The sequence below is a fragment of the Crocuta crocuta genome, unplaced genomic scaffold (genome assembly GCF_008692635.1).
Source record: "Crocuta crocuta isolate KB4526 unplaced genomic scaffold, BGI_CrCroc_1.0 scaffold127, whole genome shotgun sequence".
NCBI lineage: Eukaryota > Metazoa > Chordata > Mammalia > Carnivora > Hyaenidae > Crocuta > Crocuta crocuta.
In genome coordinates this window covers 6,382,025-6,452,109 of record NW_027532008.1, presented here as the reverse complement: position 1 = coordinate 6,452,109, position 70,085 = coordinate 6,382,025, and the positions used below count along the sequence as shown (strand labels likewise).

The 70,085-nt window shown below is 55.6% G+C and overlaps 1 protein-coding gene across 1 annotated transcript; it reads left to right on the top strand.

Moving 5' to 3' along the window:
* Nucleotides 1–29,399: 29,399 nt before the first annotated feature.
* Nucleotides 29,400–57,045, top strand: EPHA8 (EPH receptor A8). The gene is made up of 16 exons (XM_077775584.1): nt 29,400–29,447; nt 35,783–36,452; nt 43,509–43,664; nt 45,682–46,017; nt 49,193–49,317; nt 49,394–49,556; nt 50,755–50,848; nt 51,789–51,856; nt 52,656–52,781; nt 52,991–53,176; nt 53,482–53,543; nt 54,065–54,274; nt 55,091–55,240; nt 55,334–55,586; nt 56,026–56,131; nt 56,311–57,045. The coding sequence occupies exons 2-16, from the start codon at nt 35,849–35,851 to the stop codon at nt 56,423–56,425; spliced, it is 2,754 nt and encodes a 917-aa protein (XP_077631710.1). The 5' UTR covers nt 29,400–29,447; nt 35,783–35,848; the 3' UTR covers nt 56,426–57,045.
* The last annotated feature ends 13,040 nt before the right edge of the window (nt 57,046–70,085 follow it).

Sequence of the window (70,085 nt, the reverse complement as noted above, 5' to 3'; positions counted from 1 at the left end):
GCGGGCGGCCTCCTGTTCTGTCATCAGCAGAACAGCTAGTCTTGGTGCATGGGTGCCTCCATTTCTGTTCCGTCCTGGGGTGCTGGCTTGGAGCAGCAGGAGGGCTCCCGGCTGCTGAAGAGGACCCTCCGGAGCACAGAGAGGAGGCGAGGCGGCAAACGCCGGGCCTCCCTCGTGTTTGTGCGGGTGACAGTAGGCCCATAATGCCCACACTTGAGTAGCACTCTGCCATTTTCAGCTCATTATTGATCCTCACAGCAGCATGGAAGTTTAAGTATCTTCATTATTACTCCTTTTACAGCGAAGGAGGAATTCAGACGCGGGCTCCTCTGTGGACTTCAGGGTCCCGGCTAGTGAGAGGTGGAATTGCCATCCTGCTCTCTGACACCAGGCGTGGGCTTTTCCCACTCCACGGTGCTGCTGTCCCCTTTTGTCGCCATGGTCCCCATATCTCAGAGCATCTTGAGTCATTTACTTGCTTGACTCTGACAGCAAAGCTCTGAGGCTAAAAGAACATGAATTACCATTTTGCAAATGAAGAAATTGAGGTTCCAGAAGGGGACAGGTCCTAGTCCCCCGGCGACTCAGCAGCAGCACTGCCATCAAGCAGCCAGACCCCTGGTTCCAGCCACTTTGAAAGGAAAAGCACTACTTAGGCCTGGGGAGGAAGAGGACGCGGGGTGCTGCGTCCCCGGGACCGGGGCTGGCTGAGTGCTGCCATGTCTTACCCTCTGCCTTGGGCCGGGCTGGGTGTGCGGCGTCCCCGGCGCAGACCTCGCGTCTCTGTGCAGGTCACCAGATGCGCGCTGTGATGAGGGAAATGGCCTGTTCTGCACCATCTGGTACAGGAATCATTAATCAGATGTGGCTTTGAGTACCTGAAAGGTGGCTAGTGTGATGGAGGAACCAAATTTTCTATTTTAGTTTATTTCTTTTTTTTTTAATTTTTTTTTTTTAATGTTTTATTTCTAAGAGAGAGAGAGAGACAGCGTGAGCAGGGGAGGGTCAGAGAGAGAGGGAGTCACAGATTGAAACAGGCTCCAGGCTCTGAGCCGGCAGTCAGCACAGAGCCCGACGCGGGGCTCGAACCCACGAACCGCGAGATCATGACCTAAGTGAAAGTCGGACGCTTAACCAACTAAGCCACCCAGGCGCCCCTATTTTAGTTTATTTCTTAAAAACATTTATTTATTTTGAGAGAGAGAGAAAAAAAAAAGAATGCACGTGCCTACGAACAGGTGAAGGGCAGAGAGAGAATCCAAAGCAGGCTCCATGTGGGGCTTGAACTCACAACATGAGATCACGATCTGAGCAGGTATCAGGAGTTGGACGCTTAACTGACTGAGCCACCCAGGCGCCCCTAAATTTTAAATAGTCATATGTGGCTAGTGGCTATCGTGGTCAGTGAGAGTCATTCAGGAAGTGGCTAAACCCAAATTCAAGCCCAACCCTGTCAGTCCCCAAAGCCTAGGACATTTCCACTGGTGCCCAGGGCCAGGAGGGACAGGCACTTGAGTGGTAAACAGCATCTGCAAGGTCAAGGGTGCCTACTTTCATTCACTGAGGTTAGCCCTTGCTGTATGCACGTACGGTCAGCACTGTCCCCGTTCTGTCCTGTCCTCCATCTTAATTCATGTCAATGTCGATACCAGGGGTTCTACCTCCATCGTCAAGGGCGCTGATTCTCTGCAGTGACATTATGTTTAGCCTGTGTTACAGGTGAGTACATTGGAGCACAACAGGGTTAAGGAATTTGAGATCAGCCAGCTTTTGCTGGAAGGGTCACCCTGGTGTAAACACAAAGTCCAGACCAGAGCTAAACTGAAATTAAGAGTTGCCACAGGGGCAGGCAGGAAGCCCTCTCCCCACCCCATCTTTGCAAGGACAACATCACACTGGGTGTGCAGCCCAGGCACCGGCCGATGTCTACAGAGTGAGTGGTGGGGGCTGAGCACGACCTTGGAGGGGAGGCCCACCTTCCTGTGTCTGCGGCATTCCCACGGCTACTGTAGTAGAAGGCACTTGCCTTAAACATTTTTAAAAATTTTCTTTTAGGGGGGCGCCTGGGTNAGAAATAAATAAAACAATTAAAAAAATTAAAAATAAATAAAAATAAATTTCTTTTAATGTGTATTTTTGAGAGAGACAGAGAGTGAGAGGGGGAGGGGCAGAGAGAGAAGGAGACACAGAATCTGAAGCAGGCTCCAGACTCCAAGCTGTCAGCATAGAGCCCAATAGGGGGCTCGAACTTATCAACTGTAAGATCATGACCTGAGCCGAAGTCGATGCTTAACTGACCGAGCCACCCAGGTGCCTCTCAATTAAACAGTTTTTTAAAGTCTAAACTTTAGTTTTTTAAAGTCTAAACCATAAACTTACATGCCACTCTTGTTTATGGAACTAACAAGATTTGTGGCAACATGTCAGCGTATTTATAGAACAGACGTCCTAGGAAGACTAAATGCATCGTCACCCATGAGCCGCAGGCCCCACCCCGGTGACTGGACCAGACAGCCTCTGAGGACCCCTCTCCAGCAGTCTGTGGTTCCTTACACAGCACTGGTAGCAGGGAAGTCCGGGCTCCGGCCATGGCTCTGCACCTGCACCTTATGTGCCGTCTCCCTGGGCCTCACTTTCCTCATTCGTGCTGGTGCTGCCCGTGCAGGGAATTGTGAGCACCGAGCCCGGCCCGGGGCAAGCACGCAGTGAGGTAGCTCACACCCACCGGTGGGGAACAGACATGGAAAGAATGAATTGTCCTCAGTGGGAGGAGAAACCTGTCCTCTTTGGGCCAAAATGCTGGCACAGGAGCTGAGAATGGCACCCGTGAGAGCCTCCTGTGGCAGCTTCCGTCCAGTGCTGCCCTGCCTCCCCGCCTCCCTCTCATTGAGGGCTGGGGCCTTGGGGACTGTGCCCACCAGGAGCTGGCAGGGACAGGCGAGAAAACCATCTAGGCCTGGAAGAGGGAAGCTTTCCAGAGCTGGGGGGAGGTGTGCCCCAGGAGGAGGGTGGGACACAGGGACAGCCCTGGTCTGAAGCAAGCCTAGAGCTCGGGGCCCGGGAGTCAGGTGGTCAATTGCCAACCCGCATCCCCTGGCCTTGGGCAGGCCGCTTAGCCTCTCTGAGCCCTACTTTCCTTGCCTGTGGGATGGGGAGGGCAACAGTGCTCGCCTGCTCCTGGGGACTGTGAAATAAGCCCCACGAAGACCCCGACGTGGTGCCGGGCAGAGGAGGGACTCAGCAAGGGGTTGTGATTCGCGTCCCTGGGCCTGACCCTGGAAAGCAGCCCTTGCAGGAGGAGGCTCTGCTTTGTTGCCGGACTCTGGTGCCCACAGGGCAACGGCAAGGAGGGCGTCCAAGCCAGGAGTCCTACCCTGACATCGCAGACGCCGTGGCCTCAGCACTAACAGGGAGAGTCCAGGCCCGAGGCCTGAGTCTTCCAGGGTAGGCCTGCCTGGCCGGGAGAATAAGCCCAGAACCCTGGGCTTGTGGGGAAGGCCCACCCCACCCCTCCGCAGGCCCGAGGGGATAGGATTCCCTGGGTACCATGGGCCGACCCCTCTTTCCTGGTCAGAAGCCTCCCCACAAGCCTTTCCAGGGGCTCCGGTCCAGGCTGCCAGGGGGCAGGGGGAGGTGACAGGGCTTCAGGGTTCCCAATGTGGGGCCACAGGTACCCCCAGCCGAGCACACTTAAGGCCAGACTTACCTCCTAGCCTTCTTCTTTCCCACCCCCACCCACGTCCTCTGCTAGACTCTTCCCACCCACCTTCTCCCCATCCTTCAAGGTCCATCCCAATTATCTTCCACTCCAGAAAGTTGCCCCCAGTCACACCAGCCACAGTCTTCTGGACTCGTCCAATGCCTTGTGCGGCCCGCAATTATGAGCGTGTGGTAATGTCTGTTCATTGTTTTTATTGACTTTTTTTGTGGTAAAATACATAACAAATATTTAACATTGTAGCCATTTTTCAGTGTAAAGTCCCACAGCATCGAGTACATTCACGTTGTTGTGCAACCACCACCCCCATCCATTTCCAGAACATTCTCATCACTTCATACCGAAACTCTACCCGCTAGACATTTTCAGCAGCCCCGAAAGAAGCCCCAAGTCTGTTAGCATCACTCCCAACCCCCTCATCCCAGGGGCCCGACACCTCTCTGCGCCGCCTGCGTTTCTCACAGAAATGGGACTGTACAGTATTATAGCCCTCCCTTAACCCTCACTGCCCGGCACCTGGGCCTCTACTGAGCGACTGAGTAAAAAGGGCACATGAAGAGGCCAAAGAACAAAGATCGTGCCATGCCGGAGGCTTCCTGAGACAGGCGTGGCCCCTCCACGCCCCTCTCCTGTCCCTAAACCAGAATTCATTCATTCATTCATTCATTCATTCATTCATTCTTCAACAGGCATCAACTGAGCACTTACTAAGGGTGAGACAATGTTCTAGGCGCTAGAGACACCACAGTGAACAGAGGAGAATAAAATCCCTGCTCTCGTGATACCTGTATTTTCGTACGGGAGACAGACAACAATTGAGGTACATAGCACACTAAATAATGCCAAGCGTCAAGAAGGGTGTTGGCAACGTCAGGCAATGTTGTAGTTTTAGAGAGGGGGGCCAGGTGAGCCACCACACTTAACAAATGTCTTCAGGAAAGATCTGATGGTGCTGAGGGACTGTGTGTCCAGGGGAGCCCTACCCCCCCCACCCCCAGCAGAGCCAGTGCAGGGGCCCTGAGGCAGGAGTGCACGTGGTCTGTCTGAGGAATACGGAGGAGGCCATGTGGCTAGAGCAGGGTGGGCAAGGGGGCGAGTAGTGGGAGATAAAGCTAGAAAAACAATTGGGGTCCAGATTATGTAGGACCTCCTAGGTGGTGTTAAGGATCTGGCCGGTGGCGGTTTTGGGTGCAGTGCTGTGGTTGTGGGTAGAGAATAAGTATGGGGAGAAGGGTGAGGGCTGGGAGATTACTTAGGGGCTATTCCCATATCTCACCACAGCAGAATTGCTCGAAACCGAAAATGAGGCTAGGACCGAAGTAAGTGTCCAAGCGGCTTGCTTGTCAGCCAGGCAAGGGAATGGATGGCAGATTGACCGGGGTGGTGGTGGAGAGGGGTCAGATGCTTACAGCAGAGCCAATAGAATCTGCTGATAGATAGGGTGTGGGGTCTGAGGGCAAAAGAGAACCCAAAGTTTCGGGCCCATGAGTCACCATGTACTGTGACGGGGAGAACCACGAGAAGGCAAGTCCCAGAGGGAAGACAAGCCTCCGAAGCACGCTAGGCTTGAGATGTCTGTTAAATGCCCAAGTAGGGATGGAAAGGAGGCAGGAGAAGCCCGAGTGTGCAGTCAGGGGAGTTAGCCGTCACTCTGTCCGGCATTCCTACTTTGTTTCTGGAGGCCCACCTAGCACCTGACACCACCAGAGTTTTCCAGAGGGGGCGCTGCAGCTGGGACTCACCTCCTCAGTGTGGGGAAGAGACTGGGCGTCAGTCTGACCTTCCTTTGTCCGTCAGTCCATCCATCCATTCATCCATCCACCCACCATGCCCCGCACATCTTGGTCCCATCGGTGACCCAAGAACGAGTCCCCTCAACAGACTCACAATCTGGTTACAAACTGTGTCTCAACCCCAGGGCCTCCACGTATCTTCTTTGGCCTCAATCTCTCCATCAGTAAAATTAGCTTGGACTGGACAATCTTAAGAGCCTCACCAGCTCAGACCGCCCAATACCCCAGTGAGGCCAGCTTGCCCTTGCCCTCCTCTGAGCTGCACCCCCACAGCCCGGGTGGGGCTCCCTGCTCCCTGCTCCCAGATCACCCATCTGAATAGCAAATGTGCTCCGACATCAATTTTGCCCTCTCCATGTTTCACCCGGAAGTGATTAAGTGTGTGGAAGCAATCCAGTCACCATAACCAGGGGGGCTTACAGTCCACAGGACTAATAGATGACTTGGGTTAAAGCTTGCATTCTTGAGAGGGATGGCAACTGACTGTGGGAGGGTGACAAAATCGTACTCCTTACATACAGAGTGCAGACACATGTACGGTACATACACAGGTATACAGTATGTCTGTAGTAGTTGATTCCACAGGGGTGGAGATTAGGGGAGAAAATCTTGAAAGGCTCCTCGGGGAGCAATGCTGAAATAGAAGAGTAAGAAGCACTAGTCTAAGGGAAGGAGGGAGGGTCAGGGCTTAGAGCACACACTCATATATTGTGACCACACAATAATAGAGGGCTCAGTTCTGGTGCTGGGGACAGAGGTGACCGAGCAAAGGACATTGCCCTTAAGCCCACAATCTAGTAAGGGGCAGACAACGAAAATAGGCAATCATTATACCCAACGCAAGAGCCACACCAGAGGCAGGGAGAGGAGGTAGGGCCCTAGCATCCGGAAGGTTCCATAGACCAGACTAAACAGGACTTCAGCAGGTGGATAGGCAGTTCTGGGCAAGGCCAGCCCATCGGATCCTGCTTAGGGGCAGAGGACGCAGATGCTTATGGTTCCTTTGGGTAGGCGGGGCACGGAGTGGGTTTAGGGGAGACTGGGAAGATACTTCTCTCATGTCCTCAGCTCAGAATAACACTGTGCTACTGGATGACGGTTGGAACCCCCCATCAGAGCTTCATCCCTAACTTGAGGTATTGCTTTGGATGACACCTGACATGGTGGAAAGAATTCTAGACCAGGTGCCAAAACAGGACCCGAGTCCTAGTCCCAGCTGTGCCTCTGATGTGCTGAGCGAGTATCCTTGGACAGGCCACCACCTCCCTCCGGTCTCAGCTTCCCTATCTCTGAAATGGGAGATAAGCACAGTCCTTTCCCCTATGCACTTCACACAGGTGCTAGATAGAGGGAGGGACACAGAGCCATGGGTCATGGCTTCTAGACACGTGTGCTGGTACACACACACACACACAGACACACATGAAGATTCCTCCCCATCTCCCCATCTTATAGGTAAGGGACTGAAGCACAAAGTCAATCACTTGCCCAAGGCCACACAGGTAGTAAGGAAAGGAACCCTGTGGGTTCAAACCCACTGGCTGAAAGCAAGCATGGGTGGAGTGAGAAGACACAGGTAGGGGTGGCTTTAGGGAGCAGATGCATGGGCCCTAACAGGTCCTCTGTGCTCTACTTTCCTGTGGGTGGCCCTGGCTGTCTGTCCAAGAGCTACAGTCTCTCTGTCCTTGGGGCCATTTCCAAGTGGAGGCCATGTGGAGGAGACGGGACAGGGGGCAGCTGGAGGCCCTGGAGACCCCAAGCCAGAAAAGGGAAGGCCCAGGGGGCCCTGATGCTGTCTTCACAGATCTTTCAGCTGTCAGAGGGATCCGACTTCCCGGCACCACCCCTGGGTGTTCCACCCCCGACAGCGCCTGAGACGAAGTCCTGGCGGCTCAGTCAGCCAGGCAGGGCCCTCGGAGACCTGGCCTCTGCCGGCCTCCCCTCTCTGCCAGCCTCCCCGGCCTCCTCATCACTCTCCATTCCTCATATGTCACTCTCCGCATTATCAACTGCCAGTAGCCCCTGCCCCACGCTTTGCTCAGCCCCACCTCTGGGGCAAGAAGGAGGAGCCCCTCCCGGCTCCCCAAACCCAGGCCAGAACGCCCATCCATCCTCTGCTTCCGCTGCACCTCCTTTCCCTGTTCCTGCGACCTGCAGCTGCCGCTTGGCCAGCTTGGCATCGGTGGGTGGAACGACAGCCTCAGGGGGTCCTCACCAGGAGCCAGGAGCCAGGGCAGCCTTGCTGGTGTCCCCCATTATGCAGGTGAAGAAATGGGGTCTTGGAGAAGCAAAGGAACTTGCCCAGAGTCGCACGGCTGCGGGCAAGTGGAGCTGGGACTGTCAGAGCCTTTCAGCTGTGCTTGGAGAGCAGTCCTGGGGGGCCAGGCGGGGGCCGGGTAGGTAGGGGGCACGGGTCAGCGGCCTTTGTAGACCTCTCCAGTGCCGGGATTCCAGATCATATTAATAGGAACAATAGCTCTGACGCCTCCTTCTCAGAGAGCCGTCACTGTCCATGCTGCCGAAAGCAGTCCCGCGCCACTGTCCCCCTTCCGCCCTCCTTCAGTTTTTCATAGCACTTATCACGATCGAAATTTGATCAATTACCCACTGGTCTCTCTCCTCACCAGCATTGCAAGCACCACGGGGGCGGGGACCTGCCTTGTTCGCAGCGGGATCCCCAGGGCCCCCGACAATGCAGGTGCTCCCCCACTGTCCCCGTGTGCTGGCAGGGGCTGAGCACCACCCAGTTGTCATCTGCGCATCCCCCCAACCATCCTTTGAGGTAGGAGTCAGCCTCTTTCCAGATGAAGACCTGGGGCCCCCTAGAGGTTAAGCGGCTGGCTTGGGGTCACGGCTAAGTGGCAGAGCAGGTGGCTAGGTTCGTCTGATTCCAAAGCCTGCACTTTTAGACACTAGGCTGCAAACAAGAGAGCTGGCGCCCAGAGAAGCTAATGGTGTGGCCCGAGGTCACCCAGCTGGCTTCAGTTTAGGATGCTGGCTTTGTTCTTCACACAGCCCTCTGCTGGGTGCCCTGAGGGTGTTAGTCGAGGACCAGGTCATGTTTTCAGGGTGCCCCTGTTGCCTTTTATTAAGCGTATAAAGACTACAGCCTTCGTAATTGCTCACAGTTCAGCTTCTCCTTCTCCCCCCCACCTCCCCTTTAAAGTGAGCAGATACCTTCAGTGGCAAAAGTGGTATCATTGATTCTCTGGCCTCCATCCTTGGGGAGGGCCTCGGGCCCCAGGGGGGTATCCTGCGAGTCCCCCAGCAGGAGCCTGTCCAAGCTCCTCCCCCTCCTTGCACGTGTCGGAACTGTCAGGAACTATGCCTTCTCCCTCCCTGCTGAAGAACTGGTGGCCAGGTGATGTCAGAGGAGACCCGGGTTTGTCCCCTGAGACCTAAGGATGAGTCTTCCAGATGCCCCTTTCCGGCTGTGTGACCTGGAGCGAGACCTTTTCCTTCTGGGCCTCAGTCTCCCTGTTAGTAAAACAGAAGTTCAGAGTCTTAGATGTCTAGACGTTTTAGAATAGTGCAGTCCCATAGAAAGATAATATGAGACATATGGACTTTTAAATTTTCTAATAGTCACACTAAAGAGAGAAACAGGCTAGGGGCACCTGAGATGCTCAGTAGGTCAAGTGTCCAACTTCAGCTCAGGTCATGATCTCATGGTTCATGAGTTCAGGCCCTGCATCAGGCTCTTTGCTGACAGCTCACAGCCTGGAGCCTGCTTCAGATTCTGGGTCTCCCTCTCTCTCTGCTCCTCCCCAGCTCATATTCTGTGTCTCTCTGCCTCTCCAAAATAAATTTAAAATGTTTAAAAATTTTTTAAAGAGAGAAACAGGTGAGATTAATGTAATATGTTTTACTTAACCAATGCACCCAAACTATTTTCATGTTAACACATAATTGAAACAAAAATACTCATGAGATAGTTTATATTTTTTTCATACTAAGTCATCTCAATTCAGGCCACCTACATTGCAAGTGCTTAATAGCCACACGTGGCCAGTGGCTGCTAGCACAGTGGTACTGGATGGTGGCTGGCTGGAACGCTCCTCTGGTCCTGCCCATGAGCCTGCCCTCCCTGCACTCTGGTCCCCTCGAGGACAGTGGGCCCCCTCTCCCTCATATCCCTCCCTACCCTGGACTGCAGTCACAGGGGCTCTGAGGCTGGTGGAGAGCTGTGGAGCTGCCTGGAAGGCTCCCCTCCTCGCTCAGCTTGGAAGGAGAAGGCGGAGGGGCACTGCCTTCTTCTTCCCCCAGGAAGAGCAATGTCATGGGGAAAACAGACCTCAGAACCCAGGGTCCATGTGCTTGGACGGGTGTCCCCTCGGCTGAGATTCATCTGAGCCAGCACTGGACAAAACCCTTTGCAAGATTATTTCATCTCAGCCACCCAAGGACCCCACGGGATGTGTGCTGTTCTCTCTGGAGTTTCTGCAGAGGAGGAAACTGCAGTTCAGAGAGACGGAGTGACCTTTCCTTCCTCCCGGATCCCTCTTTCATTCTGTGCCTCCCCTTTCCTCTCTCCTTCCCAGCGCTGTGTGTGTGTGTGTGTGTGTGTGTGTGTGTGTGTGTTGTGGGGCGGGGGAGGGTGAGTGTATGTGCACAGGTGTGTCCGTGTGGGTGGTGCACATGTGTCGGGGGGGCTCCGTGGGAAGCGAGCCCATCCTGCACGCAGCCTGAGGATAGGGCCCCAGGTGGAAGGCTGTCCTGAGCAGCCTCAGTGGAAGTGTCCCTCACCCCTGGGACAGCCCCACCAGCTAGGGTGGGAGGGGCTTCAGGAGGGGAGGGGCTGGGGGACGGACTCAGTGCCCCCCACCCTGTCTAGATCCCCCTGTGACCCCTGTGGGCCTGGTGTTGAGCTTGCTTAGCAAGTGGGGGTTGGCGGAGGGCATCTTTCTCGGGATCTCCTCGCCCCTCCCCATCCCTCTTAGTTCGCCCCCTCCCTGTCTCTCCCTGCCCTCTGCTGTCTTCCTGTGTCTCCAATCTCCACCTCCGTGCTTGCTTGGGCTCCTCCGCCTCTTCTCCACTGTTGGTCTGGTCTCTCTTGCTCGCTCCTTCAGTCCGGATTGTGGCCATCAGTCTGTCTGTCTCCCTCTCCCCTTTCTCTCGCCTCTTCCCCTCCGGGTTTTATGTCCCCACCTCCTGCTCTGTTGTTCTCCATGGCTCTCCTCCCCCCCAGGCCCCCNCCACTTTGGACCCCCTTTCCCTCCTCTGCAGCCTCCTGCTTCTCTCTGCTCCCTTCTCTGCTCTCAGGTCCCCTCCCTCGCCCGCCCTCTCCCTGTCACTCTTGCGTGCCTCTCCTCCCCGCGCGCTCCGGTGGGGCCCCAGCTCCTCTCAGCCTGCCGGTCTCTCTCTTCCTGGGAAGGCAGGCGGCTGCAGCAGCCAGCGGAGGCCCCACTGGATGACAGCCGAGCCAAGCAGTCCTCGGAGCTGTCACCGAGGAAATCACATACCAGAGCCTGAAATTCAAATTAGAGTTTTGCTGAAGCTGCTAAAACTCCTCAAATACTCTCTTTGAAGTCCCCTAGCAAGCTGGTCATCGCTCTTAAAGGAGTCCCTGCTGGAAATGAGATGGTGGCCAGAGGATGCAGGGCCACCATGCCAGAGACTGGGAGTGGGCTCCCCACACGCCCCGCCCCAGGGGTCACCCCCGGGGGGCTCCCTCAGAGCACGCTCACTGGGCCTGCCACCAGCCTCACCAGGCCACTAGCTTCTGCCCACGGGGCACCACCGAGCCCCAAGCTGCGGGGAACCAGGGGCTGAGGGTCAGGGAGGAGGCCTGGGAAGAGAGCCTGAGGCCCTGGGTGGAGGGCTGAGTGTGGGCTCCTCACAGACCCCGCTTTGGGGTGCTTGTCTCTCTGCTGCTCCCTAGCTGGGTGACCCAGGGCAGGCGACCTCGGCCCCAGGCCTCCTCTGCAAGCCCAGATCAGAGTTTGTACACACGGGGTGTGAGGAGGACGAAGTGAGTAATCACGTTGTGGCACCGTGATCCCCGTCCCTGTGACAATAACGTCAGCCGGCACCGGTACTGACAATGGCCATCACCGGCACAGCAAATACTTCCTCATCTGGCATCATTCTAAGCTGCGTCTCTGGTGACTCAGTTCCTCCTCAGGGCCTCCCGTGGGGAAGCTACTATTGTCCCCATTTTACAGATGAGGACAGGGGGCCAGAGAGGTTAAGTGGCTTGNTATCCCGGGGTCCAGGCTTCTGTCCTGAGCCTGCCCCTCGCCAACTCCCTGCGCTTACATTTCCTACCCCCACCCCCCCATCCGTCCTTCTGGCAGGCGTGGCTTTTGCCGAATGAGGGCCTGTCACCATTCTCTCCACCTGCCTGGAGCCATCCTACCTCCAAGCAGGGCCTGCCTGCTGTCCCCCGTGACCTGTCCCCCACCAGCCTGACATTTCCCAGATCATACTCTGCAGTTCGTTCTTGTTATAAACTACCATCAGGCAAGAATGGGCAGCTTTCTGTGCAAGAACTTTAAAATAAAAGTCCTTGGTACCTTGCTTCCTGTGATCTATGACAGGTGACCCTGGGAAGGTCGACTATAAGTGAGACAGACAGCAGATCGAGAACCTGAGGCCCTGATGAGCCGGCAAGAGGGCCCCACCCCCACCCCCCGAGGGAACCGGTGCCCGGGAGAGAGCAGCTGGCTGTTTTTGCGCGGGCCCAGTGCCTGGCACTTAAGGAGGACAGTGTCTGGCTGAGCCTGACTGCAGCCCCGGGCAGCCCGGGAAGGCCTCTTGATGGCCACATGTGGCAGGCCCCCGGGGGGCTACAGAGCCACGTGGGCTCTACAGTCACGAGGTAGGAGCCAGAGGCAGCCGCAGGGCTGTGTGCCAGACCCGCCACCCTGAGCTGCTCGTGGATCGTTCGTTTGTTCAGCAAGTCCCTGCCGATGCCCATGTGCCACCCACCCCTCCCGGTCCAGCTGCGGAGGCACCACCCGGCTCGCTAGCGCTCCCAGGTGCCTGCAGAGACACACCCAGCCAGGCCGTGCCGCTGTGACACGTGCTGTGACAGCAGACGTTCAGGAGGCCGAGCACACCTAACCCAGATGTGGGGAACCAAGGAGGCTTTCTGGAGACCAGAAGTTTGAGCAGACCGAGACTGCGTCCACCAGGCAGACAGACAGGGCAGAGGACTGTGCCGGCCGAGGGACCACAGGCCATGGTAGATGGGGGAAACTGCAACTTCTGAGCTGTTGTTTCTCTGCGTGAGGAAGTGAGAGTGGTGAGACCCTCACCCGGAGAGGTAAGCAAGAGCCAGGACGCAGAACTCTCTTGGTGGGGAATTGACACAGAAGAGATTCCCAGACGCTTCCCGAAAATTCAGCCTTATAGGATTTGGTGGCTATGTTCAGACTAACCATCCCTTCTCTTCCACATGCCTGTGCTAAGTTCTGTGTGAAGGATGATTGCCCACAGAGGAAGCAGCCCTAACGGAGCCTCCTCAGCCCCCATGGGCCCGGGCCACCATGCCTGGCCACGCTGCAGGAGCCACGGGGCTCCAGTGACCAGGGCAGGACAGCGACTCTGCAGATAAAGAAACTAATGCCAAACAGGGGAGGCCAAGGTCACACAGAGGAGTTAGTGACAAGGCCAGGGCCCAGGGCCCCCAGCCAGAGCTTTCAACTCAACCGCGTGGGCCTCAGATAAAGCACGAGTTTCTCAGGAATTCTCCTTGATGGTTGGTGCTGCCCAGTGTATTCCACCAGCACCTCCTTCCTGTGCCTGCTGTGTGCCCGGCACCACGCCGCANTCAACAGCAGCTGACCCACATCAAAGCCTCCGGGAAGGATGCCGGGATGGGCGAGCACCGTACAAATACAACGTGCCGTCTGAAAGAGGGGGCGGCCACGAGGGAAGCCGGCTGGGGACTCCACCCGGACCCGTCTCCCCCTCCTTAGGCCACGGGGACTTTTGGACCCTTTTCCCTATCCTACCCTTCTGTGATGCTCACTGAGACTGTGTGTGTGCTCACGATTGTACGCGTGTGCACGGCCTGAGTGGGCACGTGTGACAAGCAGGCGCTGCCGACAAGCCCCAGGCGTATTTCAGGGGCCGTTAAAGCTCCGTGTTTAATGGCTGGAGCCACAGTGGTCACGGCTGTCATCGGGGATTTCACGGGCTCGTTTACATCTTCAGCTTCTTCCTTCTGAGACAACTTCATCATCCCCAGCCACGCCCCCCCCTCAGCCCCTCGGCAGTGGTAGGGAGAGGGGGTGGGGCCAGAGCGCTGAGCTCCACCGTTGGGGTTCAAAGCTCTGGTGGGGGGATAGGCTGATAGAACAAACCCAAGCCCAGACTGAGGCCCGGGGGGGACAGGGCGTCAGGCAGGGTCCAGGGTCAGAAATGCTTGTTCTCCTCTCCCCCCACCCCCCACCCGCCACCTTATGGAGCCAGCAAGCTTGGGCGGGGGGGTGCTGAGAGTCTAGTGGAAATGTGGAGATGGGNTTTGCTCATTTTAGCCACTCTGACTGGTGTGAGGTGGTAGGAGATGGGATTATTGAATGAAGCAGGCAAGATCCAGGAGCTCAGAGGTCAGGACTGGGTGAGGTCAGGGACCCCAGGAGTCTGCTGACAGGCTGCAGAAATGGGGCCTGGAGGGCCAGAAAGGACAGGCTCCGGAGTCCTGGCTGCACTGGGAGCCTCGGCTCTGTGGAAAGAGCCCCTGCCAACGCCCGCCTCCAGCCTCTGTGGAAAGCTGCTCAACTGTCAGGGCCCAGAGGCCAAGGGCTGCTGAGGGGGAGAGGGTTGGGGGGGTGGGGTCTGGTCCCTGCCAAAGTCTGGCTGAACAGGCCTGACCTCCAGCCAGAAGTGGGGAACAGCCCCCAGAAGCTGAGATACCAAGGGTGGGATGTGGCATTGAGTGTGGACAGTCAGGATCCTTGAACTCTTGGCAGCTGCTGGTGCCTTCGAGCAATCACTCCCCCTCCAAGCCCTCGTTTCTTTCTTTATAAAGGGGGTAAACATAAGGCACCCGAGTTTGGTGGGTGAGATGGACACACAGACATTTACCACACCCTGGTCGGAGCCAGCATGGAACGAGGCAGTGTGGCACTTGGCGCATGCCCCGTGGGCATGGGAGTCTACCTCAGCAAACTATGGCGATGACAATGACCAGGATGACGAAGGGATATGTGCTGAGGAACTGGGGGCCCTGACCCAGGCTGCAGAGCTTCAGGTCAAGGAAGACCTCAAGGAGGAGGTGAGTCCANTGGCCGGGGGGGGGGGGGGGGGGTGGCAGGGCAAGGGAGGGTGCCAGGAGGAAGGAGTGGCACGTGCAAAGGTCTGGAGCAGAGAGAGAGGAGTGGGAGATGGAGCCCCAGAAAGAAGCAGAAGCCAGACCCAGACCGTGAAGGGCTTTGCGTTGCAGGCAAGGAGCTAAGCCTTCTCCTGGGGCAGTAGGGTCTCTGCAGGTGGCAAGCAGTGGCCTGTGGTGTTCCGGAAGGATTACCTTGGAGTGGGTGGGAGCACCTGGAGGCAGGGAGGCTGTGGCCAGGAGTGGGGGAGGGGATGGAGTTGAAGATGCAGGTGGGAGCTGGGACCAGGCTGCCTCCTCCTCATCAGCACTCCCTCATCAGCACTCCCTCGGCAGCCCGCAGCCCGGAGAGGCTGTCACAGGAGCCCCAGGAAACATCCCCTTGGAGAGGCGCCTGACGGACCTGTCACCACAGTGCCATCCCGCCCAGCCGGTCCCTCACACTCGCGGGGTAATCTGCTTTCACCGGGAACATTGTCCTTCAGGCTCCCCCAGCTCCCAGCTCAGAGCAGGGAGGGCGGGGCCCGCAGGACGCAGAAGCTGCTTTCTTCCCCGAACAAATGACCTTGGGCCAGAACGGGAACAGCTTGGCTAGAATTCAAACAGCCTGGGCCCCCAGCAACCCTGGGCTCTCAGCCCCTCTTCCGCTTGCATCCCAGGGACTAAATCTGCTCTGGGGACAATTCCAAATCAAACTAGACCCTTGGGAGCTCCTTTCTAGGTGACCCCAAGCCATCGAGTGTCTCCAGCTTCCAAGGCGCACTCTGTCTCCTTCCCAAGAAACCTGCCCCATGGGGGTTGTCTGTCCAGGGCAGGACACATACCTAGTTTGAGGGTCAGATACCCTTGGGTTCACATCTCAGTTTGGCTGCTTCCTGGCTGGGTGACCTTGGACAGCTTGCTCTCCTGCCTGAGCCTTCTGGGGGCCTAATGTAAGAGGATGATACCCCTGAAGCCTTGGAGTGGGGTTCCTGGAGAAGGGAACTACAGCCCACCCAGCCCACCGTGGACGCCTCACAAATGGTGACCCCCTCCGGCTGACTATTTCCTCCTGCCCTGCTGGGGAACAGGACACAGGCTCCACCCTGCCTCGCCCCAAGATGTGAACAAACCCACAGCCAGGCCCTTTCTCCATGTTCTGGCTGCTCCATATGGGGTGGTCTCATGTAGGGCACTGGGCTTGGACCCCAGAAACTGGGTTCTGGTCCCACATCTGCTGCTGGCTGTGGGACACTGGGGAAGCCAGCTGCCCCCTCTGGGCCTGTGACTATTCTCCTCCTCCCCCCATATGCGCATGATCACCTTGCTGTTTAGCATTCCTTCCTCTTGACCCTCCCTTAGCTTCTTGGAGTTCTTCCCCACTGCCAGGAAATGGCCTATTCTGGGTCTGTCTGTACCATCAGACTAGCTGTCTCCGGAGAGCAGTGGATGTGTCCTCCACACCAGCACCCCCGGCTCCTGCCCCAACACTGCCTGGCCTCAGGAAACACACGTGGAAGGAATGCGCTGGAGACAGGACAGGGGTTCTTTAGCTGTATGACAGAGGAGCACATGGGCCCAGGAGGTGGGGGAGGGTGATTTGCCCACAGGGGGCACTGGGGTGACAGCCATCGGTTAGCAGGGGCCAGCTCAGTGACCTGGTGGCCCAGTGACCAGGATGGCCTCGAGTAGGGCCAGGGTTTCCTCTGGACTGTGGTGACGAGTGACGATAATAGTGGTGGTGGCTGGAAAGGCAGTGGGGACCTGGCTGCGGTCATGACCCTGGCTCTGGCTCAGTCATCAGACCTGCCTGGGCAGAGAGGGCCCCACCGCCCCTCCCAGAAACACCCTCTGCCTAGGCAGCTTTAATGAAAATCAGACATAGATCTTTAGAGCTACTTAGCATTTCAATACCTTCAATAATGGGTATTAGCAAGTCACCCTCCTAAAACTCAGCTCTGGAGAGGTGCCATCNCCTCCTTCCCTCTCTCCTCCCCTCCCTCCTTCCCTCTCTCCTCTCTGTCTTTCTCTCCCGCAAATACCCGCAAACACAGAGAGCTGCTCCTGTCTGTCAGAATGCTGATGTGGGCTCATCTCCTCCCGACAAGGCAGAATGATGATAAGGTTATTTTTTAATATCAGGGATATTAATACTCCTCTTTCTGATAATGAGCCATGGCCTGATCCCTCCTGCTCCCTGAGGGAGGTCTTGGGGTTGGGCGGGGGTGGGGGGTAAAGATGGGGGGATGTCAAGAGACTGAGATGCAGGAGGGCCTACTGTGGGCCAGGCACCCTTTCAACCTTCACGATATAAGGGTGGGCAGTCGTGTCCCCATTGGCCAGACCAGGGTCTGCAGCTCAAAGAGGAGAAGTGACTCCTTGAAGCCACAGAGCACGCGGCAAGGGTCAGGCCTGGGATTCCAGCCAGGTCGGACTCCAGAGCTCAAGCTCTTTGCTGCCTCCCAACACATTCAGAGACTTTCCCTCAACAGCTGCCAGGAGCCCCATCATCCTGATACTCTGCGGGGAGGGGCCCTCCCCACCTGAGGTCAGGTCAGTTTGGCCTTGGCCCCAGGCCTGGCTGGATAATGCAGCCTCTGACGGGGGCCAAGGCCCTGCAGACCCCAGGCATGGTGGACCTGCCTGTCCCGTCCCCTGTGGTTGCCCAGCGGTGGCCTCTCCTTGGGGCTGCAAGCTCCTTTACCTTCCCCCAGATGTCTGAGGGGTTTAGGGAAGGGTCAGCACACCCATGTGCTAACCCACAAATCAGTAGCCTCCGTGGCATCTGCTTTCTCGATCCCTAGGACCAACCCCAAGTTCCGAACCTTCCTTTCATCTGAACACCCACCGCCCTGCCCCCTCCCACTGCCTCACGACTAAGCCTGTGGGCTCTGGAACCAGATCTGAGCTCGAATCCTGAGCCTGCCACTTAGTGCCCGTGGTCACTTGGACAATTACGTCCTCCCCGATTATTCTCACATATAAAATATAGATAATCACAGAACTTACTTACAAAAGGCTGTTGTTAAGCTCAACAAGTATAGTGAATATTGTACTATAACACCCTAGATGCTGAGAGCCCTTAGAGACCTTCCCCCAGGCTGAGCAGCGCCCCAGAGAGGTAGCGATTTGCCTAAAGCCACACAGGCAGTTAGTGGCAAAGAGAACCTAGCTCCAGTTCCAGGCCTGGGCCAGGCCTCCCAAAGGGAGCCAGGGATGAGGCAAATGTCCTTACAGAAGCCTGCTCGTGTGCTGGATATTAAAGGCGGGGTGCCCAGCAAGGGCAGAGGGAGTCCCTGCCCTCATAAGAAGGTGGCCTGAATCAAGGGATCACAGAGGTGCAGGTAGGATTCCAAACCGAGCCAAGAGATGGAGATCGGCAAGGTTGTCTGGGAGCTGACCTGGGCCAGGGGTCAGGTGTGGCTCCCTGAGGACAAACAGGAGTTATAGAGGTAGGAGAATGTCCCAGAAGAGGGAACCGAGGACAACGTCTGTGTGTGGGAAGGGCATGGTACATTCGAGAACGCACTGAGAGGGAAGAGTTGGTTTGGAAAAGGTGCCAGGGTCCAGACCACCTGGACTGGGATTCGTAGGTGTGATAAGGATTTGGGTCTTTATCCAGAGAGAAGCGTGGAAGGCTCCGGAAAGGCTCTCATCAAGGAAGGAAAAGGGGGCAGGGGTTCCGCCATGATCTTTGGCACTGAATGGCATTCTGGCTGCGGTGCAGTGCGGAACTGAAGGGACCCAGGGAGTGTGTACAGAGGCCAGTCGCCCTGGTGAGAGTTGATGAGGGCTCGGAGCAGGCTGGTGGCTATGGCAGATGGATTCAACGCATGTTTTGGGGGTAAAAATCAAAGGATTTGGGATGTCCTGGACACTTGGCTGATGGAGGAGGAGGTACAAGACCAAGTTCAGGTCCCTGATTTGTACGCTGGGTAGACAGTAATGTTGGATGAGGGCCAGGCACATGGCAGAGAATTGTGGCACATGAGTCTGGGGCAGGTGGAGTTTGAGGGGTGGTGGACGTGATAGAACATGAGGAGAGACTGAAAGAGAAAGCAGTGGAGTCTGCAGGAGACACAATTCCTTCGAGAAGTTTACTGGGAGGGGCACCTGGCTGGCTCGGCTGGTCAAGCATCTGACCCTTGATTTCAGCTCGGGTTATGATCTCAAGCTTTGTGAGTTCAAGCCCTGCATTGGGCTCTGCGCTGACACTGGGAAGTGTGCTTGGGATTCTCTCCCTCTCCCTCTCTCTATCAAAATAAAGAAACTTAAAAAAAAAAAAGTTTCCCAGGAAGGGGAGGAAAAAGGGAGACGGCACAGTGAGGGCAATGAGGGACAAGGGGACTGCATGGTTTGGTTTTCCAGGACAGGAAGGACTTGTGCACAGGAGTAAGCAGCCCAGAGCTCGGAAGCCCGTCCCAGGGTGGTCTTCCTTCCACCACGTTCTGCTGCTGCCTGTGGCTCCAAACTGTGGAAGTGATTGATTATATGTAAACAGGAGGAAGCAATTAGTCTGTGCATGCCCAGCCATTAATAAGCCTCTTAGGTATTTATAACAACACCTCATTTACCCTCCGACTTGAGAACAAATATCCCGGGAACAGCCAGAAATACACCAAAGAGACCTCTGAGCAGCCGCAGCCACTGACACTAAACTCAGTCTTTACTAACAGGGAAGTCCCTCACTTAGAGCCCACTGAGTCTTACTTTACATACAATTCTAACAAGCAATCCTTTTTTTTTTTTTTCTTAGTTCGCATTTGAAGCAGCAGCTCTGGAGACAGGTGGGAACTGTCAGGGGCAGGAGCCCCTGCGGCAGAGAGAAAGAAGCCGGCAGCCGGGAAGCAGACAAGACACCCTCCCAGCAGAGAAGCCCAGGGGTGGGGGGGGGCATGTAGTGCACGGGGTCAGCAGGCCCCTCACAGGTTGTCCTGAAGGCACCTCAGTCTTACACTGACCCACCACCAGTGGCTTGAACGAACTCATCTCCAAGTCCCTTTTCCCCATTAATATGCAATGATTCTTTGTTCACAGGGATGATTCTGAGCCACTGAGCAAGGGCTAAATTACATTCAGTATTCTCTGCTTAAAGAGGGCTTTTTTTTTTTTGAAATATTTTAAATTGTAAATTTTATTTTAAGTTTTGGTGCCTACAGTTTCTGAAATACTCCCCTATGTGGAAAGGGGTTTTGTAATTGCCTATTTAATTATCTGCTTCCCCGTTAGGCTGAAGCTCTGTGAGAGTGAGGGCCGCGTCTGCCACGTCTGCATGGTCCACCATCTTATTCCCGGTACCTTGCGCGGCGCCCCAGGAGGGGGTCGAGACGGGGTTGTTGAATTAGTGAATTGATGAGTAAATTAATATTGCATACCAGGCAACATTCACTCAACAAACATCATCACATTTAATTTGGCCTATTTCTTTACTTTCTTTTTCTTTTTCTTTCCTTTCTCTTTTTACTTTTTAAATATGGCTACTAGGAAAAAAATAAGGCGAATGACAAACGTTGCACACACCCTATTTCCATTCGATGGGTTTGTCTTGGGCATTCCTGCCCTGGCTCTAGAGGCGAAGTACAACGTGTAAACACACTCCCCATGGTCCGGGTGAATCTTTCCTATGTGACATAAGGGACTTCCGGTGTCTGCCTCCCCTCCAGCCTGTGAGCACTTCCTGGGCAGGGTCACACCTTCAGTAGGCCACCAGCGCCACGTCCCCTTCATTCTCGTTACAACCAGGGAAAATGGTGGAGGGGGCACGTTACAGATGGGAACACTGAGGCCCCATGCGAGGAAGCAACATGGGCCTCACGCTGTTGAGGAATCCAGCTCTTCCTCAGATCTCCTGTGGCTCCATCCTGCAGCCAGTGCTCTCACAGAGTAAATCGAGGGTCTGAGCGAGACAGCTCAGGGCAATGAGATGTCTGGGGCAGGGGCGAGGGTGGGGCTTAACCACTAACCACTACTCTTACCCCAACACTCACACACCCCCTCCCTAGCGCCAGCCCCATCCTCTAAAACACAGTTAATACCTTCCCATCTCAGATCTCTTTCTGCAATGTTTATTTACTATTATTTTGTTTATTCATTTTTTGAGAGAGACAGCATGAGCGGGGGAGGGGCAGAGACAGAGGGGGACAGAGGATCTGAAGCAAGCTCCACGCGGACAGCAGTGAGCCCGATGCGGGGCTCGAACTCACAAACTGTGAGATCATAACCTGAGCCGAAGTCAGACACCCAACGGACTGAGCCACCCAGGTGCCCCATCTCAGATCTCTTTATAGGTTCCCACACATGCTTGCACCTATGAATACACAGGAGTCTCAAAGCAACCCTTTGACTTGGTACCCTGAGAGGGCATTTCTCCCAGGAAATGGAGAATGTGATGGGGCTTGTGTGATGTTCCCTGCAACTCCCCTTCCCACTCCCACGGAAAAGTCAAGGGTGAGGGGAGGAGCCATGAAGTGGCGAGAGGAGTCAGAGGCGAGGCCCCACCCCCACCTGACCTGTTCCCTTACAGCAAGGCGCCCGCATGCTGATGTGAGAGGGTGAGGCCGTTCAGATTCACCTCGCAGAGAGTCAGGGTCCAGCCGGCCTAGCAGGCCTGGCCAGCACACCCGCATGGTAAAATCTTGAAAGCAAGCTGTCCTGTAGCCCAGCATGGCCTACGGCAATGGGGGCTCAAGCACTTGGCTCGCAGAGTGTGGACCCCTCGACCGGCTGCTCATTCACTGACCCACTCAGCAAACATTCCCGGAGCACCCAGCCAGGACCCCCCGGAGCTGCCACCCTCGAGAGGCTCAGAATCCAGCCAGGGAGGGAGGACAAACTAACCCCAGGCACCCCAAGTCCCTTCCCACTCCATCCTTAGGGCCTCACGAGTCTTACTCTCCTAACCTTGAACGTGGGGAGAAAGCAGGGAGTGGATGAGAGAAGGGGCGCAGAGTCCATCCTGGAAGATGCACAATGAACAACAGCGTTGACAGTGACAATGACAGCGACCGTGACACTGGGGAGCCTTGCCCCTGCCCCCAGCCAGTGCCCCGCCCCAGCTGCCCTGCCTGCCTGACCACTCAGGAGAGGAAGGAAGGCACCAAATTCCCAAAGGTTGTGCGGAGACACCCATTTCTCTAGAAGGATCTAACGGCTTCTTCCTTCCCATTGGTGGGTGGGCGAGTTGCCACTTCGAAACACAGGATAGGTGGAAGGGGAGGGGTGGGAGGGAGGGAGAGACCCCGGGGAAAGGGCACACCTGAGCTGGGACACCCTGGCAGTTTCGGAGGGTGAGGAGATCACCGAATGCAAGCTGCTCTTACCCCCCACCCCCCACCCCGGAACACTGGTGAAATACATTTCTAATTTTGCTACAGAGGATTGGGAATACGGAGCACAGCCCTGACAGAGAACGGCCCCTCACGCTCACCAAGTCCTTCAAGGACTCCCCCAACTCCAGAAGCCTGCATAATATGGGCAAAACCCAGGTTCGGTTGGCTCTACCTCGACCTGGAAATGCAGAACCCCAGCCCCCAGCACAGCCTCCTCCCATCAACAAATATTTCTGGGAGCTCTGGTCTGGGGTAGGAGATGCTCCCAAGTGCTCATGACCGTCCTGCACTCAGTCTGCAATTTCCTGTCCTGTCTTGCTCACTCCCCCAGTGCCCCAGGCGTGAGCTGCCAGCCTCGAACTCTTCCATCTGAGGTGCCCTGCGGGGACATCTAGAGCCCTGGAAGCTGCGGCCACTCCACCCACAGGTTTGCCCACACTTTGTTGTTACTAAAATGTTTGCATTAGCTGCCAACTTTATATATTAGGAGATAGCCCATAAAAATTCCAGTTACAAGACCTCTCTTAAAAACACAGATAAGCGGGCCCCCATCCCCACGGCAATGTTGGCTGGAGCTGGGAAGACCCTCCAAGCTCGTTTCATCGGGATGCCTGCCGGTCCGTCTCCTGCGGGCATTTGAGTTTGCCTCCAAGTCTAGTACAATCTGCTCCTGTACCCCATCCCCACCCTCGTCATAGCATCCCTGCATAGCTTTTAGCTAGTGTCTGCTTGAATGCTTCTGGTAACAGGGAGCTTACTACATCTTTGAGGCAGGTGGTCTGAGCAGTTGGTCTAGGCATTTGGTGCTAGGAAACGGCTCCTAACCTGAGCTATCTTTCGCCTTTCTATAACTAAGATGCATGGAAAAGTGGGTTTTGGAGCCCAGTGGATCTGGATCTGGGCTGTGTGATCTAAGGTGAATAATAATGGCCTTTCTTCACTCAGTTTCCTTAGTTGTACCTCCCCTGCAGGGCTGTGTGAGGCTTCAAGTAGAGCAAGTTTATTAAGTGCCTAAAGCAGGGTCTGGCACGCACTCCCCAGATGGCCTTGATCATTCTATGTAACCTCAGGCCATGGGTCCAACCAACCTTTCCTGGTGAGCTCAGGGGCTGGGAGTGCAGTTGGAGGGAGCTGAGCAACGGTCTTTGCCCTCTAAGTCAGAGGCAGAGTCCAGACGTGTCCCAGCGGGCACCCAGAGTGAGGGCCAGCCCCTAGGAGCTACAGGTTTCTTATCTGCTTCCCGGACAGCTCAGCTCTCCAGGTGCTCTGGGGCCTTGAGGATAGCAGGCAGTGCCCCAGGAGGGGGCCCCCACTGTCCCTGCCCTCTGCAGACGGCCTGTAGCCTTCCCAGGATGAGATGCCTCCCCCCTCCCCACTCCCCCAATGCAACTGGAGGTGGGGAGCCGGGGAAGGAGGAGCAGGGAATGATAATCACCATCACCCAAGAGCAGCTGTCAGTACAGGACACCTGGCTGTGTGCCCGGCAGTATGCGAGGCTTTACCTGAGTCTTTGAATATGATTCTCACAATGACCCTAGGACGGAGAGACTGTTATCCTTGTTTTACAGGTATGGAAGTTGAATGTCTGAGAGGTTAAGAAACTTGCACAAGGCCACACAGCCAGGATTGAAAGTCTTATATGTCTGGTGGCTGAGCCTGCGCTCATGACCGCTGCACCCTACCCCTCCCTAAAACTCTGGGGTTCTTCAAGCCCAGTCATTGGGGAAAGGAGGGGAGGGGAGGGGAGGGGAGGGCTTTTATCCCAAAGTGCTACCGAGCCTCTGCCCGGGAACCGGTGAGTGTGCATCCGAGTGTATCACTGCGCGAGGCACTTTGGGCGCCCGTGTCTGGGGGTAATGCGTGTAAGCGTGAGTGTACGGGAAGACACCTCGCCTCTGTGTGAGTGTCCACACGGGGACTCCCCCGGTGGTCGCCACGTCCCGGTGTCGCGGAGGCGTCCTGACCAGGGCTCGGCGCGCGGCGGCTCCGGATCCACGTGCGGACGTGGGGCGCGGGGCGCGCNCGGGAGAGAACCGAGGTCAAGGGACAGCGTGATGGAGACGGAGACAGGACTGGGGGACAGGGACCCGAGGGCTTGAGGGTGAGGGACAGAGGCCCCGGGGTCTGGGGAACAGAGGGCTAGGATTGAGGGATTTGGAGCTGGAGACAGGGAGACAGAGAACTGAGGGTTGGACGTTGGGGATGATGGAACAGGACGGGGGGACAGAAGACAAGAGAAGAGGTAGAGAGGAGAGAGGGGACAGGACCAGGGGACAGAGGACAGAAAACAGGCATACAGGATGAGATTCGGGAGACTGAAGAAGAGGGCAGGGGTGGCATTGAAAGGGGGCCAAGAACTGAGGAGGGGGGTGCAGAGCCGGACCAGGTTGCAGAAAGACAGGAGAGGGACAGGGAGTGAGAGTCCTAGGTGGGAGCGCTGGGGAGGTCACAGCTGGAGGGGAGGGGCAGCTCTGGTGGGCAGGAGGTGGCCCTGGGAGGAGGCACAGTGAGGAGCAGGCCAAGGGGCTGCAGAAGGGCTGAGGCAGCCAAGGCCTTAGAGAGCAGGGTCTTGTCCAGTCACCCAGGGGACAAGGGGCCCTGGGGGTAGGGGGTGGGAGCGGGAGTGTGGGCTGAGCAGTCAGGACAAAAAAGGTTTGGGAGGTGACCTCCTGGGAGTGAGAGGGAACAAGGAAAGCTGGAAGAGGCACCCATCAGCCTTCCCCAACACCCAAGGCCTAACACCTGTGCGTGCGCGCGCGCACACACGCACACACACACACACACAGTCCCACTGAACATTCCAGATCCAGCCCAAGATGCCACCCTGGGTTCTGTTCTGTACCCCAGCCCTTGTGCCCCAGGACCTCCTCTGCCCCTGCAGCTCTGCCTGGAGGGAGAAGCTGGTGCTCTGTGCAAGGTCCAGGGGCTGATGTCCTGGGTCCCAGAGCTGCGTTCTTACCCTGGCAGGATGAACTTCTCCCTTACACGAGGGAGCTCCGGAGCCAGTGTTCGTCGTCAATGCTCAGATACACCAGAGACCCACCCCCTTGCACACACAACAGCGCAGAGATACAGCTGTCCCTGAAAACCCGCATGCACACAGACTGGCATCGGGATTTGCACACACAGATCTGTAGAGACTCACATGCATGGGCAGCCCCCACCTCCAACATCACCCATGGTCAGATCCACAGAAGTGCAGCCAGTACACATGTGCACACACATACAGGGACAGATGCACACACATGAAATATGCACATTCGTGGGCAGGTACCACGTATGTAAGAAAACCCTGAAACTTGCATTCATGCGCACAGAAATGCACATGTATGTATGTATAAATGCACCCACAGATAAACTTAGTCGCCAGTGAAAAAGGGACCACATAGGGAGCAGGGACCATAGCAGAGGAGCTAAGAGGCGAGGTGGCAGGCAGAGCGGGGCCAGTGGGGTGGCTAATGGTGAGCTGCAGGCTCCTGGGACACCGGACGAGAACTGAGGGTCAGGCCCGGTGAGCGGGGAAAAAGGGCAGGATTTGACCTGAGAAGACGGTTTTCCCAGGCTCAAGTTGGAGGGAGGGAGACAGTTTCTTATCAGCAGGATGCTGAGGGGTCCACATCTGGGCTCTGGGCTCTGGGCTTTGGGCAGTGTACCCTCAACTCGTCTCTGCCATTATCTTCTCCAGGAAGGAGGCAGCACCTTCCAGAATTGCAGGCTGGCAAACCCCAGAGCCCCCTGCAGAGGTGACTTTGAACAGATTCACCTGCAGAAGGCAGGCCATTGGCCTGAGAGAGGGGACATGTCCAGGGGAGGGGCAGCAGTTGGGGAAGAGGCAAGGTCCACAAAGGGAGGCAGGAGGGGAAGTCTCTGTCCAGGACGGAGCTAGGCATTGTCCAGGGGCCAGTGCGCGCCCGTCCGGTCGATGCAGTAGGGTCCCCACAGTGGGGCAGGGGGCAGCCATGCAGGTTGGACAGCCTGAGGCATAGCTTCCACGAAGGACAGTCCTTCCCCGGGAAGGACAGGAGTCCCTCCCAGGATCATCCCGGGGCTGGTGCAGTGCCTGCACTGGCAAGGGAGACTATTGGAGCTCAGGGAGGGGTCTCTGTTCCCAGTTGGGCTCCTGCAAACGTGGCAGTGCCCCAGCCTGGCCATGTGCCCCTACACCAGGTCCCTCCCAGGGGAGGGGAGAGCCCTGCACCTGCAGAGATGCCCTCCAAGCCCCACCAGGCTCACAGCCCCTTATCACTCTCTGGTGTGGATTATCCGCCACTTTGGGGTAATCGGCGAGGCGTTCACAGCCTGGCTGACATCCCCTGGCCACCCGAATTCTCCAGTCTCGCCATCATGCACTGCGTCCTCAGGGAATGTAAATCAATTTAAGTATTAGTCTCAGCGAAATGGAATGGGGGAAGGTGACGGTGCTGGAGAAAAAAAGAAATCGCATAATGCCTTCCACAGTGGAACAGGAAAGGCTTAGGAATTATCTGTGCTTCTCAGAGCAGGAGAGGGACCCGTTTGATCTCCCAGAACAGCCCGGGCGGGTAGGCCCACGAGGGATGCCTACAGACATCTTGCAGATGAGGAAACTGAGCACAGAGGGGTTAAGTGATTCAGTTCACTGAAGCCCCCGAGAGATCGAGAGATCGTGAGTTCAGTCCTCCCATTGGCAGATGGAGAGACTGGGCCCAGCGAGGGGAGCTGACTTCACAGATGTCACCCAGACGCACAGGCCAGCAGGGCAAGAGGCAGGAGAGGACCCAGGCCTGGTGACCAGAAGGGTCTGGGTTTCCAAGGGGCCTCGTGCTGGAATTCTCTCCAGTCTGAAGAAACCTCCTGTGGGCCTGGAGCTTTCCTGGAGAGACATTCTGCACCCCTCCCCTCTCACCCCCCATAGGAGGGCATGCAAAGTAGAGGGGAGGGGGACGAAGGGAGAGGAGAGGAGGGCAGGGTCAGGGAAGCATCCGGAAGGAGTCACAACAAGCAGCCCTGGAATCCTATAGCTCTTCCTGAATCTGATAGAATCGACTTTTGACTTATCTTTGGATTATCTGAGCCCCCTGGCTGGCTGATTGAGCATCAGCTGCAAATGTGGTGAGGCTTCCTGGGGGAAGGGCCTGGAAAGCAGGGTCTGCAGACACCTGCCTGTCCTGAGCCGCAGGGTGCTCCATTGAGGAGGAGTCTGAGTGGTGGACATTTATTTTGATTGCTCCCCCCCTCCCCCCGCCCAGGTAGGGGCAGGTCTGAGCTGCATTCAGGGGAAGCTGGAGAACGGGCCCTCGGGCTCCGAGACCCCGTCTGGAGTGTGGGTTGGAATGGGGGAGCCCATGGGTCCCCAGCCCTGTCGTCTTCCCAGACTATGCTGGTCTGCCAGACTATGCTGGTCTGGGGGAAACTGCAGTGCGGCCCCCTCCCCCTCCCACCAGTCAGCAGGAGGAGAGAGCTTGCCTGACCCAGTTTTCTCTCCGTTGCCTGAGAGGGAGGGAGGGAGGCGGGAAGGCTGCTCTCTGCCTGCGCCCCTGGCGTGGGGCCGGCTGCGGAGGGGAGATCCCTCTGTGGACCATGGCCTGATCCCACCTGACCCCCGGGGACCCAGGGAGGAGGGCAGAGGCCGGCCTGCATTCTGCGAGCTCTCTCTGCAGCCGGCCTTCCCTCTGGGGCCTCTGACAATGGGGTGGGAGGGTAAGAGGAGGGAGATAATCAGCAAATAAGAGCATCCTCACTCCAACGTTTCCTGAAGACACTTGTCTCCATCTTTGAGGGGCAGGCGCAGAGCTATGCAAATCACAGGAAGAAGGGCACCCAGCCTCCCTGCAGAAAAGTTCCAGAAGGGCCCTGGCTTTAACCCTCGGGGACTTGCCCCAGCCAGCCTAGTGGGAAGCCCATGATTGCAGGCTGGGAGAGGGGGTGCATGGGAAGAGAGGGTGAAATGGAAAGTCTTGGGAAGGTGGAGCCAAAAGCCCTCCGTCCAGTCATCCCCAGATAGATCAAAGGAAGCAGGGGCCCAGAGAGGCGAAGAGACTTACCCAGGACACACAGCATTTGAGAGTCAAACCCTGATTTCTGAACAGGTTAGTGCACCTCCATCATCTTAAAGTGAATGGGTAGGTCTGCGGTACAAAGAAGAGAGGCAGGCGAGGCAGAACTTCGGGAAAGCGAATTAGCCTTAATAAGGCATTGACTCCAGGCTTTACGGTGTACCCTCCATCACCTCTAGGTATTATTATCCCTATTTTACAGATGAGGAAATTGAGGGTCAGAGAAGTGAAGGTCAGCTGCTACTATGTAGCTGGATTGAGAAATGAGCCCAGCGGTGTCTGGTTCCAAAGGAAAGCTCTTCACTGTTGTGTGATGGAGGCTTTGTGGGGTCCCCTTTGAGGATCCGGCTTAGAGCAGACTCGCCTTTCGCGCCAGCGCTCCTGTCCCAACCCCGGTGACTGGTCACGGGTAATGCCAGGGCTGGGGGCGCCGTCCGTGGTGGCCTCAGCAGGTGCTCTGAACGCCAGCCCTGCCGGCTCCACCTGTCGGGCTCCACGCATGTTCCTGAACTTCCCCGAGGCTCAGTGTTTTCATTGGTAAAGTGGGGGTAAGAACCAGCACCTCACAGGTCACGGAGGGGCATCTAAAGCACCCCTCGCAGAGCTCAGCACACAGCAGGTGCCGAGAAGCAGCTCGTACTCCCCCAGGTCTCTTCACGTCAGACGTGCACAGAGGACTTACTAGGTGTCGGGCACCTCCTGCGAGGCGGTGGTGACTGCCAAGTCGGGGCAGCTTCCTGCGGGACATATGATCTCAGAGTGGGAATGTCGGTGGGTGCTTTTGAAGGCACCACGAGCGAGACAGGGGTCAAGTTGTCCTCACAACACCCTGTAGGACAGGGTCCACTGTCCCACCCATTTTTCACAGGAGGAAACTGGGGCTCGGGGTGGGGCAGGGACTTGTTCAGGGACACATAGCTCGTGAAGTGGCAAGGCTGGGCTTCCGGCCCAGGCCTCCTGGACTCCCGAGCCCGTCCCTTGGCCATCCCGCTGCATCACCAACCAGGGAAACCCAGCACCTGGGGCGGCTTATTTGGGAGATCACATTTTGGCCACAGTGGTGGAAGGAGGCATCAGGCAAGAGGGACAACTCGAACCGAGCCCTGAAGGAGAAGGGAGGTGTGAAAGGCCACAGACACAGAGCTGGCGTGCTCCGGGCCGAGGGAGGACCAGTGTAGCCAGGTGGGGCTGCTCTGTGGGACCGCGGAAGAGAGTCCCAGGGTCTGATGCTTTCTCGTCTCCTGTTTTACAGTGAACTTACTGGACACCTCAACCATCCACGGCGACTGGGGCTGGCTCACGTATCCGGCTCACGGGGTAGGTGATAGGCAGAGGGGCCAGTGTCATCCTCTGTGAGCAGAGAAAGGCTGTGAGTCAGTCTTATCATCAGATCAAAAGGAAGCAAATACCCAGAGAGGTGAAGGGACTTACCCAAGGCCACCCAGCAGTGAGAAACAGAGTTGCTCATTCCTTCCTTCCTTCCTTCCTTCCTTCCTTCCTTCCTTCCTTCCTTCCTTCCTTCCTTCCTTCCTTCCTTCTTTCCTTCCTACCTTCCTTTCTTCCTACCTTCCTTTCTTCCTGCCTTCCTGCCTTCCTGNTTCCTTCCTTCCTTCCTTCCTTCCTTCCTTCCTTCTTTCCTTCCTACCTTCCTTTCTTCCTGCCTTCCTGCCTTCCTACCTTCCTATCTTCCTTCCTTTCCTTCATGCGGACCCTTGGGATTACAGAACCATCTGGTGCTGGGCTCCCAGTCCTTAAGTGTAAGGTCCCAAGTATGGGATCCGTATGTCTGGGCTCTGGGCCTACAGAGTTACATGTCATAACTGGGCCCAGGGTAGCTTGGGATGTGCCGATGGCCAGGAATGGCCAGGAAAGGGCCCCAGGCAGGCCTTTCAACCCTCAGGCCCCACCCTCACCAGGAGCCACCCAGACCCCAGAACCCCCACCTATCTCTCTCTGGGTCAGAATCATCTGGGTGGCAGTGCGAGCACCCACTGTGGCCACGCCCCCAGGCACATCTGGCCTCCGTGGTGACCCTGGGCTGAGCCCATCAGGTCTCTGTGGGTTATGTGCTCTCAGGCAGGGCCCCTTCCATTCTCCTGGGGAGCTGGCTGGTACCCCAGGGCGTCTGGGGACAAGGCTGCCCTGTCCCTCCACGTCTCTTATCCCGATCCCAGGGGGCAAGGTTGTCAAACCAAAGTAAAACCCGCGAGCCTGACGGAGGCCCTATTCTGCCATCGAAAGCGGGGTGGCCCTGGTGGTCTCAATTCCCTGGCTGTAGAAAGGGATGCGCATGTGACGGCCTCATGGGGTTTGCTGCAAGGGTGAGGGGAGGTGACGCCTGGCCTCGGCACTGTGCCTGGCACATGGTGCGTCTCACTGGGCGTGTTGTCACCATCGTCGTTATCAGCGTGTGTCACGGTTGCATGTCACATACATCTCCTGCAGGTGTGCAGAGACGCACACTCACAGCACCACCATAGACACTAGCACATCACGTACACATGACTTGTTTCATGAACAGTGGCGTCCGCGGCTCGGGAGCCGAGGGGAATAAAGCAGTAACGGTGGAGGTGACAATGGCATCACAGGTTCGCGTTCGTGAAGGGAATGGGCGTATGGCTTCCCTTTGGAGTAGGGTTTTTGTTTGTTCTAAGTAGGTTTCAGGCCCAGTGTGGAGCCCAGCGTGGGGCTTGATCTCACGACCCCTGAGATCAAGGGTCGGACACTTACCCCACTGAGTCACACAGGTGCCCCAGGGGTAGTGTTTTCATCCAGGTCTTTTTTGGCCTGTGGCTGTGGTCAGGACAGAGTCCCTGGCTTCTCTCCCTCGAGGTTTGTGTCCAGGCAGCAGTAAGCTGGGTCCACGGTCCTCACCTCCTCAGCACCGGGCTCCAGGGAGCTTCATAGGCAGGTTACATGGGCTTGAGGACCTGAGGAGGGAACTCATTTCTGCCTGAGAAGGTCAGCCCTGCCTAAGGGCAAAGGCTGGGCCTTTGGGGTATCTCTACCTCCCTGGGCCTCAGTCTCTGTTTGTGTGTGCCCCCGGATGGCTGTCTCCCAGGGGTGTGAAAGGGCTTGAGCCAGCTCTGCCAGTGGCTCGGGGCTGACCCTTGAGTGGGTGACTGCTTGGCTGATGGCTGGGTAAGCAATTCCCTTGAGACCCAGCAGCCGGGAAGGAGTGGGGTCTGGCCCCAGGTGGGCTCTGGGTATCTCTGTCCCTCTGTCCCACTCAGAGCTTAGGACTTGGTTTTTAGAGTAACAAGGAGTTGTAAAGGTTTTAAGCAGGTGGGGAGCATGACCGGATTTCTCGATGATGGTGCTGGAAATCTAAGGGTTTGTGTGCTCTCAGGGTGCTCTAAAGCAGGGCTCAGAGTTACCTTACTTGTTTAGGAGTTAGAATAAATAATGTATATTCATGTAGCTCTGAACAGTTCACAGACATTATCTCATAATCCCCACAGCCAATCCTGTGAGTAAGTACAGCCACCCCCATTTCACAGATGAGAAAGCTGAGGCCCAGAGCAGCAAGAAATAACTTGCCCACCATCAGGCAGGTTCCAAATGGTGGCCTCAAACTCCAGTCTCTCTGGCCTAGAGCCTGTGTTGAGTCCCTTGCATTCTCTTTGGTCTGTGGCCTCATTGGGAGGGGGTGGCAGGCAATGTGGCATTGTCTGCTCAGCCAGGGACCACCTTCCATCTTTATGGGACCTAGAGACTGGGCTTGTCCAGAGAATCAAGAAGGCTGGGTGAGATCCCTGATCCCCAAACTCTAGACCTTGAACCTGTCCTAGACTAGCAGGGGAGGCATACAGATCACTGTATCCAGGAAGTTGAGGGAGGTGCCTGGGAATCTTTTGCTTCATAAGCTTTCCAGGTGATTCTCCTGCCCAGTGGGCTAGGGAGTCTGTGGGCATGGTCCTTGGGTTCCAGATACCCCTCTGATTCTGAAGTCTCCTAAACAGTCTGGGAACAGGGGTCATCCAGGGCTGTCTCCAGCATCGGCAGAATTATCAGATTGTCAGGCAGGGCTGCCCTGCCAAGAAGCCAAGCGTGCTGGGTCTGGATGGGCCGGTACACTGCTGCCTTGGGTCAGTGAGACTCAGGCAAGTCACTTACCTCGCTTCCACCTCCCCGTTTATAACACGGGGATGATCACAGATGCCACCAGTGACAATGCATGAAAGGGACATTTCCTAGTGGGAAATCGGAAGCCCTGAGAAGTTAAGCGACTCTGCTAAGGTTGGTGGGGGGGGTCTGGCCGCAGGACCCAGACTTTTAATCGGGCTGCGCCCCTCCCTCCACATGCTGAGATGGGCTCCCCCTCTTCTGGTGAACTAATAGGCACTAACCAACTCTGCCTTAGGACGAGAGGCACGTTCTGTTGTCTCTCCTGATCTCCTGGAGTAGGTGGGAGGGGCAGGTATCAGCTCCCCTCCTCTTCACAGGAGCACAAGCTTCAGAGAGGGGAGGGGAGGTGCCCAGGGCTGCACAGCTGGCTCCGGGCATTCTTTTCCAGCAGAGGATGGAGTTGCAGAGCAGTGGTGGGGGTCGGAGGAGGAGTGCACCGGGCTTAGAAGGCAGCTGCGGGGGTCAGGGGCGGTGCCTGGGTGGAGACAGGGCACATCCCATCCTCCCACCAGCCTCCAGGAATTCGTGCCTCTCTGGGCGTCTGCAGCAGCCCCTGGGGCCGGCAGGGCAAGGCCAGGCCGTTGGCACTGGTAGGGCGGCTGGAGCAGACTCAGATGGGGCTGATTAATTTATCCAGGTTCCTGGCAGGAAACAGACAGGGAGCAGCTGGCTGGCTCTTTGGTGCTCCATTAATTGTGACAATGACTTTAACCCCAGATGTGACACAGCGCTGCCCAGAGGCCCCGGCTGCAGAGTGGGGTGTGTGTGTGGGGGTCCTTTAGGGGCAGGGGGTGTAGGAGGCATGAGCTCTCAGGTGAGGCTGGCACACCAGGGACCTCTTCCCCAGGGCTCCTTGGAGGCAGGCGCTGGTCGGCGGGGAAGATGCCAGGTTGGCATTGTAGGAGTCCCGTTCCTCTGGTGCCGTGCTGGGCCGGGCCCTAGACAAAGCACTTGGCAGCCTCTCGAGCCTCACTGAAGTGGGCCTGTCTGACCCCCACTGTACAGGAGTGGGCACTGAGGGCAGAGGCCACATGGCTGGTCAGGCTGGTCAAGACAATGTGACATGGAGGGGCTTTTGTCAGACTTGAGACCCCCATGGCCCCACTTCAGCTCTGTGGATCACTCAGAGCTCCACAGATTCTCAGAACATCACGAGGAGTGGTTTACACCCACCCCCCACCCACCCCCAGCCCCTTAAGCAATAGGATCTCTCATTCAAGGGCAACTGCCCATAGAGGCCTGAGAAAGAAGAGCAAGGCATTGCATCTCTGGCTGAGCCAAGGCAGGGACCCAGAGCCCATCTCTGCCACCTGCCCTCAGCCCCCGGCCCCTCCCAGGGGCCATCAGGAGTCCACGGAACTCAGCCCACAATAACTGCTTCTCGCCAACCAGCATTCTGCAGTCAAGGAAGCTAGGGCCCAGAGAGGAGTGGGAACTTGTCCAAGGTCACACAGCAGGTCAGAGACCATGAGGTCTTGACCTCTTGACTCCTGGCTCATTTCTTGACACTGGGTCTTCGAGGTGAATCTTCTGTGTCCAAGCTGGGCTATTTGGTGCTCACTGAACATTGCTTCTACTTCCCAGCCTCTGGGGGACTCTTCCCTCCCATCTCTGCAAGAACTTCCTGCTTCAGTCTGCAGGAAGTCCCACCCCCCTCTGGATGCCCATCCTCTTTGGCATATAGCCCTCTACCGCCTTGTCTGATACATTCAAGGGGACAGAGTATTTCTGGAATGTTGCTTTCCTTCTTTTTAAAAAAGTTGTGGTAGGGGTGCCTGGTTGAGCATCTGGTTGGTCAGCTGCTTGAGCATCTCACTCTTGATTTTGGCTCTGGCCATGATCCCAGGGCCATGAGATCGAGCCCCGCGTCTGCCTCTATGCTGTGTGTGGAGCCTGCTTGGGATTTTCTCTCTCTCTCTTTCTCTCTCTGCCCCTCTCCTCCCATTCACTCTTTCTCTCTCTAAAAATTTTTAAATGAAGTCATTCAACTGGGTTTAAAAAAACAATTGTGAAATATACATAACATGAAACTTCCCATCCAAACTGCTTTTTAAGTGTACAGTTCAGTGGCATTAAGTACATTCACTGTGTTGTGTGACCGTCACCACCATCCATCTCCAGAACTGCTTTCATCTTCCCAAACTGAAACTGTCCCCATGAAACACCAAGCCCCCATTCCCCAGCCCCCCAGCCCCTGACAACCACCATTCCATTTTCTGTTTCTATGGATCTAAGTGCCTCATATAAGGGGGAGTCATAAAATATACGTTCTTTCACCACTGGCTTATTTCACTTTGTATAATGTCCTCAAGGTTCACCCATGTTGTAGCATGCATCTGAATTTCCTTCCTTTTCAAGGCTGAATAATGTCCCATTGTTTGGATATACTGCATTTTGTTTATCTATTCATCCGATGATAGACACATTTGGGTTGTTTCTACCTTTTGCTAATCCTGCTGTGAACGTGAGTGTATAAGTATTTGTTTGAGACCGTGCTTCCAATTCTTTTGCATATATATTCCCCGAAGTAGAGTCGTTGGGTAATAGGGTAGTTCTACTTTTAACTTTCCGAGGAACCTCCGTACTGTTTTCCACAGTGGCTGCACCAGTTTACTTTCCCACCAACAGTTCACAGGGGCTCCAGTTTCTCCACAGCCTCACTAATGTTTGTGATTTTCTGTTGTGTTGCTAATCCTAGTGTGTGTGAAGTGGTATCTCATTGTGGTTTTGATTTGTATTTCCCTAATGATTAGTGATGGTGACTGTCCTACTAGGTACCGTTTGACCATCTGTATATATTCTTTGGAGAAATGTCTATTCAGGTCCTTCGCCCGTTTTTTACATTGGGCGATTTGTTGTTGGGTTGTAGGAGTTCTTTGTATATTCTGGATATTAATCCCTTATCAGACACGTGGTTTGCAGATATATTTTCCCATCCCGTGGGTTGATTGTGTCTGATTTATTTCTGAATCGCTGTAGCCTGGCCAGCACCTGGCACAGAAGCCCCCACGTTCAGCCTTCTCACATCCTCGTACTCCCCTTCTCAAGGGTCTGAGGCATAGTCAGGTTCATGCGTTAGAAAGATCCCTCTGGCAACTGACAGGGAAACTGGACATGTGGACTCCCTGAATCACTCAAGCAAAGTACCCTCCAAACTCCCACCCTGGGAGAGTTTGGAGTCGCCCTATAGAAACAAGGTTGGGTGTGGTAGGTTTGCCATCAATTCCAATGCTGGCTCCACACTCACTAGCCCGGTGGCCTCACACGCCTGAGCCCCTGTTTGCTCATCTGTGAAATGCAGCAGATAACACTCCCCCAGAAGGATGTCGCGCTCTGTGAGATCACCTCTCTAGAGTGCCTGGCGGCTGGGACAGTCCAGCAGCAGGTCAGAACCCAAGGGCAGAGAGTGTTCCCTCGTCTTCCCCGGATGCCCCCAGGGAGCATGTGGAGTGTGGCAGGGGTGGCTGGCGGGAGAGGGCGGGGCGCTGGCCCTCATTTCAGCTCTGTGCTCTCTCTGCCCGCAGTGGGACTCCATCAATGAGGTGGACGAGTCTTTCCAGCCCATCCACACGTACCAGGTGTGCAACGTCATGAGCCCCAACCAGAACAACTGGCTGCGCACCAGCTGGGTGCCCCGCGACGGCGCCCGGCGGGTCTACGCCGAGATCAAGTTCACCCTGCGCGACTGCAACAGCATGCCCGGCGTGCTGGGTACCTGCAAGGAGACCTTCAACCTCTACTACCTGGAGTCGGACCGTGACCTGGGCGCCAGCACCCAGGAGAGCCAGTTCCTCAAAATCGACACCATTGCAGCCGACGAGAGCTTCACGGGGGCCGACCTGGGCGTGCGGCGCCTCCGGCTCAACACGGAGGTGCGCGGGGTGGGCCCCCTCAGCAAGCGTGGCTTCTATCTGGCCTTCCAGGACATCGGTGCGTGCCTCGCCATCCTGTCCCTCCGCATCTACTACAAGAAGTGCCCCACGATGGTGCGCAACCTGGCAGCCTTCTCGGAGGCGGTGACGGGGGCCGACTCGTCCTCGCTGGTGGAGGTTCGGGGCCAGTGCGTGCGGCACTCTGAGGAGCGGGACACTCCCAAGATGTACTGCAGCGCCGAGGGCGAATGGCTGGTGCCCATTGGCAAGTGCGTGTGCAGCGCTGGCTACGAGGAGCGGCGGGATGCTTGTGTGGGTGAGCGTGCCGCCTGTGGGTGGCCGGCCCGCGGGCTCAGTCTGGGCAGGGCGTGGGAGGGACATGGCAGTCAGCAGGCGTCTGGGCGGCAGACACAGCACCTGGGAAGATGGGTGGCCCTCCAGGCTTTGTGTGTCAGCAAAAACACCAGGCCACCTGGGTGCCTGTGTGTGTGTGTGTGTGTGTGTGTGTGTGTATGTGTGTGTGGAGCAGGGGGAGGTAGAACAGAGGGAGACACACTGCAGCCAATGCTGCCCTCTGTGGGCGTGGTGGAAGGCACATCTAAGGACACCTCTGTGACTGGGCACACAGCCGGGTATGTACCTGTGTGACGGAACAGTTCTAGAGCTAACATCGTTTTGGGCACTTTTCACGTATTAATTCCTTTAGCCCCCCGAACCTCCCTGTGAAATAGAAGCTACCCTTATCCTGGTTCTATAGACGAGGAGACTGAGGCACAGAGAGGCAAAGGAACTTGCCCAGGGGCACACGGCGAGGAAGTGGCAGAGCTGTGATTTGAACCCAGAGGGCTGGGACCAGAGTCCGTGCTCAGAACCACCAAACTTGCATGGAGTGGGGGGCAGGGGAGCCAGTCTGTGGGTGAACGAGTGCAGTGTGGGGTGAAGGTATGCAGGTGGGGCACCCAGGGAGAACTTTCCAGGTTGGCTGTGTCACTGGGGCCCCTGCCCCAGAGACCCGTGGGAGGGGACAGCCAAGGTCCTTGTGAAGGGGACGGCGGGGAACGTGGCAGCGTGGCGCCTGTCTTCCCACGAGCATGCTGCTCGTGTTCCACACCAGAGACCGGGAGCAGGGCCCAGGCCCCGAGCTGCGTGGCCTGCGTCACGCTTGCACTGTGCCCATGTCACGAGGCGTCCCAAGCACCCGGTCACTGAGAGAGTTGGTTGGACAGACAGCTGGTGCCCCAGCTGCTCTCGGCCTGGTTGCCCTCTGCCCTCCCTTGGCCTCCCCGGGGGCAGGACACGTGGTAGCCCGGCCACTCAGCTCATAGTGACGCCTGCTGTAGCCGCTGGTTCTCCTGGGGAAGGAGGAGGTTCCTGTGCAGGGAGCAGAGAGACTAGGGCCTGGCCCCAGAGAAGAACTGGGACGGGGCCCATCCCTCGTTCCCAGCAGGCAGGCAGGGCCCCTCGGTGCCCACAGGACTGGGCAAGGCACAGGCTGACAATTTCAGGTGATGCTCATGGTAGATCTGTGGGATCAGGATCCCCCATCCAGCCACTAGGCCCTTTCCAGCCCCTCTCGGAGCTCTCTGGTTTCCTTAGGAAGTCCTTCTTCACACTCCCAACTGCTGAGTCTTCTCTCCAGGACCCTAACCCCCAAAGCACCTTCTGTGACGTTTGTCTGTTTCTGGGCTTGTTCTTTCACCTGTGCTCTAGGTGGCTCCCAGGCTCCCAGCCTCTCCTGGCTCTTCACAGTCATCCCTGTGCTTCTCAGCTTCCCACTGGGCAATTACAGTAACAAACATCCCTGTTGCCCTTACAGCTCACAAAGGGATGCTCACACATCAATTCATTTGCTCACTGTAGCCAGGCAGGCACTGCGATTCCATTTTACAGATGGGAAAACTGAAGCTTAAGAGGTAGTGTCGCTGCACAGACCTCACAGCTGGTGACAGGTGGAGCTGGGGCCAGAGTCAGGTCTGCCTTACTCGGAGCCACGTGTAGGCATGTAACCTATCCCTGGCCCGGCGCCACTGCTCTCCCTGCCTGAGCTGGCTTCCNATGACCTGAGCCGAAGTCGGACGCCCAACCGACTGAGCCACCCAGGTGCCCCCAACACCCCCTCCTTCTGATGGGGATAATAAAGTCCCTTCACGACAATATTTTGAGTGTTTGCGACGTGCTAGACACGTGAATAAGCATTCTGTTGAGCATCTGGTGTGGCCCAGGCACGGGGATTGAGGCACAGGGTGTCCCTGCACCAGGGAGTTCACACACGTCCTCATGCTTATCAAAGGCCTCTGAGTGAGGTGGTGTATCCCCATCTTACAGATGCAACAAACTGAGCCCCTTCCACCTGAGTCGCAGAGCAGGGCTCTGACCCCAGGCTGGCTCCCTCCAGAGCCCTCAGCTGCTCCCTCTGTCCTCCGAGCCCGCGGCCAGACCCACTTCCCTCCTCTCGGGGGTTGTGTCAGAGCAGTTAGTAGCCGGCAGAGCCTAGGCCGTAATAATCAGGCCAGCTTCTCGGTGGGTACCTGCTCAAGGTCAGCCACTGGCCCCAACTCGGGATTAGCGAGCAAGTGCGAGGAGGCCGCTTGTCTGTCCAGCGCGCGGTGGGACACACTTGCTCATGGGAGGGAGACCCTGGGGGTCACAGGTCCTGCCCCAGCCCCCTCGCTTGACAGGGGTGGGAAGTGGAGCCCAGAGAGGGAATGTGTCTTGCCCGAGGCCCCACAGCGAGTCAAGGGCAGGGCTTCTAGAAACCCTCAGGTCCCGAGCAGCAGGACCGTCCCAGGGCCGGGAGGCCAGTCGCATTTCCCGGCTGTGCTGGTGCATTAATAAAAAATAATAAAGAAATGTCAAAGCGGGGTTAGGAAACCGGCATATTTTGAATTCTACATTTAAATCACAATACAACATAATTATGCCATTTGCGAGATAATTACGGGTTTTATAAAAAATATTAATTCCTAATGCACGGCAGGCAGTGAGGGTTGGGGACCGGATGCCAGTTGTAGGTGGCTCGAGGGGAGACTTCGCTCGCTCCTGCCAGAAGTTTCTGTGATGGTCTGTGTAACCTCCTTTGAAGAAGCAGTGCGGGTATGAAACTGAGACCCCACAGATGCGAGGCCCTGCGCGTGGTCGCCATCCTCAGCCCTCCTTGGGTGGGTAGCCTGAGAGCGGGGAGGCTGGGGGCCAAGCAGGACCTGGGAGAAGACCGGGGGTGCCCTTCCGGGCTACTTGAGTCATCCTCTCAAAGCTGCAGCTCCCTCCACTGCCGACCAACCCAAGTGGGACGCCCTGAGGACCCCGGGCCCCTGGCCTTCTCCCTCAGACAGTTGTCTCTGAGCAAACCGTTGAGGAGGAAGGGCTGGGCTCTGGGGTCCTCGCTTGCCCAGCCTGAACCCTCCACCCTCCTTCTAGCAGAAGGAGGGGGTTCGGAGCCTGAGGCCTGCAGCAGGAAGGGCCAGCCTGCGGCGATGGGCTCCCTTCCCCCCGGGTTCACCCTCACCGCTGTCCTCAGAGGTGGCCGGGAAGCACTCAGTTGTGCAGAGAAGACAGTGACAGCCCGGGAGAAGGGACCATTCCAGTCACAGGGCTCCTTGGGTCTTACTGAGACTGCCCCCAGGCCTCAGGGACCCACAGAAGAATGCCAGAGCAATCCCGAGCTGGTCCGCTCTGCCCGTGGGGAAATGGAAGCCCGGAGAGGTGACGTGACTGGCCCAAGGGCACACAGCTAGGGGTGTGATTGGATCCCAGAGCTCCCAACTCCCTGCGCAGAGCGCTTCCCTCACAACACAGTTCCAGACCCAGGGACCTCCCGCCACAGCTCGCTGCAGCCCCCTCCCTCCGGGAAGAGGATAGACCTCTCAGAACATCACCCAACGGAGCAGCAGCCCCGAGTCTGAAGTCCTGGTTGCCGTCCTTCCTGTCACCTGGACGCAGAATACAAACCACCCTCCGAGGCCCTAATCATTTTTCTATAAATATCAGAGCATCTCGCTTCGGAGGGGGAGCGTGAGCGACGGGCTCCTTTGCCTTCCTGAGTGTGTTTAAAATCTGATTTCGAATTAATTTCCTTTGGTCATCCACCGGCAGACACCTTATTTGTCAAATCTCGGGCTCTTGGCAGGGGAGAGGGGAGAGGGGGTGGGGCCTCAGGCAGCTGCTGGCCTGACAGGCGTCCTGGGCAAGGTGCCCTCGGCAGGGGCAGCGGCGCCGCCTGGCTCCCAGCCGACACGCCGGGCACGGGCACGCAGACTCCGGAAGCACCCTGGGTGGACGGGCGGGGCCGGGCCCTAGCCCACGGCCGCTCCATCTGTCTCAGCCATTAATTCCCGGCTCTGCCTCCAGGTCTCCAGGCTCCCCGAGGCCTGGTGATTAGTATTCTTATTAAAGATTATTTTATTTTCATTGCGCGGATTAATCTGGCTTTGACACGTTATAGCCATATGGGTATTAGTAGAGCGCGTGAGAACCGCCCACTGGTGAGCGGCAGAATGGCCAGGCCATCTCTAAGCCCTGGTCACATGTCAAGAGGCTGGTGGGGGAAAGGCCCGGGCCCCAGAGGCTCCTCCACCTGGGTTCGAATTCTGGCTCCTCAAGGAGCCCGGAGCAAGGCTCTCTGCCTGTTTCCTCCCTGCCGAACAGATGTGTTAATGGCAACCACACAGCGTTGTGATAAGTGCCATGCACTGTCCTTCATGAATTCACATGCATTCACTCATATCATCCTCACAACGGCCCTAGGAGGTGGAGACTAGTATTATCCCCATTTTATGGATGAAGAAACTGAGGCCCAGCAACCTGCCTGGCGTCCCTTAGCCTAGGCAAAGGGGTCAGAGCAGAAAAGGAGCCCAGGCAGCCTGCTCCCAAGTGTCTGCTCTTAACAGACAGGAGCAGGATGAGCTCTGTGAACAGGCAGGGGCTCAGGAACCTCGGGCTATCCTGCTGAGGGTTATGCCACGAATCACCCCAGGGTGTCACCACACGCGTGCTGTGTGCCCCTCAGTGCTCTGACGGCGCATTGAGAGCAGAACTGGCTCTTCATATCCTGGCTCCATAGTAGAATCTCAATAAATTAGGGTGAAGGAGTGAATGAGGGGTGGAATGAGCGAACGGTCCCTGAAGTGCTTGTTGACATGATCTGATAACTACGGGGAGGGTCACCGACATTCAGTTCAACAACGGGCTCCACAAATATTTGCTGATGAAGCACAGAACCTTCCTCTGCCCCATTCCTGGGCCAGGAGGGAGGCTCCTAGGCTGTGCCCCAGGACCTTTGTCTCCCGGAGGGCTGCTGGGGGGAGGAGGTGAGATCACAGAGTGTCAACTAGGAGCGCCACAGCCCCGAACTCCCGGCCCCCCGCCCCTGTCAGGCCTGAGCCCTCATGGGGTCCCTTCAGGCTGGAGGAACAAAGTCTCAAAACAGGCACGTGCTCGCCAACTCTCCAACCTGAGAGCCCCTTCTGGCTCCACCACCTCCGAGTCTGGGAAGCAAACTTCCGACAGTATCATTTCTCCCGATTCCAGACTTTCTCTCAAGCCTGTAGAATTTTACAAATTAACTTGATTTGAGCGATTATCATAAATAGATGCAATTGAAAAAAAGAAGATGACATGACATCTTTTCAGATGACGCCTCTCTCAAGCACTGAGCTTTCCGGAACGGGACTTTGGGGCCTAGAAACCCCCGTGAACTTCCTGGCGGTCCCTGTTGCAAAGGTCAGGCCCGTGGTGCAGCTGGGAACTGCCTGGCTGGGTGGCGTTTGGTCCTCCTTGAACTCCCGGGGTCTGTCCCTGCTGCAGGCAGATCTGGTGGGATTAGCTCACTTTGAAAGCGATTGGCACTTCTGCTCCGAGCTACCCACTAGGAAGTTTGAGGTGAATGGGGCAGCCCTGCCCTTATTCACAAGGAGCTGCCCACAAGCCCCTTCCGGTTGAGGAGGAGAGTCAGGCATGTAAATAAACAAATACAGCCATAGTGCCAGCAGTGGCGATACTGAGCAGGGACTGCCGAAGTGGGGCAGGGAGTGGTTGTTTCTATGTACCTGCGTGTGTGCCTGAGTGCATGTGTACATGTGGAGGTGTGTGGAAAGGCTTCATTCCAAGGGACAGGAGAATGAATCTTGAGAGTTTGACAGATGGACAAAAAGGACAAGCTGTCCCAGGAAGAAGGCACAGCACGTGCAAAGGCCCTGAGGCAGGTGTGGGAAATGGCCAGCCCTTTAGTTTGGCCTATGGATGGGGAGTTGGAGGAGGCTGTGGGCGGGCTTTGCATGCCACGCTTCATTGTTAGGTCATGAGTGTTTGAACTGGCAGTGACCAAGTCAGGTGTCATTTTAGGGAGTTCCTTAATCTAAAAAAACCCCACTCCCTGCATGGCTGACTTGTTCTTATTGCTTAGACACGATTCAGATATCATTTCAGTCTCTGGAAAGGTAGCTGCTCGCACCATTTACCCTTTGCCACATCACCCGCTTTATTTCCTTCCTGGGAATGATCACAGCCTTGTTTCCCGCATGACTCCCCCTCGAAGGTCCTGTCTTTGTGAGGGCAGGGACCGTGTGATCTTGTTCGGCGCTGTGTCTCTGGTGCCCAGATCAGAGCCGGTGCTTGTAAATACCGGTGGAATGAATGGCGGTCACACTGGCAGCTGGGACTGGGGAGGCAAGGCTGGACGTGGGGCCATCCAGGTGAGCGATGAAGCAGGTGTGGCGGAGGCCAGGGAGAAGGTCAGTCCCAGTTGTGGCGACAGGCTCTGGGAGGGGCGGGAGCCTGTGAGTCCCGGACAGTCAGCATTGCTTGGGGAGCTTGTAAAACAGATGCCCGGGCCCCACACCTGGCTCTTCTAACTGGAATCTGTATTTTTATAGGGGTCTTATCACCTGTGTCTCTTTTGCAGTCACATTCCCACCTGCCCCATTCCCTTCCCTTCCTACCCAAGTCCCAACCTCAGCCTTCCGGTGCTGAGCCTCCTGACCCCCCACATCCGAGGCAGTGTCCCCCTCAGGGCCCAGTGTCCTGTGATGGACACATTCAGGCTGGAGACGGGCGTGGGTGGGAAGGGCCGCAGCGGGAGACGTGACTCTGGTTTGAAGAGGCTCTTTCTGGTGCCGACTTTGGGGCTGGGACTCCGGTATCTGGGTCCCAGCCTCAGCTCTGCCCCTGACTAGCTGTGCAACCCTGTGTTAAGTCACAGGCCCTCTCTGTGCTTCAGTCCCTCCATCTGCAAATGAGGGTGGGACCGGGTGATGCTGAAGGTGTGTGTGCACCCGTGTCCCTCTGGAGATCATACTGGAAGCCTCGGGTCCCAGCGCGAGCTGCCCCGAGGCCTGCCACGGCGGCCCGGCTGGCTTGCCTGAAGCCACCTTGTCCTTCGCAGCCTGCGAGCTGGGCTTCTACAAGTCGGCCCCCGGGGACCAGCTCTGCGCCCGCTGCCCTCCGCACAGCCACTCTGCAGCCCCCGCCGCCCAGGCCTGCCGCTGCGACCTCAGCTACTACCGCGCGACCCTAGACCCACCATCCTCAGCCTGCACCCGTGAGTAGCGCCCCGAGCCCCAGAATCCTGCAGCCCGAGATGGGCCAGGACCCCGCCCTCCCAGGACTCCACGGGCCTAGTCAGTGCTTTGCGGGTGAGGCAGGGACAGGTGGCTCTCTTGGGCCAGGGGCCACTCGAGGGTGGCGGGGGTAACTCTGACTGACTCCTCAGCCCTAGCCTTGACCTCTCTGAGGTCCCTACCTCTTGTTGTATCTCGCCTGTCATCTCTACAGGGAAATCCTTCCTTCCTTCTTTCCTCAGTCTTTGCTCTTTGCCTCGAAGAGCACTCGGGAGCCAGACCCGTGCCTGCCCAGTACCAGGTGTCTTTGGCCATCTTGGGATCCAGCAGTGACACTGCCGTCCTGGGAGCCGGGGTGGGCAAGCCAGGGGGTTCCCATGAAGCAGGGGAGGTTCAGAGGAGCCCCCAGTGGCCGCCATCCTTGACGGACTGTCGGAGCCGCCGTAGTGTGCGTGGGGTGCGGGCATGAGTGTGTACAGGGAAGCCGTGTGGCTGCCTGCGGGGACGTGGCATGCGCATGTCCGGTCCCGGCTGGGCCCAGAGACGCCTACAGTGTTCGGATGCTTGAGTGTGAGCATGGGAGTCTTGTGCTCTTCTGGGGGTGTGTGTGCATGTGGGTCCCGGTAGGGGACTCCCAAGTCCCCGCAGAGCTTGAATGACTGCGCCTTGTGAGCTTGGCAGGTGCACATGTGGCGCAGCAGGGGAGGCGTGTGTGCCCGGAGAGGGTGTGGTTGCGTGTGCTCCTGCCCCGGGTACCTGAGGGGACTGCGAGGGACTCTGACGCTGCGTGTGCAGGGCTGCGTGGCTGCCTTGGCTTCTGCGTGCTGCTCACGGGCCGCCTTCACTGCCTCTCTCCTGGCCGCAAGGGGCCTCTCACGCGCCCAGCCCGGCTGGGAGGGTCTTGCCAGCAGTGGTGGAGTGGGGGGCACTTCACACAGTTCAGACTGGTTTTGTGTCCCCCCCCCAATCTATCCCAGCCTCTGTCTCCAATCTCCCCCTCCCCCACCTCCATCACACCCAGCTCCCAGGCTCCCTGTACATGGCATGTGCGCACGCGCGTGCGCACACACACGCACACACTCCCTCCCTCCGCCGTCCTGCCCAGACCCATGCGTTTTCCCCACATGGGACCTGCCGGGACAGAAAGGATGGCCGAGCGACACCATGGGCTTTGCAGGCAAGGGCAGCCCAGCTCCAGGTCGTGGACGCTTGTTCTCACCTAGCCGGACTCCAGTTTTTCTCCGAATCCACAATTCAGTGCCCTTGGGTTCTAGAAATCTTAAGACTGTAAAAGACTAGGATTTTAGTATTCCGTGCCCTTCAGATCCTACTCTTCTCTATGATTGTGAGATTCTACTATTCCATTTTCTTGAGATCTAAGAGTCCCTGCCTGGAATGCTGAGAATTGAAATTCTGAGCCCCCGGGTCCCCACAGCCTCCCAGTCCCTCCAGACTCAAATCTCCGCCCCCAGGAGCCTACCCCAGCCTCCAGCCACAGCTTTCTCTCCAAAATCTCTGCGTTTCCCCGACTGGGGCTCCCGTGGGAGTAGGGGTGGGCACACCCTTGGGCAGAGACACCCACCGGGCTTCCCGGAGCCCCCATTTTACTGCACAGCAGTGCTCAGTGGTCTGTGCTCTAGAGCCAGCACAGGGGCTAAGGAGGGATGCGTGGAACACAAACGGCAGAGGCATTTTGCTCCCAGGGTGGCTGCCGTGGGCACGCCCTGCCCAGGGTTGTCAGTCTGTCCACCTGCTCTGGATGAACACTTTGGGAGACACAAACCTGGGATCCGCGTGGTCCTGCAGTGGGACAGGGCGGCATGTGACACTGCCCGTGCCATCAGGGAGTTTCCGGAGGCTGGAGTGGGGGTGACCTTACCCATGGGGAGCCCCACCTATCATGGGAGAGTCCCAGCCCTTCCCTGGCCTGATGAGAGGGAGGCTGGAGCAGCCCAGATGAATGCCCACCACAGCCACCTGTCATTCCCTCCTCCGCAGGGCCACCCTCAGCGCCAGTGAACCTGATCTCCAGTGTGAATGGGACTTCTGTGACCCTAGAGTGGGCCCCTCCCCTGGATCCCGGAGGCCGTAACGACATCACCTACAATGCGGTGTGCCGCCGCTGCCCCTGGGCGCTGGGCCACTGCGAGACGTGTGGGAGTGGTACCCGCTTCGTGCCCCAACAGACAAGCCTGGTACGGGCCAGCCTGCTGGTGGCCAACCTGCTGGCCCACATGAACTACTCCTTCTGGATCGAGGCCGTCAACGGCGTGTCAGACCTGAGCCCTGAGCCCCGCCGGGCCGCCGTCGTCAACATCACCACGAACCAGGCAGGTAGGCGGAGATGCTCCGACCCCCAGCTTCCACTGCCCCGGCCCTCGCAGGGTCAGAGCACGGTGGCGCTTCCGGCAGGTGCCTGCCTCTCCTGGCCCTGCCTTCCTCCCCAGGACTGGGATCTCCAGGTTCTCCACGCCCTTAGAAGAGTAGATCCTGCCCTGTAGACAGGAGGAATCCAACAAGGTCAGGGACAGGCCATCACGGCCAACATAGGCCTGGGTTCCAGAGTTTTCTCTCTGCCTCTGTTTCTTCCTTGGTGCACTGGGAATAACTGTACTTGCCCTCAGGTACTATTTGGGGGCTTAAGTGAGAGAAATGAAAATTCTTAGCCCAGTGCCTGGCCCAAGGTACCTGCTCAATAAATGTCATTAAAAAACAAGATCACTCTGATTATCATTTTCCAGACACCTGCCACTGGTGCCCTGGGAGAGATCTGGTCACACTGGTTTGGACAACAGCCATTTATCTCTGTGTCTAGACAGCTGTTGGCCTGAATTTAGCCCCCGGAGCCCCTCCCTTTCCAAATTCTGGTGGATCCTGCCTACCAAGCGACAGCCCAGCCCAAGAGCCCACCACGGTAGAGTCTCCACTAACAGCCACGCGGGCACACACCTGTCTAGGCCCACCGCGGCCCCCACCCCGTCTCCCCCCAACACCACGCACTCCTGGTGCAGCAGACGCTGTTCTCACCGTGTCACGCCACAGGAAGCATCAGAGTCAGGATTCGAACCCAGGTCTGTCTTGCACCCAGGTGAAACAGGTGTCTCAGCTGTGAGCCCAGGGCACCCCCTCCCTGATGCCAGGGCTTCGTCCATTCAAGAGAGTCTCACCCAACCAGCATTTGTGGGGCGCACATCGAATGCCCGGCTCTGTGCTTGAGGCCGGGGACACTGTGCAGAAGAGGCCTGTGCGCCTGTGCCTGGGGCTCTGCCCTTGGCTGCTGGTCTCCAGGGAGACTGGGGCAGGTGGCTGGCCGGCCGGGGTGCAGGTGGGGCAGTGGAGCCCAGGGCCTTTCCCGACACCGTCGGTACGCTCCGTCATTAAAAACCCTCCCTTGAAGCCACGCTCCCTTCCAGCCACCAGACCGTTTCTCTTCGCAGGAAAACCTGAAAGAGCTGTCTGTGTGCAGCTGTATCTGCGTCCTCTCTCTGCGAGCCTCTTAGGGCAGATCCAATCACGCATCCTTCCCCACCTGTCCGCTGAAGTTCGATGCCTCCACCTGGCCACACGCCCTGGGGACCTCACTCCCTGTTCTTTTCTCATTGGCAGAACACTTTTGTCTTGCCCCCAAGCCCCAACATCCCCCATTTTCTGTCTACCTTTCTGGCCTTCCCTTGTCCATCTTTGCCAGCCCCTCTTCCCTCAACAACCTCAAAAGGCTGGAAAGACCCCGGGCTTGTCCCAGACCTTCCTCCCTTCCCTCTTCACCCAGGTCTATCTTTTCTGAGTGATCTTATCAGGGCCCCTGGCTTGGAATTCCGCTCTCAGGCTGACTGACGTCCCCCAAATGTACATCACCAGCAGACCTCTCCCCTGAGGGCTAGCTGCCTGCTCCCGCCCCCACCTGGTTGTGTTTGAGCCTCACGGTGCCCCCAGACCCGCACCCCCCAGACCCTCCCCATCTCAGGACACGGCACCACTGTCCTTGGGGATGCTGGAACCCCACACCCTGTTGTCGGCCTGACTCTCCCACCCTCCCTCTGCACCACGTCTGCCACCCGCCAGTCCAGGCCTCAGACTCCTTCTAATCCACCTCGCTGAGTCAGCTCAGGCCGCCATAGCAAAACACCGTAGGTTGGGGGCTTAAACCACAGAGATTTATCGCTCGCAGTTTTTGAGGCTAGACATCCAAGATCAAGATGCTGGCCAGTTTGGTTTCTAGTTAAGAACTCTCTTTATGGCTTGTGGACAACCGTCTTCTCAGTGTGTCCTCACAAGGCAGAGAAAGAGAGAAGCGTCTGGCGTCTTTTCTTATAAAAGCACAAATCCCATCATGAGACCCTCACCCGCATGACCCCACCTATACCTAATTATCTCCCTACAGCCTCCTGCAGCCGCACCTTGATCCCTTCCACCTCTGCACTCTGTCTCCCTCTGTGCCTGCTTCACTCACACAGGACCTCTGGCCTTGGAAGTGCTTTGGTTTTTAAGAGACACCCACATATTGCTGCGACCATGATGGTCTTATCTGATCCTCACCTCCTCCTGGCTGGTGGTGCTGCTAGCTTCTCTTTCTGGATGGGGAAAGTGCCACCCCCCAGATGCTAACTGTCCCAGCCAGCAAGAGAAGGTCGGCTTGTGACCCCAGGCCTGATTCCCAGGCTGGCGGGGGGCCCCTGTGCCACACTCTCCAACTTAACTCTTGAGTTACTTCTTATTTTTTCACGCCAAAGCCACCCGGCAATATTTATTGGGCACCTACCGTGCGTAGCTCCCGCCTTCAGGGAGCTCCAGGTGTGCTGGAGAGACAGGACGCCCTGAGGGGGCGCAGCAACTGGGCGTGGGGGGCCGCTGGGGGCCCCCAGCAGGTGGGGGACAGGGTCTGTATCTGTATGCCCAGCAAGTGTACCTGGGGGTAACCGCACTGAACACAGGAGGGAGGGAAGGACTGAATGACTCCATGAGTGAGTGAGGGGGTGCCCTGGGGACCTCGTGTGACACAGGAATTCTTGAGCTCAGATGGGCTCAGCTCGAGTCCTTCCTTCCCCTGAGTATCAGAGCTGCAAACCCAGGCAGTGAGGACAAGGCTTCCTTCAGTCCTGCCCCTCCCTCCCTTCTCCTTTCCTTCCTCCTCCTCAGGCCTCCCTGAGAGCCTGCTCCACGCCAGGCCTCTGTCTGGGGTGGGAGGCATCAGGTGGGGGGGGGGGCCCAGATGGACGAAAGCACCTGCTCGGTGAGGTTGGGGGGGCTCCAGTGCGCTGCCGGTGGATGGGCNAGCCAACCCCAGCATCCCACACTCCTAGACTGGAGCCAGGCTGTGCCCACCCCGGGTGACCAAGCAGAGCGGCAGCCAGTGATTTGCTAGGAGGATTGGAGGCTCGCCTGGGGCCGGGGCAGGACTGTTGGCAAGGTGAGCACAGCCCGAGCCAGGGTACCCGGGGCAGAGGCCCGTCTCCGTTATCACCCAGCCTCGCCCCTGACCGAGGCTGGCCTCCCGCCCTCCCTTCCCCAGCCCCGTCCCAGGTGGTGGTCATCCGCCAGGAGCGGGCCGGCCAGACCAGCGTCTCCCTGCTGTGGCAGGAGCCTGAACAACCCAACGGCATCATCCTGGAGTATGAGATCAAGTACTACGAGAAGGTACCGGCGGGGAAGGGAGGAAGGGGAAGTGAGGTGGGCCGGAGGACCCTGAACTGATCACCGCTCTCGTGGGCAGGACAAGGAGATGCAGAGCTACTCCACCCTCAAGGCCGTCACCACCAGGGCCACCGTCTCGGGCCTCAAGCCGGGCACCCGCTACATGTTCCAGGTCCGAGCCCGCACCTCTGCAGGCTGCGGCCGCTACAGCCAGGCCATGGAGGTGGAGACCGGGAAACCCCGTGAGTGCAGGGGAGGGCGAGGGAGCTGGGCCCGGTCAGGGCAGTGGGGGTCAGAGGAAGGGGGCGGGCGAGCTGCTGCCTGTGCCGGATTGGCACGTTGACAGGTGAAAGACTGAGGCTCAGAGAAGGGAAGTTACTTGCCGGAACGGACAGAGCTAATGCCGGCCCACCCGCCACTGGCGTTTACTGAGAACCAGTGTGACTTGCAGGCATCGTGGTGCCGTTTGCCAGCAAGGTCACCTTATAATCGTCCCAGAGACCCTCGCGTTGCCATTATCCACACCCCCATTTCACAGATGAGGAAAACGAGGATCAAAGCCATAAAATGAATCGTCCAAGGTCACCCAGCAGGGCAGGATTTGAACCTGGTCAGTCTGGGGACGGATTCCACGCCCCTTGCCCAGTATTACCCTGCCCCCAGCCCCGGAACAGTGGTTCTCACAGCGTAGTCTGGCACCAGCTGCAGCACCACCTGGGAGGTACTGGAAATGCTGATTCTCAGGCCCGGCACCAGACCTTCTGAATCAGAAACCCTGGGGGTGGGGGCTCAGGGCCCCCAGCAGTGCCGCATTCGGCAGGCCCTCAGGGTGATTCTGAGGCACATTCAAGCTTGGAAATACCCTGCCCCTGTCTCCGGCAGCTTGGGGGCCTCTGCTCTATACTCGGGTACCCTCCAGGAGGTGGTAGGATAGAAAGGTTCGAGGCTGAGTTCCTGACCCTCTTCAGCTGGCACTGCCTTGGCACTCATGTGCAGCAATCGCTCTGAGGTCTGATACCACGTGGAGACTGCCCCGATAGGAATCCTGCCTGGCTTATTTCCATTTACTATGTGACCTTGAGTAAGTTCCCTGAGTTCTCTGAGCCTCGACTTTCTTGTCTAAAAACAAGATGATCCTGGGATCGCCTTGTAATTGGGACTGAACTCGCACCTCTCAGCACATTCAGCTTTGTTACTGTTTGAATATCAGCAGGACAGTCCTATTACAGGTGAGGAAACCGAGGCTCAGAGAAGTCTAGCAATTCTCGGCGGCTCACACAGCCCCAGGAAGTGGTGGCACCGGGGCAGGAAGNGGGGGGGGCGGGGCAGAGGAGGAGGCAGCCTGGAACCAGACTCTGGGCTGACCTCACCGAGTCTGGGAGAGCCACCAGATCCCCGGGCCTGAGAGGCTGGCCCCCCACCCTGCTGCCCCCTCCGCAGGGCCCCGTTACGACACCAGGACCATTGTCTGGATCTGCCTGACGCTCATCACGGGCCTGGTCGTGCTCCTGCTTCTGCTCATCTGCAAAAAGAGGTGGGCAGCCCCGGTCCCCAGTCACCCCCAGCCGCCCCAGAGCGCTGTGTCTCCAGCCTGTGCCAAGCCCCGCCAGGCCGGCATCCCCCTTGTGCCTGTGGCTGGCTCTATCTCCACATACACGTGTTCTTCTTTCCTCCTTCACTTTTGTCTTGCCCCCCATGCCCCGCACACCCCCCATTTTCTGTCCACCTGTCGGGCCTGCCCTTCATCTCTGCCAGCCCCTCATGTCTGAACAACCCCAAAAGGCTAGAGGACCCCAGTCTTGTCCCAGACCCTCCTCTTTTCCCTGTTCACCCAGGTCCCTATTTCCCGAGTGACCTTATCAGGCCCCGGGCTTGGAATTCCGCTCTCATGCTGACGTCACTTCGGGTGACCGTCTCCACCTATTTAAGCCTGCGATGTGGAGGCTCAGGTCTCGTTTTGCAGGGGAGCTGGTTGGGGATCAGAGACGTTAGGCCTTTTCCACCAAGTAGATGTCAGAACTGGGACAGGAACCCAGGTCCAACACTGAAGCCATTGTTCTCTCTCACTGCACCGCGGAGGGAAGTAGAGCAGAGGACACTGTTTGGTGTGGACTTAGGATCACAGACAGCGAGAATTGGAGGCATAGTGCTGTACATGGAGACACGGGCCCAGGGGAGGGAGGGGCTTGCCGAGGTCACACGCTGTTGTAGACACCAGAAGCCTCGTCTCCCAACCACCCCGCCAAGGGTGGTTTCGTGTAAAATGGGGCTGATAATGCAGAGACTGCTGTGCGGGCCAAGTGCACTTGACTTTGTACATTGTAATTGTCAAAGATGTCACAGTCCAGCTGGGTTGAGAGCCTGAGGGCAAGGACTCCCCTCTGCAGGGGCTGACCCCGAAGGGGAAGGAGCTGGGAGGGAGGAGTTCTGACCCTGAACAGGGTCAGGGCTGAGGCTAGGGCCGTCCTTCACAGGCACTGTGGCTACAGCAAGGCCTTCCAGGACTCCGACGAGGAGAAAATGCACTATCAGAACGGGCAGGGTGAGTACAGGGGCCCAGGGACGGGGGCAAAGAGGAGGTCACAGAGGGGACCAGCGCTGGCCTGGGGAGGGCACAGGGGGTGGGGAGAAAGGTGCCCACAGAGAAGATGAGAGCCCCAGAGAAAGACCCCAGGAGAAACCCTCTGCACAAGTTTGTGCCTTCACACACAATTTTGCATACAGCTTTGGTGAGGGGGCGTCATGTGCTCTTGGGTAAGAACCCCTGCTAGAGAGAGCTTTCTTGGGACCCTGCAGACACCCCAGAAAGCAAGGATGATTAGGAGAGAGCCTCCCTCCGTACCGCACTTCTGTGCCCAGGGTAGACATTAGTATTAATTATGGTACTGATTCTCACTGAGCTGAGTTCAGCATCAGAATCCTTCTTAACACAGTCTTCTAGAGGACTACTTTGAATCAAAGTTGGCATTTGCAATGAAAACATCTTTGCTACATTTCTACCCCAGAACAATTTAGAAAGGCCTTAAAGACTCTAGCAGTGACCCCAGAAGACTGAACAGCAGATATACTCAGAACTCACTGGAAACCCCAGAGTCCCCTAGAGACCCCATAGCTCCTCCACAGAGACCCTGTTATCACTTGGTAAGCATGCATTGGTCACCTGCTGTTTGCCACCACATCCCAAGATTCCCAGGGACGCTCCTTACCCTCCAGCCCCCACCCCAGACCTATCCCAGGCCCATGGAAGGAGCAAAGAAAGTCTCCTGCACCCCACTGATGGCCCCTCTCTCCTGGTCCCTCAGCGCCCCCACCTGTCTTCCTGCCCCTGCACCACCCCCCAGGGAAGATCCCGGAGCCCCAGTTCTATGCGGAGCCCCATAACTATGAGGAGCCAGGCCGGGCAGGCCACGGTTTCACCAGAGAGATCGAAGCCTCCAGGATCCACATCGAGAAGATTATTGGCTCTGGTGAGCCTCGGGGGGTGTGAAGGTGGGGATAACACAGGGGGGTGCCCGGGGGAGGAGCACCCAGGGCAGAGGGAGAGGGGAGCGGAGGAGCCTGTGTGTCAGGCTGTGGAACACGCGGTGTGTGGGGCAGGGAGCGCGCCAGGGACCAGGTGCGGAGAGGAGGCTCCCACAGCCCCCCTTCCCCCGCCCACCCTGCTCGGGGTCTGCAGGAGAGTCCGGGGAAGTCTGCTACGGGAGGCTGCGGGTGCCGGGGCAGCAGGACGTGCCCGTGGCCATCAAGGCCCTCAAAGCCGGCTACACAGAGAGACAGCGGCGGGACTTTCTGAGCGAGGCATCCATCATGGGTCAGTTTGACCACCCCAATATCATCCGCCTTGAAGGTGTCGTCACCCGTGGTAGGTGCCGGGCGAGGGCAGCGTCACCCAGAAGGGCCCCTCCTACCCAGAACAGGACTCTGGGTCCATCCCTTGACCATGGTACCCTGCCCCTGCCCCGCCCCATCCCCTGGTTCAGGTCCCGCAGTGACTTGGTTGGGGAGGGGCCCAGAGTCCGGGACCCCTTTGGGAACCCTAGACTCTCCTAAGCTGCCAGTGCCAGCCCACCTCCTGGAAGCTCACAAAGGGGGCCTGTTCCTGGGGTCTCTGATCAGCAGATCTGGTCTCCCCCGCCAAGGGCCACCCCCACATCTATCCCTCCCCAGGTCGCCTGGCAATGATCGTGACCGAGTACATGGAGAACGGCTCTCTGGATGCCTTCCTGAGGGTGCGTGCCCCACCGGCCCTTCCGCGTGGGCTGGGGGCGTCAGTCTGGGTATTGGGAGATCACATGAGGCCTCCAAACTCCCTCAGGAGCTTGGACTCAATGGACCTGGAGAAAGGGGGTGAGGTATGGGGAGGGGTCTTAAGGGTCAGCCAATCAAATCGCCTTTCAGCCCCCCATCACCTGAAGGTCCTGCACACAGGCTAAGAGGGGTGCGTCTGCGGGGACCCAGGGCTCCAGCCAGCAGGGAGGGGTGGTGGGGGTGGGGGTGGAAATCGCTAGGCTCCCAGCCCCCACCCTACTGTTTATTTGCTCAGTGTTCAGCCGCAGGGCTTAACCTCTCTGGGCCTCCATTTCTTCTTCTGCAAAATGGGTGAGAAGTCATCACAGCCTCATCTCAGGGTTGCTGTGAGCATAAACGAGACCCTGAGGAGGAACATGAAACAGGGATACACCTCATAAGCAATGAGGATACGTTACAAACGGCTCAGAGCCTTCCTGAAGCCCGGCCATGTCCCCTGCAGGCTCATGATGGGCAGTTCACCGTCACGCAGCTGGTGGGCATGCTCAGAGGCGTGGGCGCCGGCATGCGCTACCTCTCGGACCTGGGCTACGTCCACCGCGACCTGGCCGCCCGCAATGTCCTGGTTGACGGCAACTTGGTCTGCAAGGTGTCCGATTTCGGGCTCTCCCGGGTGCTGGAGGACGACCCTGATGCAGCCTACACCACCACGGTGCGCGGTCCACACCCGCTTCCAGGAGGCCCAGGGAGGGGCGAGGCAGCCTGGGGTGAGGGTGGGGTACCTGCCTCTTCTATGGACCTCTGTTTCTCCCTCCAGGAAATGGGAGCCACCATTCCCACCTTTGCTCTCCCACTGGGTGGCCTGGGCAGACGCCAGGGTTTGGTCTCCCCCCGTCACTCATTCTCTAGGAGATTTTCGGAGGGTTGGCATCTCTCTGAATCACAAATCCACTCCACAGCTGTCTGTAAGGACTGGCTAAAAACTATTTTCGGAACGTGTTCCATAGAGAGGTGGGCTTCTCTAGAGGTGCCTTGGGGGTTGCCTTCAAGCGGGCAGCCTCAGCGAGAACCTTCCCTTCAGGTCTCACCCAGTGAGTGTCTGAGCGAGGTTTCGCTTAGAGAAAGGATTTTGTGACCAATAAAAGCAAGCAAGCAAGCAACCAACCAACAAAAAAACCCCAGAAAAAACGAAAACCAAAAAACACCCCAACCCAAGAAGAAGGAAAGGAAGGAAGAGCAGTTATGGTGATGAGCGAGCCGCATTCCTTGGGCTTGGTCACTTGCTCAGGCATCAGCCTTGTTGACTGATACTTACTGAGCACCTGCTATGCTCCAGGCCCGCCACACACTTCGTTCGCTCAGTCTTCACAACAGCTGTGTGTGCGGGTCTGCCCGACCAGAACAAGTGCTCTAGGAAGGGGGGGGCATGTCTCCCCTCTTAGACTGCCAGTTTCGCAGCCTGGACCCCCTGCTCAGCTCCCCGCCGTGGGCTGGGGAGAAGCCCTCAGCACTCCTGTGTGCCTTGCAGGGAGGCAAGATCCCGATCCGCTGGACGGCGCCCGAGGCCATCGCTTTCCGGACCTTCTCCTCGGCCAGCGACGTGTGGAGTTTCGGTGTGGTCATGTGGGAGGTGCTGGCCTACGGGGAGAGGCCCTACTGGAACATGACGAACCGTGACGTGAGTGCGGGACCCTGGCTGGGCTGAGGCCGGTTGGGGCCTTGGAGGGGGGGCCAGCCTCCAGCCCGGCACTGTGCTTGCCCCCCGCCCCAGGTCATCAGCTCCGTGGAGGAGGGGTACCGCCTGCCTGCGCCCATGGGCTGCCCCCGCGCCCTGCACCAGCTCATGCTCGATTGCTGGCACAAAGACAGGGCCCAGCGGCCTCGCTTCTCCCAGATCGTCAGTGTCCTCGACGCCCTCGTCCGGAGCCCCGAGAGTCTCAGGGCCACGGCCACTGTCAACAGGTGCCTGGCGCCCGCCGAGCTCTGCCTAAGCCCAGCTGCCCTCCCAGTATTTCCCCAGATAAGGCTCAGACTTAGGGTAGGCCCTGACGTCTGGACCTCACCCAACCTGGGCCCCTCACCCCTGCCCTGCCTGGGCTCCTGACCCCTTCAAGTCTGGACCCCTGATCCCTGCCTTACCTGGGTCCCTGATGGCTATTCTGCCTAAGCCCTGTGCCCCTGACCCCTGCCCTTCCTGAACCTCTGACCCCTGCCCTGTCTGGGCCCCTGACCTCTGCCCTACCTGGACCCTCCTCAGCCCTCACCTTACAACCTGACCCTAGCTTCTCGGCCCGTTTGCCCACTGCCCAGCCTGGATGGAGGCCAAGGGTGGTGAGTGCCAGGGGCCCTGAGGAAGGCAGAGGCCCTGGCAGGCCACTGACCAAGGGCACCTGTGCCTCAGGTGCCCAGCCCCTGCCTTTGCCCAGAGCTGCTTTGACCTCCGTGGGGGCGGCGGCGGGGGCCTCACCGTTGGGGACTGGCTGGACTCCATCCGCATGGGCCGCTACCGGGACCACTTCGCTGCCGGCGGCTATTCCTCCCTGGGCATGGTGCTGCGTATGGATGCTCAGTGAGTGAGGGGTGGGGCGCGGTGCTGGGTGTGGATGCTCAGGGAGTGAGGGGTGGGGCGTGGTGCCGTGGGGGTGGGGACAGGGGGAGAGGGCAGGAGACCAGAGGCAGGCTGGCAGCTCCAGGCAATGGGCAACCAGCCTCCCCGGCAGACCTGGTCAGCACGCCCTTCCTTCACAGGGACGTGCGCGCCCTGGGCATCACCCTCATGGGCCACCAGAAGAAGATCCTGGGCAGCATCCAGACCATGAGGGCCCAGCTGACCAGCACCCAGGGGCCCCGTCGGCACCTCTGACCCGACGCCAGTAGGGCCCGGGCAGCAACCACAGCGGCCCTGGGTCATGTCGGCCCCCAGAGGACTTGCAGGGTTGGCCAGAGGTCGGGCAGCCCCCAGCCTCTGTCCCTCCTCTCAGGTGCCAGGGAGGCCAAGAGCTCTGCCATGGGACCAGGAGTTTCCCGGGCTCAGGGCCTGGGCAGCGGCGTTCGGTGCCCAGCGTGGCTGGAACATCTGCCCGCCCCAGCTGAGGCCTCAGTGACACTGAGCCTAACAGATACATCACTCACTTGCCTCTGAGAGAGAGAGAGAGAGAGAGAGAGAGAGTGTGTGTGTGTGAGATCACATGCTGTAGGGGTGTGTTTTCATGAGGTCCCGGGAGCCTTTGTGAACATTTGTGATCGTGTGTGTGTGTGCACCCATCAGGTCCCAGCATGTGCTTGTGGCTCACATGCTTATCTGACTTGCCAGGGGGCATATGTGCATGACCGTGGATGGCACGTCATGAATGAGGATGCCTGTCACAGGCCTGTGAGCACAGAACTTGGTGTGACCCTGCCTGAATATGGGCCCAGGCCCCAGCACCCACAGGGACGAGGGAGAGGCTCATGCCCACCTCCTCCTACACCTGGAGGCTGGAATTGGGGGCCGCTTTGGAAGTGCACCAGCACCAGGCCCACCCTCATCTCCGCCCGCCCAGGTGAGCCCACCCCCGGCTCTATCTCAGGTCTGAGCCCTCCCTCCAGCTGGTGAGGGGCCGCCTGCAGCCTCCACCCGTCTCCCACCGCTGCTTCAACAGGAACACAGGGTTCCCGGCCAGCCCCTCTGGCCACCTGCCATGTAGGCATCACTGCGGAGTACGCCAGGTGCCCTCCGCCAGACTTGGCTGCCTGGTCAGGGGCCAGGGGCCATGAACTTCCCTCTAGGCTCTGACGCCCCTCCATGGCCTAGGGCTCCTCAAAGGCCCTCTGCCAACCTCTCACTGCCCAGCCCTGGCCTGTCCCCCCATCCTAGGATCAGGGACCATGAGATCCCAGCTTTTCGGCCCCATGTGCACCCCTCTTGTAACCACCTGGGGAGACCAAGGCCTAGAGAGGGGTTGTGCCTTGTCCAAGGTCACATAGCAACCAAGTTTCAGAGCTGAGGACACCTGCCTTCCAGCCCAGCGCTATTCCCCCACCCCACCCCACCCCGCCTCTGACACACACCATCCCACGCTGACAGCTGTGGGTGAGAGGGGGCTTCAGAACTCCCCTGTCCCAAAACTGACCCTCCCCTTTACGGCCCACCAGGGTATGTAAATATCTCTTTTCTACCATGTCAGAATATTTTTTCCTCACTCCTGACAATGCAAAAATGGTCTTCAAAGCACATAAAAAGCACCCAGGGTGAGAAAGCACCATCCCAGGGGAAGCTTGGCAGGCAGGGCTTAAGGAATCCCACTGGGCAGGATGCCTTGTGCCCCCCTGCCGGCCCCAGAGGGAGGGGCAAACCCAGCTCCCCACGCCCAGCCCAGCCCTCCCCGTAGCCAGCACAGCTGTTCCGCAGAGACACCAGCACTGAGTCCCCCCTCCCTCCTGCAATAATTTGGGGAGTCTCAGCCCCGCCTAGGTGCCGCGGCCAGCTCTCTACACCTCTATATATTATATTACTATATAGCCGAGCTGTTCTTCCTTCCTATGGAAGTCGGAAACATGGTCAGAACACGATCCAGGGAGGACCCTGTCTTCCTCCCACCCCCAGCCCACTCTCACCCAGTTCCTGGGCTCTGATCCTCACGGTCAAGGGGGGCACAGTGAGCCTGGCACTTGCAAAAGTGTGGCCCCTGCCCTGGGTGTGAGGTACCCCTGGGGTCCCAGGATCTGCTCCTCTGTGGTCTTCATCCTGAATCTTGAACTTGCCTACAATGAGAATAAACTCTGCCTCATCTTTGCCTGTGTCCCAATTTTTTTCCATCCTTTCAACCATGACATCACCTGGGGGAAGAAGAGTAGCCTTATGCTATGCACCTACTGTATGCAGCCCATACATTTTTTTCTATTCTGGTCTTCGCATCTATTCCAGGAGGTAGGATTCATGCACCCACTTTAGATACGGGGAGGCTGAGTCTTACAGAAGTCAACTAGCCTAAAGTCAAGTTTGTGGGGAGCTGAGTCAGAACCCTGGCTTGTCCAACTCCAAAGTCCATGCTTTGCTAAGAAGCACCCCCACACACCCCAAGTTCTTTCTCCCAAGATGTGCAGATGGTGGTTAACACTGGAGCATAATCCCTTGCAGGCAGGCATTGGCCTTGCCTCAAGTTCTCTTGTGTGAGAAAGACATCCTCTGGAGGAGGAACACATAAGGCAGGAACATTTCATGGGAACGACTTCCTTGGGACCAAGGGGTCCATTGAGAGACCTGGGTGCCACGGGGCAGGGAAGGGACCATAGGATGAAAGCATCTGATTAAGTTACATCAGGGGCTGAGGCCCCACCTCTGATCCAGGAAAGAAGGGAAAGCAGCAGAGCCAGGACAGTGGCACCAGAGGCAGAGCAGAGTCCAACGATGTCTGTTTGGGGAAGATGGCCCTGGGGGTCCTATTGGTGAGCAAGCAGATGATCTCCAGCAGCCCCTCAAGCTGAAGGGAAGATCTTCATTCCTGCACATCCCTCAAATTGGAAAAGTAGGGCCAGGGAGACAATGCTTCTGCTGTGTTTCCTACATTATCTCACTAACAATCACAGCCATGCTCTGAGGTTGGTAGCACTGTCTCCGTCTCACAGGTGGGCACAGCATGCTCAGAGGCCAGTGTCCCAACTGGCAGAACAGCCACGTAAAACTAGACCTCTGATTTCTATCCAGGTGTGTCTCTCTTGAAACTCTAACAATAAACTGCTCTGGGCCTCCTTCCCACAGGGCCAGGCATTTCCTATGAGGAAGAACCTGCTACCACACACTTTCTTCCCCAAGGGCTGATCATCAGAGCCTATGGAACACCTCCAATGGGCTGGGTGCCATTGGGGGATACAAAGATGAAGGTAGACCCTTCAGAAACTGGAACGAGGTGGAGTACAGAGTGCACAAAAGTGGCTCCCCAGTCAAATCACTATGCTAAGTGTCCAGGAAAGGGGGCACGCAGAAGGTTAGAGGAGGTCAGAGGAGAGAAAGCCTGGAGGCCTAAGACTGTCACTGAGGACTTCCTGGAGGAGGAAGCATTCAGCTGGGCATTGAAGGATGAGAATGGTTTGGAGGTTCATTTCCCCTGTGTGAGGATGGATGCAGAGAAGAACAGCACAGAAGAAACAAATGGGGTTCATGTATAGGAAGCCTCGTTGTCATGAAGTTAGTTGATCCCCTCCAGTTTAATCTATATATTTTATTTCCAATAAACTTTGCAAGGGGTTTTCTCTGCACCTTGACAAGGTCATTCCAAAATATATATGGAATAATAACCTAGACTAGCCAAGACAATTTTGAAGAGGAGGAGGCGGAGGAAGGGAGATTCATCATACCAGGTATCAATAATTACTAAAGCTCCAATAATTAAGATAGTTTTATTTGGTTCTGGAATACAGAAACAGATAAAAAGAACAGAGAATAATAATAGTGCCTAGGATCAGATCCAAATATATATGAGAGTTTGAAACATGACAGGGGTAAATGATAGTCTACTTAATTGGTGATATCAGGGCAATTAAATACCCACATAGAAAAAGATAAAATTAGATCCCTGCTGATACCATTCACAAAATAAATTCCAGGTTGATTAAAGTTTAAATGTAAAAAGCAGACTATAAAACTTTTAAAGGAAAAAAATAAGACTTTTAAAAGAAAACAGGAAGATAACTTTATGACCCTAGAGCAAAAAATGAGGGCACAAATGATGAAGACGAGAAAACTTATTTCAATAAAACTGAGAACTTTTCCATGACACACAAAAAATAGATTCATTAGAACCATGGCTGGGAGAATATTTGCAAACTCTATAACCAACCAAGAGAGAATTAGTTTCCAAAATAAATTTTTTAACTTCAAAGAATCAATTTACCAAAACATTTCAAAATATAGGAAAGTGGGGAGAAAGACATAAACAGACAAATAACAGGGGGAGAAATGTGAATGACCAATAAGGATATAAAAAAGATTCTCAACATCACTGGTAAACATGGAGATGCGAGTTAAAACAGTAATGAGATAGCTATTACACCAATTTAACTGGCAAACTTAGTCTCTAATTCTGGTATTGATGAAGGTGTTGGGGGAATAAGAATGTTTATAAACCACTTGTGGGAATGTAAATTGGTGCAACTACTTTGGAGAGCAATTTGGAAACACTTAGTAAATTTTAAGACGAGCAAATCTAAGACCAAACAGCTCCACCTTAGTGCATGTTCATCTTCGATTAGGCTCCCGAAGCAGTGCCTGAGATTCTTGTGCAGGTGATTTATTGAGGGAGAGCTCCCAGGTGAAAGAGAGAGGGGAAGGCAGAGAGGGTGGGAGGGAATTCTAGGCAATGATATGTTCTTTTTGGAGATTATCTTCAATCCGATGCCACAGATGCTTCAATCTAATGTTCCAGAGTTCTGGAGCATTAATAATATCGCAGAGTCTCGGATCTGTCTTGAAGCAAGGGGGCCAGACTTATACCTGTGTCAGTCATTGATTGCCTATAGGCTGCCCCATTGCAGGAAAGTGGGTGGTGTTGTATATCCTCTTGGGTGAGGAAGTTCCCAAGAAGGGAGCAGCTTTGAGCTCTTGGCAGCCAACTCTTACAGCGCTTGCAGGTCAAAGGAATCAGGGCAGAGTACCCACAGTGTTTTCTATGCATCCTAGAGAAACTCATACTCACATGCAAAGGATACATGTCCAAGGTACATACATGCACCTTAGCATGTAATAGAAAAATGAGGAGCAGCCTACCTGGTCTCAGCAAGGAAACAGGAAGATAAGCTGCTTTATAAGTACAATGAAATCATCTACCGTAGTTAAAATGAAAATAGACCAACATGTACCAATAGGGATAAGTCTTTATAACATAGTACAAAGTGAAAAAATAAATGACAATGGCATATATATATATAGCATTATATCATTTTTATAAGCTTTAAAAACATATGTAACAATAGAATTACAGGTTTCTAATCTGTAACTAGATAATGACAATACAACAAATAAACATAAACACCAGCTTCAGCTTAGTTACCTCTGGGGAAGAAGGGCAAGGAGGGAAAGGGTATTGAGCTGTATTGACAGTGTTTTATTTATTTTCCTTTTTAAAATAGATTTCTAGCTAGGCATATTTCTCCTAAAACTCAAAATAAACTCTTCAAATATGGCAAATATGGCACAATGTTAACACCCATTTAATCTTGGTGGGCACATCCGTGTCTGTTACACTACTTTGTGAGTTTTCTGTACATTGAAATGTTTTATAATTAAAGTTAAAGATGTTTACAAACCATAAGGCTAGAGGTCTGAGTGGGATGTTCAGTGTCTGCTGAGAAACAGGAAAGGAATTTCCGGAACCCGCTGGTCTTGCGCTGTCCGTGGTGCTGAACCGCAATGACAGGAGTTGGTGTGATGCAAAAAATCAGCAGGTCTTGTCAGCTCTCCTCCAAACTGTCCCAGATGTCACCATTTATCCCCACCTACCACTGGTGTGAGACGCCGCCACCACTTCTCCCCTGGACACCTTGAGGAGATGGTTTCCCTGCTTCCTTTCACCCCCAAAATGAAAGGATCTTTTAAAAACCAGATGAGGCCACTTCTCTAATTACAATGCTCCAAAAGTTTCCTATCAAGTTTGTAATAACATCGAAAATTGTGGGGTGTCTGGGTGGCTTGGTTGGTTGATCAGCCGACTCTTGATTTTGGTTCAGGTCTTGATCTCACAGATCTCATAACATGGAGCCTGCTTCAAATCCTCTGTCTCCCTTTCTCTGCCCCTCCCAACTTGTTCTTCTCTCTCTCTCTCTCAAAAATAAATAAATGTTTAAAAGTTTAAAAATAATAGGGGTGCCTGGGTGGCTCAGTTGGTTCAGCATTCGACTTTGGCTCAGGTCATGATCTCACGGTTCGTGGGTCTGAGCCCTGCGTCTGGCTCTGTGCTGACAGCTCAGAGCTTTGAGCCTGTTTCAGATTGTGTCTCCCTCTCTCTCTGCCCTTCTTGCACTCGTGCTCTGTCACTCTCTGTCTCAAAAATAAATAGCTATAAAAATATTATAAGAAATTAAAAATAATAAAATAAAATTCTCTCGTGGCCTACAATATCCTACAAGATCTGCTCCTTCTGGCCTCTCTGACCTGCCTCCAAACATCCTCTCTTTCACTCTAACCAACCTCTCCCTCACTCTAACCATCTTCTCCCTCACTCATTTTATTTCTTGAACATGCCAGGCCTTGGTATTAGCCCTTCCCTTTGTCTGGGATGCTTTTCCATGTCTACAAAAGGTTCAGCCTGAGTGTGACTACCTTCCACCTGAGTCATGTTCTACTATGGTACTTAATATTATTGTATTTATAGCATTTACAACCCCGTTGAAGTTATTTATCATTTATTTACTTGCTTATTTTCTGCTCCCATAATTCAGTAGGGTCTGAAGAATCAGATACGGCATCTAATTTACTCAGTGTTTTACCAGTAGTACACAGCACAGCAATGGCCCTCATTCATGTGCAACAGATATTTTTTTTGAGTGAATGAATGTATATATTCTGAGCACCTGCTCTGTGACAGGCCCTATATTTGGCTTGGGATATGAATTATAGAATAAATAAGATAATTCTTGCCCTCAAGATGCTCATAGATTGGAGAAAACATAGAAGCCAAATCACAGAATCATGGAATGCTGGAATAAATCCCTTTGCTCTTATTATAGATCAGAGGACTTTAGGGGAATCAGCTTGGTAATTCTCCATACACTTCTTCTTTCTTAAATAAAGAAATCCAGCCTTACCAATGGAGAGAAATGGACTTACCCAAATTCACACAGCATTGGAGGCACAATCTGGCTCTGAAATTCTTCACCTAACTTCCTATAGCTTACATTTAAAGAAAGGCCCCCCAAAGCAACTTCACTCTTCTACCTCTTGGCTCTTGGTTACCCTCTAGGCACCACCTGCAGAAGGGGAACAAATTCCCAGAGGAGTGGTTTGAGGAGCAACAGGAAATCCTCAGGCAAATGGATGCCTTACCTTTTAATAAACCATAATGCCTAGATTTTCACCGTTGGTATCTCATCTCTTTGAAGAAGGCTTGCCAGCTTTGGATTTTCCTGAGAAAACACAAAATCCCCCTAGAAGAACAGCTCTCTGAGCCCCAAGTGTGGGCAAGTCCAGCCAAACCTTCCTACCCCTATGAGAGGGCTCACTAGGAGAGAATAGATGATATGGTTGGGGGTTAGAGGAAGTGTGGAAAGAGGAGGTCGAAGATGCCAAGTGAAACTGGTGCCACCCAAGTCTCTTGTCTCACCCCTTGTTCTTACTCCTCCACAAACCCACAGAAGACCCTCCAGCCACGAGGAAATACCTGCAGACTCATAAATACTCTTGGCCCTCTCCCATGACTGTTCCATGTGCCTTTTCCACTCGAGGAATGTTCCTCTCCTCCCTTCTCACCCTGGGTAATTCCTATTCATGCTGCAGCTCTCAGCCTCTGAAGCCTTTCCCTAATTTAGGGTTAGATTTCTCTTTCTGAGATCGCACAGACCCCAGGATTCCACATTAAAGCACTTATATTGCACTGTAATAGATCTCCCACCTTCTCTGTTGACTGAATAAGGTCAGGATTGTTCCTATTTAGCCAGAGAATCCCAGTGCCCAGCCCATGGCTGTGCCCAAGGTAAGGATTCAGTGGTTGATAAAGGCACAGGCAAATAACCCTTCCTGGCACCCTGGGTATCAACCCTATTGTCAGGCCACGTTCTTCCTTCTTCCCTTCCATGTGACTTTAAGCATGTCACTTGCTCTTTGAGCTTCATTTCATCACTCCTCACTTGTAAAATGAGGTCAGTACTTGAACACACTGCAGAGGCTTGTCGTGAGGATTAGAAGATAATATTAAGGTATGACAGAGGGACAGTGCCTAGTGTTGGTCACTATAGCAGTAGGGTGGCTGGTTGTCTCTGGGATGATGTAAGGGCAAGGCTATTGATGAGTGTGGGTGAGGTTTTGGAAGCAGGAAGGGGTGGAGAGCCCCAGTAGTTTAGAGTCCTGCTTCCCGGGACAGTCCCCTCACTGTGGTTCTTCTCTCTCTCATATCACCCAGGGGGTGATGACCTAGACCCATGGTCATCTCTCACACTCCATCCCCGATGCCCAGGCACCTCATTAGGGACACCTCCATCTTCCCCACCTTAGGCTGCTGGAGAAGGGTCAGTTGCTGGTGTGAAATTCACAGTCCTTGGAGAGTTTGTATTTCCATGTCTCCTGTGTTGGGGCTGGTGCAAGGTGATGAATAAAAGATGGGAATGGGAGGAGGTCCTGTGGCTTTAAGAGAAATGTGATGAGCATTTAGAGTGGAGAGATTAGCACAAGAGCTTCTCTCTGAATACCAAAAATGAGGGGTCCAGTATAAAACACAAAATAAATAAAAATAAACCAGAAAGCCATCTTTTTGCTTTGATATGTCAAGAACCCAAGGGAAGAAAGGGGCCTGAGGACCTTGGGTAAATGTAGAGAGTCAGGTGAAGGAAGCCGGGAACAATCAGGAGAGAAGCTCAAGAGGAGGCATGGCCAAGGTGACCTAAGGGCTGAGAACAGGACAGTGAAGGGAGGGGATTTCAGATATAGCCCCCTCCCTTCCAATGCTGACATTATATTTGGAGGCTGAATGTAACAATCACCCCAACACACACACACATTCACCTTAATACACACACATTCACATACGCACACGCACATGCACACGCACACACACACACACTCCTGTGAGAAGGGACTGTGTAGAGAAGGCTGTCTGTATGGCATCTAATGAGAGCCTAAGTGGGTGGCTTATTGTTCTTAATAATAATGAATCACTATTTACTGCACTTTTGTCAGGTACCAGACAGTGACAAGTGCTTTCCATGCATTACACCTTCCAGTCCTCACAACAGCCTTATGAGAGCGTTATTACTATGCCCTTTTCATTAGTAAGGAAACCGAAGCACTGAGAGGTTATGTAACATGCTCCATGTAACACAGCTGGTGAGTGGTGTATCAGGATTTAAATGCAGGTCAGCATGACTCCCTGGGGAGAGGTAATGGTGGGGTGTGCTGAAGGGAGTGGTTAAGAACATGGGCTTTGTCCTAAGCTCAGGAATCACCATCAGTTCATATCTGTATCTGTCTTCAGGACAGTTGCTCCTAGGGGAAAGCATCCAAGACCCCAAGACCTCATTGGCCAAAGAGGATGAGTGATGGGGCAAAGGGGTGTGGTCTATTGCTGTATATTTTGGCTTTGATGTAAGTGGATGACCATGAGGAATTGTGTGGACATTTTTGTCACTTGGTGGCCTATGGGTGTGGAAAAGGGCACATGTGGCTTTATCTTCAAGTGTGTGTATGACTGTTAGTATATGATTGCATGTGCCTGTGTCTATATGAGTATGACTGTGATGGGTAATCATACGCTATGAAATTGAGGGTGACTGAGGTTAATGGATGTTTTTGTATATAGGATTCAGTGATTAACATACATAAAATACACAAATGTATGTGATTGGTGTAGGTATATTATTGTATATATGATTGTATGTGTGTATGTGAAGAGCATAAACATTTCCATAACTGTAAACATGGGCCAGTGTGTGTCATATGAGTGGTGTCCTGTGTGTAGAGGGAGATAGGGTCATGTGTGGATGTGTGTGTGTGCCAAGCCCAGATGGTCACCTCTGGTTCCCTCCCTCCCCCAGTCTCTTTCCCAGTGAGAGAATTGAATGTCTGTCAAGATGCTCAAAATAGGAGTCATTTTGCCTCAGTATAAGGATCCTCAAGGGGACATTCTGGACATGGAACTTTCAACCACAGATGCACAGCAGAGTCCCAAAGTCCTGCTTACCCCATGCATTTGGCTCCTTCCCCTGAGATACTCCCAGCATGCCTCCCAGGCCAGGCAGACACTGCTGGCTCTAGCCTCAAGAAAGACCAAGCCTTGGGGCACCTGGTGGCTCAGACAGTTAAATGTTTGACTTTAGCTCAAGTCACGATCTCATGGTTTATGAGTTCAAGCCTTCTGTTGGGCTCTGAGCTGATAGCTCAGAGTTCAGAGCTCAGAACCTGGCGCCTGCTTCAGATTTTGTGTCTNCCTTCTATATATATATATACACACATATCCTTCTATATATATAGTCTCTCTCTATATATAATAAGGATATATATAAACATATCCTTCTTCCCATCCTTTCATAGTGGGAGAAACTGAGGCTCAGACAAGTTAAGACTCTTGCCTGCAACTTCAGATCTAAATTGCTTTCCCCAAAATTAGGTTCCCTAATTTTCTGAGCTTTTTCCTTCATAATTTTGCCTAACTCTTGTCCTGGCTGAAATGGAGACAACCAATTATTCATTCAACAGTTATTCAGCACTTCCACCATGTGACCAGATGTCAGGGTCTGTCAACCTATATCCAACTCTTTGAGAATTAAGCAGTCATCTTCCCCAGACTGCCTTGAACTTCAAATCCAGGGAGATACTCTTGCAGCCCTGCAATGGTGTGGAGCTGTCCTTGGTACTGAAGCTTCATGGCGGGCGTCTTCTCCCAAGGCTTGATCTGGGGCTACCTCTGGACTTTGGGAGGATCTGAAGACAAATTATTGGAAGCATAGAGTCATGATCAGGAGAGGTGATTTTCTTGCCATGCACCATACTGGCCTGGCACATCTAGAGCCTTGTCTCTCTCCTTGCCTGAACATTCCCCACGGAGCTTCTTAAAGGCTGGGTAAGGCTTATGTAGCCCAGATTGTGGTTCAGTAGTATTTGCTAGACTGTGCTAAAGGAAAAAGAAACAGGCCCTTCAATGTTCCCATGGGAGAATACTATCGTGACGGGAGCCATATCAAGGGGAGACCCTAGTGAGGATGTTGGAGCATCACCAATCAATTGTCTTCAGATCCTGGAGGGACTGGCCCACGAAAGAGACTCAGACTAGCTCTTCCAAAAACCAGACAGTGGAGACTTCAGGAATAGATGAACTTCACAAAGGTGAGAAAGACAAAATGTTCAGTTTTTCTGGGGTAATCATGACAGCAGACCAGCCCTCAGGCACAGCAGTTACCATTTGTTGAACACCTATCGTATGCCTTCCACAACCTAGGGGAATATATACCATGAGCCCCATGTTACAGGTAAGGAAACTGAGGCACAGAAAGGGGAAGTGGCTTGTTCATGATCATGTGGCTGGCAAGTAATCGGGCTGAATTGACACCCAGGCATGTGATCCCAAACCTGTGCTTCTAACTTCTGTGCCACAGAGCCTCCCTGAACCTATCCAGAAGGTATAGAATTCCTACCTCTCCCTCATGTCTCCCCATAGCCTTCTCTCAGCTCTTTCCCCTCCGCCTCCCCTTGGGTTGAGTTTTAAAGATGACATAAATTAAAAATGGATGAGGCACCCAGCCCAGAGTGTGAGGCCTGATCTGATTAACACTGATGTTTCTTTCATGAGGGATGGGATGGTGTTTCTCACCTGCAGCAGCCCAGGGCAGTGGGGGAAGCTGCCTGCAAGTCGGTGAGGCCTGCTGGCTCCTCAGGCTCTCCAACCCGCTCTGCCCCACCATCTGCCATCACCTTTCCCTCCTCCTGTGCTCCCCATGGGCCAGCCACAGCTCTCGGAAGCTCCACCAATCTCCAGCTGCATCTCCCAGACAGCCTGGGGCAGCAAACCAAGCCCATACTTCAGATCAGACCAGAGGCTAGATCCTGGCTCTGCCTCTTTCTAGGAGACCTTAGAGAAGCCACATTTGGCTTCTCCTTCAGTAAAATGAGGAAGATGACTGCCTCGCAGAGCCATTGCAAGGTGAGTTAATATATTCAGGAGACATAAGCTTGGAACTAGAAGATAAGCTGGGAACATAGCTTATCTTCTCTTGGTTAACACTCAACAAATGGTCATTACTGCTACTACTGCTGCTGTAGTAGTAGTAACACCACTGCCACAGCTGTTAGTACTAGTAATGCTGCTGCTGCTGCTGCTGCTAGTAGTAGTAGTAATACTACTGCTACTGTACTGCTACTACTATCATTGTCCTGATGAATGGAAGCATTTCTTATCCTGAGTGCTGATGACCAAAACAAGACATGGATGAAAATCAAGGTGGCGGGAGTTGAGGCCCATCCATGGAGGAGAAGGTACTCCTAAGGGAAGCCCCCAATTTCTCTCCACCAAACATGTTCACCAGGGGTTGCAGAGAACAAGCAACAGAGATTCTGATGGACCAGGCCCCAGTTACTTGGAATTTTCCCAGTTGTTGGCCTGACCTTGAAATCGAGACAAGTGGGAGTCCCTCAGGTGGAGACCAAAGGCATCTTGATCATTGGAAAAGCTGATGCTGGACAATGAGGCTTACATCTTAGGACTAGCAGGCTTCCTATGGTGAACCCCNAACAAGCAACAGAGATTCTGATGGACCAGGCCCCAGTTACTTGGAATTTTCCCAGTTGTTGGCCTGACCTTGAAATCGAGACAAGTGGGAGTCCCTCAGATGGAGACCAAAGGCATCTTGATCATTGGAAAAGCTGATGCTGGACTATGAGGCTTACATCTTAGGACTCGCAGGCTTCCTATGGTGAACCCGAGGGTCCCACAGACCCAAGGCCCTGACCGTAGCAGCCCTACCAATCACAGAGGAGCAGGGCATACATGTGCTTCCGGTGGGCAGCCTGGCTCCCAGAAGAAAAGATCCTGCCACTCTCATGCTGAGAGCTCTTGGCCTGAGCCCTTCCCTTCTCTGAGCCCCTGTTGGCTACTCTGTGACATGGGGACTATAACAGAATCTACCACATAGACTGTGTCCAAGGTGATGGGGTGCAAATGAGTCAGGGTAGTATCAGGACAGATGGATCCCTCCAAGCCTTCCTGACCCTCCCCTTTCCATGGGTAGGACCTTTCACTGGGTCTGAACCCCTCACAGACAGAGGGGTCCAGGAGTCGCCCCGACTCCCCAACCAGGGAGTAGCCTTCAGCAGTGGCTCTGAACCTCCCTGCATTGCGTGCCAAACAATGCATGTAGCTGTGAGAAGAAGGAGGAGGAGGGGAAGAAGCCAGGAAACCTGGGGCCCAGGGGAGCACCCCGCACGCCAGTCTCCCTCACGTAAGGCGCTTGACACACAACATGAAGGCATCTACCAGGCCTCTTCTTCCCTCTTCCCCCTCCCCCTAAGCACACCTAGGGAAGCTCAGTAACCCCAGCCTCTGCTCCAACTCCAGCCTCTCTTCCCTGTCCGTCCATCTGTCCATCTGTCCTCTCAATGGGTAGACTGGCTGCCTGCATCTCTTTTGCTCTGCTTCCTAGACTGTCACTACACCTGTTGGTCTGCCCGTGATGCTCTCAGTAGCCTGTTGGTTGTCAGGCTTCTTGTGGGTCAGACTGGCTGTCAGTTTGTCTTTCTGTTGGTCTTCCTCTGTGTTTTCCCATTAAGTTTGTCCTGTCAGTGGTGGGACTGGCCTCCCATTTCTCAGTCTACTTGTAGTCTCTCATCACAACTGTCAGTCTGCCTGTTT

Bases quoted from the DNA above. Each gene is read 5' to 3' on its own strand.
- EPHA8 (XM_077775584.1), top strand. From the start codon at position 35,849: ATGAGCCCCAACCAGAACAACTGGCTGCGCACCAGCTGGGTGCCCCGC. The intron at 50,849-51,788 runs GTGGGCAGCCCC...CGTCCTTCACAG, and splicing joins CTGCTCATCTGCAAAAAGAG to GCACTGTGGCTACAGCAAGG. The intron at 51,857-52,655 runs GTGAGTACAGGG...ACCACCCCCCAG, and splicing joins GCACTATCAGAACGGGCAGG to GGAAGATCCCGGAGCCCCAG.